This window comes from Eretmochelys imbricata, chromosome 3, assembly GCF_965152235.1.
Source record: "Eretmochelys imbricata isolate rEreImb1 chromosome 3, rEreImb1.hap1, whole genome shotgun sequence".
NCBI lineage: Eukaryota > Metazoa > Chordata > Testudines > Cheloniidae > Eretmochelys > Eretmochelys imbricata.
In genome coordinates, this window is record NC_135574.1 from 130,856,728 (window position 1) to 130,928,816 (window position 72,089).

The window sequence follows — 72,089 nt, forward strand, 5'->3', positions numbered from 1 at the left end:
TATGGGGAGAGGAATCCGTGCTATCAGAATTACGTTCCAAAAGACGAAATGCCAAAACATTTCAAAATATCTCTGAGGCCATGAGGGACAGAAGCTACAGCAGGGATGGAACACAGTGCCGCATAAAACTTAAGGAGCTCAGACAAGCGTACCAGAAAAACCAAAGAATCAAACGGACTCTCTGGGCCAGAGCCCCAGACATGCCGCTTCTATGCTGAGCTGCATGCAATTCTGTGGGGGGGCTGCCACCGCTACCCCACCCCTGTCCGTGGACTCCGAAGATGGGGTACTCTCCGCCATGTGTGAGGATTTCGTGGATGGGGAAGATGAGGAGGACGAGCTTGAGGAGAGAGCACAGCACACCGTTCTCCCCACAAGCCAGGATCTTTTTATCACCCTGACTGAAATACTCTCCCAACCCAACAAAGTCAGAGAAGGGACCTCTGGTGAGTATACATTTTTAAATATAATACATGTTATAAAAGCAAGCGTTTTTTAATGATTAAGTAGCCCTGAGGACTTAGGATGCATTCGTGGCCAGTACAGCTACTGGAAAAGTCTGTTAATGTGTCTGGGGATGGAGCGGAAATCCTCCAGGGACATCTCCATGAAGCTCTCCTGGAGGTACTTTAAAAGCCTTTGCAGAAGGTTTCTGGGGAGAGCAGCCTTATTCCGTCCTCCATGTTAGGACACTTTACCACGCCATGCTAGTAGCAAGTAAACTGGTATCATTGCATGACAAAGCCTGGCAGCGTATGGTCCCGGTGTTTGCTGGCATTCAAGTAACATCTGTTCTTTATCTCTCTGTGTTATCCTCAGGAGAGTGGTATCATTCATGGTAACCTGGTTGAAATAGGGGAATTTAATTAAAGGGACATTCAGAGGTGCCCGTTCCTACTCAGCTGTTTGCCTGTGGCTGAAAAGAAATTCTCCCCGCAGTTAGCGTGAATGCCCCCTCTCCCCCACCGCGTGGCTGAGCTGTTCGCGTTTGGCTAGCAGGGATCTTCCCTAATATCAGCCATGCGGTGGGGGGAGTGGTAAAGCAATCATCCTAGAGAATTGGATGGGGGGGGGGTTAGTTTGGTTTCTGCTGCTGCATGTTAACAGGAAAACCGCAGCACTAAATGACCAACTCAACGTGCTTTGCTTGGTATGGGAGAGGAGGGCGCTGCTGTTTTGAAGGTTGCAGAAGCCAAAAGACTATGGCTTACCATGGCCGCCTGCAAGCAGAATTGTGTTACCCAGCCCTGCGTGTGTGATCTCTAACTCCAAAGCTGCAGGCAATCAATATAAGATGCAAAATGCGACCTTGTACCAAAATCACATGTGCTAGGTAATATGAATAGTGTTGTTCACTGTGAAAGACTACAGCCATTGTTCTGTAAAATGTATCTTTTAAAATACTTCACTCCCTTTTTTAATTCCAGCAGCTGCAAATGTTTCAAGCCTCCCTCCTCCATCCCTATCTCAGATAAGGCAGCGAAAAACCGCACACACGATGAAATGTTCTCTGAGCTCATGCAGTCGTCCAGCACTGACAGAGCTCAGCAGAATGTGTGGAGGGACACAATAGCAAAGGAAAGTGGCTAACGAATGTGAGGAGAGGTGACGGCAGGAAGATCAGAGGAGGCATGAGGCAATGCTGGGGCTACTGCAGGATCAAAGGGACATGCTCCAGCATCTGGTGGAGGTTCATGAATGGCACCAGGATCACAGACTGCCGCTGCAGCCCCTGTTTAACTACCCTCCCTCCTCCCCAAGTTCCATAGGCTCCGCACCCAGATGCCCAAGAACATTGGGGGGGGAGGGAGGGAGGCTCCGGGCACCCAAACACTCCACCCCAATAGACAGCCCCAGCAACAGCAGGCTGCCATTCAAGAAGTTTTAACGTGGCCTTTTCCTTCCCTCCTCCCCTACCCCACCGGAGCTACCTTGTGAGTTATCTCCCTCTTTTTATAATCAATTAATAAAGAATACATGTTTTTTAAAATGATAGTGACTTTATTTCCTTTGCAAGCACGCTGTGATCGAAGGGGGGAAGGAGGGGGTGGCTTATAGGGAATTTGGAGGAAACCAAGGGGGCAGGTTTTCATCAAGGAGAAAAACAGAAATGTCACACACTACCCTGGCCAGTCATGAAACTCGTTTTCAAAGCTTCTCTGATGCACAGCCCTTCCTGCTGTGCTCTTCTAACCGTCCTGGTGTCTGGCTGTGTGTGTTCAGTGGCCAAGCGATTTGCATCATCCTCCCACCCCGCCATAAATGTCTCCCCCTTACTCTCAGAGAGATTGCGGAGCACACAGCAAGCAGCAATAACAATGGGAATACTGGTTTTGCTGAGGTCTAAGTGAGTTAGTACACTGCGCCAGCGACCCTTTAAGCATCCAAATGCACACTGTACCACCGTTCTGCACTTGCTCAGCCTATAGGTGAACAGCTCCCTACTACGGTCCAGGGTGCCTGTGTACAGCTTCATGAGCCATGGTATTAAGGGGTAGGCTGGGTCCCCCGCCATCCCACGTTGATGTTGGTGAAACGTCCCTTGTGATCCACCAGTGCTTGCAGCACCATTGAAAAGTACCCCTTGCGGTTTATGTACTGGCTGCCCTGGTGCTCTGGTCCCAAGATAGGGATATGTATTCCTTCTATAGCCCCACCACAGTTAGGGAATCTCATTGCAGCAAAGCCATCGAGTATGACCTGCACATTTCCCAGAGTCACTACCTTTGACAGCAGCAGGTCAATGATTATACTGGCTACTTGCATCACAGCAATACCCACAGTAGATTTGCCCACTTCAAATTGATTACCGACTGACCAGTAGCTGTCTGGCGTTGCAAGCTTCCACAGGGCTATTGCTACTCGCTTGTGAACTGTGAGGGCTGCTCTCATCTTGGTATTCTTGTGCTTCAGGACAGGGGAACGCGAGTCACAAAGTTCCATAAAAGTGCCCTTACGCATGCGAAAGTTTTGGAGCCACTGGGAATCATCCCAAACCTGCAACACCATGTGGTTCCACCACTCGGTGCTTGTTTCCCAGGCCCAGAATTGGCTTTCCATGGCATGAGCCTGCCCCAGTAACACCATGATCTCCAAATTGCTGGGGACCACGCTTTTAGAGAAATCTGTGTTCATATCCTCATCACTGTGCTGCCGTCCCCTCCTCTCCTGGTTTTTCAGGTGCTGGTTCTGCATAAACTGCATGATAACATGCGAGGTGTTTACAATGGTCATAACTGCTGCGGTGAGCTGAATGGGCTCCATGCTTGCTGTGCTATGGCGTCTGCTCAGGCAATCCAGGGAAAAGGGCGTGAAACGACTGTCTGCCGTTGCTCTGACGGAGGGAGGGGTGACTGACAACATGGCTTACAGGGAATTAAAATCAACAAAGGGGGTGGCTATGCATCAAGTAGAAACAGAGTGGCCCCTGCAAGGATAGAACTCAAAACGCTGGGTTTAGCAGGCCATTGATTTCACAGAGGGAGGGAGGAGAAAATGAATAGAAAACAAATCTGGTCTATTTCTTGTTTTGATCCACTTCATCTATCTTTATACATCTTGCTGGCAGCAGACGGTGCAGTACGACTGCTGGCCATCATCAGCTTCTGGGTGCTCAGCCAAAGACGGTGAAGTATTACTGCTGACAGTTGTCTGCTGGCTGCTCATTAGAAGATGGTGCAGTAGGACTGCTGGCAGGACTGAACTGTCTGAGATGAAACTTAAAAGGGAAATGACCTGGCTAAGTCACTCAGCCAGGAAGGGAAGGGGGGGACCTGAGGATATGTACCCAGAACCACCCCCGACAATGTTTTTGCCCCATCAGGCACTGGGATTTCTACCCAGAATTCAAATGGGTGGCAGAGACCGTGGGAACTGTGGGACAGCTACCCACAGTGCAAAGCTCTGGAAGTTGACAGTTGCCTCAGTACTGTGGATGCACACTGCCGCCTAAATGCACTTAGAGCATTTGTGTGTCCCCACACAATCAACTGTATAAAAACGCTTTCTAGAAAACCGACTTCTATAAATTCAACCTAATTTCATAGTGTAGACATGGCCTTAGAGTAAGAACTTCACACATGGAATGCATGCGCTATGTTTAGGGAAGGTAAGGGGACTATTTAGGTAAACACTACGTTTGTCAATCTGCTTTGTTACATGTATGATTAAAATTTTAGAGCCAAACTTGAACTACTAGTTTCGGGATGTTCCTAGCACGACATTTGAGATCTTCAAGTCTATCACTGTGAAATAATAGATAATCTAACGTACACACTGTGGAGAGCTACCCTCTGTAATGATTACATTTTTCCCAAAGCTTACTACATTAAGTTTTAAAACACCTTATTACTTTACCTCTAGTACCAATTGGTCATTAAAATGAAATATGCATTACAGTACAAATCTTAACATATAAGTCATGCACTTTAACCTTGTTAATGTGCACTGTCTGAATGCACTATTTTTAGAAACACTTTAAGATGTTAAGATCAGGTATATACACTAAGGCTTACTGTAATAAAGCTACTTATTCTACAATGAAGGGAATCTGGAAGCTTACAGAAAAAAATTGTGCTTAGCTTATTTTTAGGTCCAGAAAATTGACCAAACTATTCAAAAAGTACTCTCATATAAACAAAAGGCTTCCTTATCAGTTTTGTATGTGAACGGCAGGAGGGAGGAAGAGATACTGTTTTTAATCACTCCAAATCTAAAGCTGCACCAGTTATTTCTCAGACTGTTTGGAAAAAACAAAAAGATCACATTTGTAACACTGAAGAAAACTACATTGTAACAGAGAAAAGTAAAGAGCTGCAGAGAAGGAAAATGAATGAAGTTTAGCACTCAAGGAGGAGAAAGTCACCTGAGACCACACTGCAAGTAGCACTGGGGTTAGAGAATCTTGGAATTAAGCAAACCTTCCTCTTATCAGCACCCTTAACTTGGTGAGTAATAGTAAAACTGGATGATTAAAGGCCCTACCCACTTTGATCACAGCAATAGTGGCAGGAGAGAGACCACGGCTTGTGCTACATCTCAGAACTAGGAAGGTCAGGCGGCCTTCCCCTTTCTTCACCATCTACCAAAAAGTTGAGCAGGAGGTGTAAAGGTGAAAACCAGACACTCATTTCCCAGCATTCATTCCTGTTTTGGGAATGTGGAAAACAGGACACAAATTCTCCCAACTTAAAGAAGCTGGTATGAAGGCAACATATCCCATTGGACTACCTCCAGCGGAGTCTGGGATCAAAGGACAGGCAACTGCAGGATCTAAAACTAAAAGCTATCAGCAGCGTCTTTCAAGTCTGATGTGCAAACTCCCTCTATTTTGAATCACCAGTTATATTCTCTCTCTTGTCTGGGAGGAGAAACAGAGGGGCTGTGGTAGAAAGCACTTCCAGATGATACGTACTAGAAGACAACCCAGAAATTGGGATCAAGGCAGATATTTACATATTATGGTTCTTTGGAGTTATTTTAGGCTTTGAAATGCAGTATTAGGCAGTTTCCAAAAAATATATGCAAATATACCAGGAGAGGAACATTCCTTGGGAGCATTTCTGGTCAGCTAGGTAGACCAGAAATGGATGGTCAGACACCCATGCTATACAGTACTCCTGGGGGAATTCTGCATCACTGTGCGCGTGTATGTTTTCATGTACCATGCACATTTTAAACATTTTTTGGTAGAAAATAGCTTCTGCTGAAAAGTTGCTGCAGTTTTGCCCACCAGAGGGCGCTGTGGCACTAGAGCACAGCAGCTGCTCCTGGCAAGCTCCAGCCAGGATAGGGAAGAGAAAGAGCCTGCCTTCTTCACAGTGCCTGTCGGACCAGGTCAGGAAATATGGGGAGATAGACAGCGTGGGGCTGCTGGGGGTCAGATCGGGGCTCCTAAGGGCTAGTGGGGGAGGACAGACTGGGGCAGGGGCTGAATGGGAGTGGAGGCACAGGGATATGGGGGAGGGAGATGCAGAGGGGGAGGGGATGCAGAGCTACAGGGGGGAAGTGGATGGAGCGTGGGGGCACAGAAACATATGGGGACAGGGCAGATGTGCCTGAAAGAATGGTAGAGGCTAGGGGTCACTCAAGGTCTGCATGGGGACACTCCCTAACAATCCCTCCTCGCCCCCCCCCCCAACCTGTTCCATACTTTCCCCACCCATACCCAACAACCCTTTAAGTTCACATCCAGGTTCCTCTCCAGCAATTTACTTCCCTCTCCCTCAGCTCTTCCATTACCCCGATTCCCCCAAGCGTTTGCACTGCTTTTGAGGGGTGTGGGAAATAGTTCTGTATTGTTGTTTAATTACTGAGTTCTGTATTAATATGCCTAGTAAGGCATCTATTTGTCAAAAAACATTTCCTGAATCTTTTTTGTAGTATGCATTGTTACAGACATACTTGCTGACAGGTATTTTGAAATAAATTACCAAAATAAAATATGTAGAATTTTGCAGAATTAAAAAATATTTTTTGGGTGCAGAATTCCCCCCAGGAATAATACAATAAGCATCTTTTCTACATGTCATTTAAGTCTAATGCTGCATGCTGACCCTTTTTATTGAGAAAGGAACATCATACAAAGCTACTTGGATTAATGGCCTGCAAGACTTCAAAGTTAGATTTTCCCTGTACAAAGCATGGTAAGATGATTCAATTTAATCCTTTTGCTTTTACATTCAGTTTAGATACAGACCCACACCCTTTTGGAAAAACATTTAAACTGCCCCAAGCCCCATGATGCACTATCTTTAAATGTAGGATTAGAATTCCATTGAGGGGCTCTAGTATCTACCTCAAGCACTCTAGCTGTGCTCATGTGCTGCCAATACCCTCTGGCACTATAATTCAGTTTCATTTTAATATTGAAACATTTATATTCTACCTGTGTTCTTTAACAAGTGAGGATTCAGGTATCCCTCAGTAATGCAGTTTTTGGCCCATGGAATTGTAATAGATGTCTGACAAATAATTTTTTGTGTTGCTAGGTTTCTTGGGCCAAATCCTGTTCAGTTACACCCGTATAACCTTAAGCTCAATGGCGTTATTCTGGACTTACATTCTTGAGAAACCCTTTGACCCCCCTCCTTATTACATTCCTTTCAGAAATGCCCCCACTCCATAGGTCCTTAAGTGGCAATACATAAGCTATATAGATTTCCCACCACTCCTGGAGAGTGATGTGGATATCTAGGCTTCCTGCTGTCATTGGACTCTCTCCCACCACCTTAGTATAGCTCTAATGGAGCCACGACAACAGGATTTCCTGTGCTGGCTGTTTTGCCCCACAATAAAGAGCTCAGGAGGGAGGTTCCAACATCCTAAACAACTCTGCACTAAAGTTAATATGACAGGCTGAATACCTGATGGTTTCCAGGGGCAGAGAGAAAAATGCATGTAGCCCACCTATATTCCATTTCCTCATGTATATAAATCACCAACACTATGAAATACCCTCAGTGGGATCTGACAACAGGGAGGATGGTACCCTATTGCAGGCCAGAGGGGAGACTTGTATGAAGAGACCCTCCAATTAGAACCATCAAGCCCTATGTTTAAACTCCCATAATACCATATATAGTTTTTTAGAATATTTAAAATAAATTTTAATGAAAATTCCACATTCAGCATAGTTGGTTGCACTTCCTAGATACCGTACATTTGAAACACTTGGCCGCACTGAACAGGTATGCATTCAGCAGCACCCATTACTTTTTATAGCCGATTGCTTTATTAGTAGCTAAAGCCTTTTTGAGAAGTGCAGTCTAATGAGATTAAGCAATACCTTATAGAAACTGCTCTCATTACAGACACATGAAAGATCACCACAATGATTTCTCATGGACTCCTCACGCAGCATTAGAATCATTAAATAGAAGATGCACAGTTTTTCCAAACAAAAACAAACCCACTAACCTCATTGGCCCCCGCTTCTATACAACAGAAGTAGAAAAGGAAAAGAAAAGAACCAGAGAACACAGAAAAAATTCCAAGATCCAAGGTCAGACAGCAGTCATTTCAGAGACTTAGCAGCAGCATTTTTAACCTACAAAGTAGGAAAAAATATAGTTGAGAGAAATTTATTTAAGAATGGTCAGAAAACAGGACAGATGCACTTCATTAAAACGTCCATTCCAAATCTGACAGATTAGTAAACGTAGGTAATGTCCTCACCGTACTTCGAGAATGATCATGTAAACACCCTGTAGAGTGTGGCAAACGTAGTGAAGAAGGAAAATCAGTGACAGTGCCAGTGGCTTTGTATTTCAGGTCATAAACATAACCTAGTGTGCAATTAACACAAACACGACAAAGCCTAACTCAGTTAACAAGTTTTAGTTAATATGATTAAAAAAATAAAATATAATTGCTTTTAGTGCAACATTTATTATATCAAACATAAGTAGATCATGCTTTGGAAATTTACTGTTACATTATATACAGTATACAGCAATACTTTAAAGGTGAGCGACAAAAATATGTAACGGAAAATGGTTTACATACAGGTGAGTCTTAGTATTGTCCACTGAATTGTCAGGTTTGTTTTGCAGTCTGCTGTGTCATATGCACATTCTTGCCTACCACCATACAGAACTGTTTTTCCAGCAGTGGCTTTTCTGTTCACATACGTTAGTAAAGATGTTTTTAAAAAACTGCATAGCCTTCAAGCTTTGTCAGTTGTTGCTACAAACACCAATTGCATGGACATCTGAAAAATACAAAAGAACATATCATTGCTGTGAACATTTTATGGAAATTTAAGCTTTCTAAGTTTAGGGGGGAAAAAAAGGTTCAAATCCTGCAATTGGATCCATGCACATGCACCCTTGCGAAGCCCCATTGAAGTTCCTGGGACTTCAGATGGATGCATTCTTCAAGTCATTTGCAAACTCAGGATCCCTCAAGCTGCATCCTCCTTCTAGTTTTCCTTAATTTAAAGAGCACAAAGCCCTTTAAAGCCCTTTGATTGAGGGATTGCCAACTCACAGATTACACTAGGAATAGTAAGTTTCATTTTAGGATTTAAGGATGACAGTTGATTTAAGAAATCAATATTTGCAAATTTTTAAAACTGCTCTCTTTCTTAAGTTTCAACCTCCTCTGTTCAGATTTCTGCTAGCAACTTGAACGAAGAGGATGCGTACTACTCATACTATATCACACGCAGGCCAAAATGAATGCAGAGAAAATAATTCAGTTATTGCGTTTCAAAGACCAGTTTTATTTTTAATACATCTGCAGCTCAGAGCAACTGGGTGGCTCTCTTCAAAAACCATCTGTTTATTGCACCAAATGCAACATGTATTGATTACCTGCCCTATGAGCAGGTGACATATGTGTGCATTCGGTGCAAGGAGCTCCTGGCTCTCCGAGACTGTGTACGGGCTTTGGAGATCAGGCTGGCTGAGCTGGAGGAGCTAAGGGAGACAGAGAGGTACATAGATGAGACTTTCCAGGACACAGTAGAATGGTCCCACCCCCTGTCTGACAGCCTCTGTGTTATTGAGGAGGATGAAAGTCTCCAGGAAGGAGGACATCCAACTGAAGCAGAGGGAAATGATCCTGTAGTTGGGACCCTCCTTCCAGATGAGGATACCTCTCCAAGGGAGGGAACTCCAGTTATTAGGAAGAGACAGGTATTAGTAATGGCCGATTCTAATCATTAGAAACAGATAGCTGGGTTTGCGATGACCAAGAGAACCACTTGGTGACTTGCCTGCCTGGTGCAAAGGTTGCGGATCTCTCATGACATCTAGATAGACTTATGTGTAGTGCTGGGGAGGAGCTGGTGGTCGTGGTACATGTAGGTACCAGTGACATGCGAAGGATGGGAGGGAGGTCCTGGAGGCCAAATTTAGGCTGCTAGGTAAGAAATTGAAGTCCAGGAGCTCCATGGTAGCAGTCTCTGAAATGCTTCCAGTTCCACACGCAGGGCCAGTTAGATAGGAAGAACTGCAGGGTCTCAATGTGTGGATGAGACAATGGTGTAGGTATGAGGGGTGGGGTTAGATTTATTAGGAACTGGGTAAACTTTTGGGAAAGGGGGAGCCTATACAGGATGGATAAGTTCCACCTAAACCAAAATGGAACCAGATTGCTGGCATTTAGTTTAAAATTAAAAAGGTCATTGAGCAGTTTTTAAAGGGATGGGGGAAAGCTGACAGGTGCGGAAGAGCACATGGTTCGGACACAGACATCCCTTAGCGGGAGGATATATAAATGAAGATTCTCTATGTCCTAGTAAGGAGGAGAGGATGGAAGATGATAAAATACAGGTAGGATCTGATGAGAAACAGTCAAATGAAAAAAGTCTCATTCAATTACATCACATAAGTGGCAGACATCTAAAAAGTGACAAGTTTTTAAAGTGCTTATATGCCAATGCTAGAAGTCTAAATAATAAGATGGATGAACTAGAGCGCCTCGTATTAAATGAAAATATTGATATAATAGGCATCACAAACACTTGGCAGAATGAGAGTAATCAATGGGACACAGTAATATCAGGGTACAAAATATACTGGAAGGACAGAACAGGTTCTGCTAGTGGGGGAGTGGCACCACATGTGAAAGAAAGCGTAGAATCAAATGAAGTCAAAATCTTAAATGAACCAATGTACCACAGAATCTAAGGATAGTAATTTCATGATTGAATAAGAATAATATAGCAGTAGGGATATATTACCGACCACCTGACCAGGATGGTGATAGGGACTGTGAAATGCTCAGGGAGATTAGAGAGGCTATTAAAATAAAAAAAACTCAATAATAATAGGGGATTTCAACTAGCCACATATTGACTGGGTGCATAATCACCTCAGGATGGGATGCAGAGATAAAGTTTCTTGACACCTTAAATGCATCTTGGACCAGCTAGTCCTGGAATCCACAAGAGAAGAGGCCATTCTTGATTTAGGACCAAGTGGAGCACAGGATCTGGTCCAAGAGGTGAATATAGTTGGACTGCCTGATAATAATGACCATAATATAATTAAATTTAACATCCCTGTGGCGGGGAAAACACTACAGCAGCCCAACACTGTAGCATTTAATTTCAGAAAGGGTAACTACACAAAAATGAGGAGGTTAGCTAAACAGAAATTAAAAGGTACAGTGCCTTAAGTGAAAGCCCTGCAAGCTGCATGGAAACCTTTTAAAGGCACCATAATAGAGGCTCAACTTAAATGTATACCCAAATTAAAAAAACAAATTAAGAGAATTAAAAAAGTGCCACCATGGCTAAACAACCAGGTAAAAGAAGCAGTGAGAGGCAAAAAGGCATCCTTTAAAAAGTGGAAGTTAAATCCTAGTGAGGAAACTAGAAAGGAGCATAAACTCTGGCAAATGAAGTGTAAAACTATAATTAGGAAGGCCAAAAAAGAATTTGAAGAACAGCTAGCCAAAGACTCAAAAAAGGAATACAATTTTTTTTTTTTTTTTTTTTTTAAAGGACATCAGAAGCAGGAACCCTGCTAAACCACCAGTGGGGCCACTGGACGATCAAGATGCTAAAGGAGCACTCAAGGATGATAAGGTCATTGCGGAGAAACTAAATGAATTCTTTGCATCAGTCTTCACGGTTGAGGATGTGAGGGAGATTCCCAAACCTGAGCCATTCTTTTTAGGTGAAAAATCTGAGGAACTGTTCCAGATTGAGGTGTCATTAGCGGAGGTTTTGCAACAAACTGATAAATTTAACAGCAAGAAGTCACCAGGACCAGATGATATTCACCAAAGAGTTCTGAGGAACTCAAATGTGAAATTGCAGAACTAACTAACTATAGTTTGTAACCTATCATTTAAATCCACTTCTGTACCAAATGACTGGAGGATAGCTAACGTGACGCCAATTTTTAAAAAGGGCTCCAGAAGTGATCCCAGCAATTGCAGGCCAGTAAGCCTGATTTCAGTACCGGGCAAACTAGTTGAAACAATAGTAAAAACAAAATTGTCAGACACATAGAAGAACATAATTTGTTGGGGAAGAGTCAACATGGTTTTCGTAAAGGGAAAACGTGCCTCAATCTACTAGAATTCTTTGAGGGGGGTCAACAAGCATGTGGAAAAGGGTGATCCAGTGGATATAGTGTGCTTAGATTTTCAGAAAGCCGTTCACAAAGTCCCTCACCAAAGACTCTTAAGCAAAGTAAGCGGTCATGGGAAGGTCTTCTCATGGATTGGTAAACTGGTTAAAAGATAGGAAACAAAGGGTAGGAATTAATGGTCAGTTTTCAGAATGGAGAGGGGTAAATAGTGGTGTTCCGCTGTGGTCTGTACTGGGATCAGTCCTATTCAACATATTCACAAATCATCAGGAAAAAGGGGTAAACAGTGAGGTGACAAAATTTGCAGAGGATACAAAACTACTCAAGATAGTTAAGTCCCGGGCAGACTGAGAAGAGCTACAAAAGGATCTCTCAAAACTGGGTGAATGGGCAACAAAATGGCAGATGAAATTCAATATTGATAAAGGCAAAGTAATGCACATTGGAAAACATAATCCCAACTATACATATAAAATGATGGGGTCTAAATTAGCTGTTACTACTCAAGAAAGATCTTGGAGTCATTGTGGATAGTTCTCTGAAAACATCCACTCAATGTGCAGCAGCAATCAAAAAAGCAAACAGAATGTTGGGAATCATTAAGAAAGGGCTAGATAATAAGACAGAAAATATATTGCCTCTATAAATCCATGGTATGCCCACATATTGAATACTGTGTGCAGATGTGGTCACCACATCTCAAAAAAGATATATTGGAATTGGAAAAGGTTCAGAAAAGGGCATCTAAAATGATTAGGGGTATGGAACGGCTTCCTTATGAGGAGAGATTAGTAAGACAGGGACTTTCAGGTTGGAAAAGAGATAATTAAGGGGAGATATGATTGAGGTCTATAAAATCATGACTGGTGTGGAGAAAGTAAATAAGGAAGTGTTATTCACTCCTTCATGTAACACAAGAACTAGGGGGTCACCAAATGAAATTAATAGGGAGCAGGTTTAAAACAAAAGGAAGTATTTCTTCACACAGCGCACAACCTGTGGAACTCTTTGCCAGACGATGTTGTGAAGGCCAAGACTATAACATGGTTAAAAAAATAATTAGATAAATTCATGGAGGATAGGTCCATCACTGGCTATTAGCCAGGATGGGCAGGAATGGTGTCCCTAGCCTCTGTTTGCCAGAAGCTGGGAATGGGTGACAGGATGGAGCACTTGAAGATTATTTGTTCTGTTTATTCCCTCTGGGGCACCTGGCATTGGCCACTGTCGGAAGACGGGATACTGTGCTATATGGACCCTTGGTCTGACCCAGTATGGCCGTTCTTAGGTTGGATGGACAGCTAGATGAAAAAAGCCCTCAAGAAAACCCTAGATAGTTGAAGGAAACTGGAGAGTGGGAGAAGAGCTCCTGAGGAAGTTAAGCAAACAAACCAGCTTGCTGAGCTCCCTAAAGTAGAGCATCTGACTTCCACCCATCTGTAAGCCCCTGTGTGCTACTGGAAGGAGGAGAGGAAACAGGCTGGTCTATCAATAGCTCTCCCTCTCCAGCCTGGCACACCTCCAGAGTTGGGAAGCATCAACTCTGATTCTGAGAAGGGCTGGCCAAACACAGCTCATTGCCTCCCTTTTTGTTTCAAGAGCCATGCGAAGAGCAGGCAGGAAACAGTCAGGCATTCTTGCAAGGAGAAATCAGCTGCTGATCTTCATTGGAACATGCCCGTCATTTCCACAGTCTGCTTGAGAACTCCTGAAAAGAGAGCGAGGGATGTTACCTTCTAGCCTCCCTTTCTGTCTCCCAGAGACATCTGTCAGACTGGTGCTCCCCCATATGCTGCAAATTACTTTAGACAACAGCCTGAAGTGGTAACTCTGTCTTACACCAGCAAAAGGGAAGAAGCATTTGCTGCATTTCTGCTCAAGTCATAAGAAGGGATGCAAGACACCTAAGGCTATTCTTCCTAGAAGGAAGAGGAGAATGTTTGGAACAACATATTATATTTTAATTCATTTTAAAGACCAAGTTTGATTTTTAACATTTACTTTAAAAAAAAACTGATTATGAAAAAAGCCTTTGATAGATATGGAAGTGTACCCTATGTTTTTTTGAATTCTGATTTCTAGAAATATTTTCATATGACACCGTGGAAATGGTTTGCACTTCTGTACAGTACAGATGTCTATTAAAAAGTTAGAACATATTTCATGGCAGCAGAATAGTGCAAAGAGCAGGGCCTTTGAGAAATTCTATAGAATAAAAATAATCAATCATTTCATATTTCAACAGTTGACGCATGGAACCTACCTCTACTTGAAGAGGAAAATGGCAGCACAAATGAACCTTTGCATATTACTTTATTGTTCAATGGTTTTGTAACCCAAGAACCCCACAACACTAACTGGCAAGGAGGTTACAGGGATATCCTGATCATGATACACAGGTTCTGGTTCACCAAAGAATGTTATGTGAAGTCTTAAATGAAATCTAGGCTCATACTGGTCATTGTTATTGTTGTGAAATGTATGTACAGACACCATGAAGAGCTGTGTATGGGTACTGAAAATAAGTTCTTAGATTCTGTGTCATAGCAGAGGTGGAAAAACAGGTTTCCTGTCAGACAGAACATGTTTATTCACGTGCCTCTGTTGCCATGTAAATTAAGCATTTTAAGTTAACACAATGGATGCACATTTACATATGAAGTAAACAGAGAGATATGCAAGTCAACAGAGAAGAGAGGAAAAACAAGTGATGCGGATATATTGTTTCTAAGTACAGACAATGAACTTTGGGGACATAAGTAAAAGGAAAGGAAGACACCCCCTTATCCTGCACCTAGAAAGTAAAGTGCATTTACATTCAGGAAAACAGGATCACAACCAGCCTTGGTTAAAGAAGCTGCAAATGGCTCTGGATTAGATAAAACTTCGTTAGACAAAAGTTGAACATAATAGTTAAGTTTAGTACCTAGAAAACATGTAATTTTGTTTTTTATGTAGCCCTTCTTTATCCATTATCATTACTCCCCAACTCTTGAATCTTTAATAAACCTATTGCTGTTTTCACTATAACAGTATCTCAGTACTGAGGTATTACGCAAGGTGTTGATCCTGAGCTGCATCATATAAGCTGGTGTGTACACTGTTCCCTTGGGGACCACAGACCTGGTATTTCTGTGAGTGTTCACTAGACAAGGAGCTGGACACTACAGGAACACATCAAAAGAACTCAGGGACGGGAGTACACCTATTCTTAACTTGCAAGGTAAAGGAACATAAGAATGGCCATATGGCTCAGACCAATGGTGCACCTAGTCCAGAATGCTGTCTTTAGATAGTGGCTGGTGCCAGATGCTTCAGGGGGAATGAAACAGAACATCAAGGGATATCTGCCGTCATCCAGTCCCAGCTTCTGGCAGTCAGAGGTTTAGGGACACCCAAAGCATGGGGTTCCTTGCCCAACCATCTTGGCAAATAGCCATAGATGGACCCATCCTCCATGAACTTAGCTAATTATTTTTTGAACCCAGTTATATTTCTAGCCTTCACAACATCCCCTGGCAATGAGTTCAACAGCCTGACTGCGTAAAGAAACACTTTCTTACGTTGTTTTAACCCTGCTGCCTTTCAATTTCATTGGGTGACGTCTGGTTCTTGTGTTATGTGAAGGGGTAAATAATACTTCCTTATTCATTTTCACCACACCATTCATGATTTTATAGATCTCTATCATATTCCGCCCTTGGTCATCTCTTGTCTAAGGTGAACAGTTCCAGTCTTTTTAATTTCTTCTCATATGGAAGCTGTTGCTTACCTCTAATAAGTTTTGTTGCACTCGTCTGTACTTTTTCCAATTCTAATATATCTTTTTGAGATGGGGTAACCAGAACAGCAGACAGTATTCAAGGTGTGGGCACACCACGCATTTATATAGTGGCATTACGGTATTTATTGTCTTATCTATCCCATTCCTAACATTTATCTTTGTGACTGCCACTGCACATTGAGCAGATTTTTCAGAGAACTATGTGGAAAGGGCTGGCATTGCCCAGAGAAGTGTGCATGGGTGATGAACAGGTTGGAGGTGTCAGGGAGCTGACATCCAGCTAAGAGCAAGCAACTCTACCTCATATTGGAGGCAAGGGGGGAGGGATGACAACCCACCTTGGTACCCCCAAAACCAAACAAGTTAGCTGTGAAAAAGTCCAACACCACAAAATATGAAGGCTCTGTATGGCGGCACCAATATAATAAACTAATGAGGTAGAGCAACCTACCAAAGATGCTCATTCTCAATTTCTATGGCTTACCTTTTGTTTCTAGAACAAGTGTTCAATTTTTTTTGTTGTGTTTTCTTTAACAGCCACATTCTTGAGCACTTTGAGCCTGTGCTCTACGTGGGGATCTCAGCTGTCTCAAGGCAGCATCTCCATACTGAATTCCTGAGCCCATCCTTTCTGGATCCAGTTCACCTGATGAGAAACAAAATGGCCTTAAGTTATCCTCATTTGTAGATAACAGAAAACAAGTAAAAACAGCTAACACTAAATAAAGTTATTAGCATTTATGTTTTCCTATCCCAGTTATAAAGAACAGGATCACAGTTTTATCATTCAGATAATTCCATCTCATTTCCCACAGTAGTTTCAAATTGTCCAGTCCTTGAACAGAACTGAAGCAGTGCATCTTACAAGTGACTTAGGGCTTGTCTACATGGGGAAAAAGCCCACAGCGGTTAGTGTGTACTAGTTCCCTGTGGGAACACTTACACTGCGCACTAAAAGTGCCTTGTGCATAGTAGCTTTCTCTGCCTGCCCAAAGTGCAGTGTCTCTCTACACTGCAGGATTTTTTTTGGCAGTGGGCACACACAAACAGCCCTCCTAGTATGGGTATAAATAGCAGTGCAGATGGCAAGGCATGGATTAAGCCAGTAGAGTAGACACCTGAAGTGTGTGGATATGTACCCCAAGTACATTCCCTACATGTTCTCTTACTGGCCCAAGCTGTGCCACCCATCTACACTGCTAAATGTAGCAGTGTAGTGTCTTGCTGCGGGAACCTTTCCCTCTGCAGTAAAAGGCTGTGGCAGTGGACAGGTGGCAGGGAAAGGCTGCCAGCTCCTGCCATTGGAGCCCTTCTCTTCAGGGAAAGATTTCAGCAGCAGGAAAAGGCTCGAGCGGGAGGGTGGAGAGAGGCAGCAGGGAAAGGCTTTGGTGGGGCGGAGGCAGCAAGGAAAGGCTCTGGCAGCAGGGAGCAGCTGAAGCCTTTTCCCATGGCCTCCCCGCTCCCAGAGGCTTTCACTAACTTGGGTAGCTATGCACTGCAGTGTTGACACAGTGTGCCTTCCCTGGTGGCATTTAGCTACATGTACACTACATGCCACTGAAAAGTGGTGTGTAATGTAGATGTGGCCTTAGTGTGCAGTAGAGTGTGTCCACATGGGGAGATTTGTGCAAAATAGCTAATGCACTTTAAATTCACACTCTAGCTTACTGTGCACTAACTTCCCTGTGCAGACAAGCCCTCTGACTACAGCAAGAGGTCTTTTCCGTTATAGAGGTAGTTAAAGTCCAAAATAACTAATGTTTGCTTTATAGTTCCAATTTCATTCTGAAAAGAAGAAAAAGAAAAAAAAAAAAAAGGTTACCCAATTTTAGAGACTAGTTTTCAAACAAAGAAGGATCAAAAGTACCACAGTAAACCAGGGATAGATAGATCAGTTTGATACACTAGGTGTGAGCTTTCTGTTTTGGTCCATTTTAATTTAAAATACAAATAACAAATGGAGTTTTGGCCTTGATTGAGTTAAAAAGGAACAGAGCAATTTACACTAAAGAGTTCCTGAACATTCAAAATACGTCCTTGGAATTCAAAACATGGAAACTGGCTCCCTACTAGACTGAGCTTCCTGATTTTGCCAATTTTAAAAAGTTATTGCTGCCATGACTATTACCATAATCAAGTCTCACTTGTACTATGAGGCACCTTGTGTATTCTGGAGCCTGCAAAAATAAAAATGAATAAGCTGACCTCAGCCAGAAGCCATTCAGGTCAATCAGAGCACTTCTATAGCAAGGCAAGGTCTCATATGTAAGTATATGATCTATTTAATCACCTTGATATTATTATTCCCTACCTATATAAAAGCAGGTGCAAAAGTGATCTGAAGAGTCATATCTGCTCTGACAGTGATGCAGCATAGAAAGCTGCTAAAACTTAAGTCTTCCTAATTCAGAGGCTCTGTTCTTGTGAAGACAAACAAGGCCACAGAGCATGCAGCCTGCAACCAAAAAGCTGAATATTAAGTCTAACATTAAGAAACTCTGTGGAGGTACAGTCTCCTTTTGATGAACGCAATTAAATTTAATGTTCATTCCTGTTAACATATATGGGGAGGTAAGAGGTGGATAAACAGAAAGGGACATTTTTCTACAACAAAAGAATGTACACATTTAATCTATTCATACGTGTAATCTGTTACATAGATTTACTGATGCACTGTGACTAAACTTTTACTATAAGGAAATTCCAAAGCTGTGAGATTCTGCAGTTTTCACTGTGGGACAAGAAGTGAAAATATATTCTAACAATCAATCTTTATTTCAATTTACCTGATTCAATTTTATTAAGTATTTTTCTTGCACACTGTACAAAGGCCTCTTCAACATTCTCCCCGGTTAGTGCACTTGTTTCCAAAAACATCAGCTCTGCATTTAATGCCAGAAAAATAAAATCTCAGGTCATTAAAAACTTTGAAATACTCTTTACTGTACTTGAAACAAGAAAAAGTTTGTCAGAACAGTAAGAATGTCTTTTAAACAGAAGCTATTTTTAAGTGAAACTCTGAAGCAGTTTAGCCTCCCTCCCATACAAAAAAAAAATTAGGTTCTGAAGGTAGAAGTCCTAGAACATACTGAATATTGACATATTCATGATTATATGCAATTGAAAAATTGTTTTGGTTTGAGATTTAAACATTCTCTCTCAAGTGCTGGAAACTCAAATGGAACAGCATTCTGCTTGTGCATGGGAACCGGAAAATGAAGCCAACTGCACAGGCCAATCTAGTTTTACTGTTCAAAGCAAGTGGAGGATAAAAATCAGCCAGCATTTATGGTAACACATTAGATTTATCAAGAGGTTTTAGTAATACAGATATGGATTCTTTAATTGATTGTGTTCTATGTTCCTTTAACTCACCATGCTGTTATTCAGCACAAGTGTTTTCCAGTGAATATTTTAAAAAATGCCCTAAAAGCTGCAAGCATGGTGCCAGAGAGGAAACGGTGATGCGAGCACCAAACTATGAAGCTGCTCCAAGCCAAACCTAAAATACACTTATTTTGAGCAATTTTTAAAATCTCTAATGGAAGGGAGATTAAATCGGTGGCTAATATTTCCCAAATAGGTCACAAATAACATTACATTCACCAAATAGATATTTGATCATACACAAATTAAAAATGCTGTTCTAGACTACAAAAGGCTGCATATTGTCTCTATGGCACCATGAGCTAGTTCTTGGATGAAAATTCAGCTTACCACTTTATCTCAAATATGATAGCAATACAGTTATTTGGAAGTTTACTGCATCTTTATCCAGTCCTCTGAAGTGAACTTTACCTGGGAATACCCTCCCCTCACCTTTCAGTTATAAAATTCAAATTTTACGATTGAGAGAGAAAGCTATTCAGAAAATCCATCCCTCAATAAAAGGTCTACTTAGGAAAGATTTGTTTTAAAGGTGGAAGGGGAATAGCAGGGAAACCCCACCATTCTTCTCAGCTGTAGCCCAAGATACCTTCACCCACTATCCAAACCAAGGGCATATTTGCATTTTGGCTAGACAATACCAACTTGATTTGTTCCAGCGGCTAAAGGACTGTCACTTTATAGGATTTGCTGGGTTGCCTTGTCCGTCCTGATCTTCTTAGGAGATGTTGCCTACCTGCCTGCCTACCATTCATGTTACATTTAAAAGCTTAACTTCCCTTTACAAGGTTAATCAATGCTGCTCCACAGTGGCTTAAAGCAAGTACTGTACTATATGTTATCACCAGTTAACAGAGCAAGTTACACAACTGTTTTCCTCTTTGTGAGAAACAACGTTTGAAGTCACTCCCCACACTCAGATCCTCACATAATGTTGCATTGCCTGCAATTTTTGGATCATAGCAAAATCATGTAGGAGACTGAAAAACAATTAAGATTGGATTTTTGAGACCAGGTCTTGGTGTGTTTTAAAAAAAAAAAAAAAAAAAGAACACTGTTCCGTCTTCCTTCCCTTTCTCTCCTTAAATTGCAGAAAAGAATCAGCTGGCCTATAACTTTCATATTTTTGCCCAGGTAATGCTCTTTCAGATCCATGCAGGGAGGGGAACCTCCATGCCTGGATCTCACCCCTCCCACATGGAAGCTGCCTTTGTGCACCATCCTACCCCAAGAACCTGCAAAAGGATCTCCATAGGAGAGGGATCCTCACAGGGGGAAAAGAGTGGGAGCTAGAAGATCCCATTCATCATTCTCTCCCCAGCCCTATGGAGATATAGCCTGGAGCTGCGTTGCCTGTATTTCTGCCGTATTATTTTCTCAGTGTATCTACTCTATGGTTAGAAACCCTCCTTTAAGAGGACCAGGAGAGTAGTTATGTGTAGGTGGAATCCTTGGTAGTGTGGCTTCAATGCAGCTGTGCTACTAGGGAACAGGAAGTAGGGGATGAAGCACCTGAGGCACACAGCCCTTACATGGATGGTTCTAGCCTCCCATGGATTCCTGGGAACAAGGGGGCTTTGTGGGCCATCTTTTTGGCCTTTTCTGTTGTCAGGGAAGAGAGTTCTGTTCACTGACTCTCTCAGGAAACTACATGATGGGATCCTCAGGGAATGAAATTTCCTCCCTCCTTCCCCTTTACTTCAGCGAAGCCCTCTGTATTTAATACTAGACTAAAGGGAAGGGGCATTACACTGACAATAATATTAGGATTTTAACAAGGTTTGTAAGTGGGCAAACGTTAGTTCCTTAGACACAAAAGCTGAATAATTTCAAGTAAAAAAAATACATCTTCAATACCAGATTAGACAGACTACCTACCATTTTCTTGTGCAAACCTGGATGCTTCTAAAAAAGTAACTTCACGATCTGCATCGAGATCCTTTTTGTTCCCACACAGTATGATCACAATATTTTGACTTGCTAACATCCTTGCATCTGTCAACCAATTAGTAAGTGCGTTGTAGGTTTCTCGGCTGTATAACACAAAAACAGTTCAATAATATACAATTACAAATATTTCTATAAACTTCTGGACCAGGGTGGCCTAGAGGATAGAACTCAAGAGATCAGGGTTCTATTCCTGTCTCTGCCACTGGCATGTTGGGTGACCTTGGACAAAATCACTTCACCTCAGTTTCCCCATTTTGAAAACGGGGATAAAATTGATCTCCTTTATAAAGCATGTTGAGATCTAGATATGAAGAGCATAACAAGAGGTTATTTACTGTCACCAGAGTTTTGCGATAGACTGAATATTCACACTCATGAGATATGTCAATGGTGCAGCTCTGATAAGTGAATTCTTTTGATAGAACTTGTTGGAGCACTCACATCCTCCTACTCTTCTTTTCACTGTTCCTCAACATTGAGTCAGAGATTATAAAAGGGGGCATGATGTTCTGGCCACCTCACTTCCTTCTACTGCCCTCTGAAGAATTCAGTTAGAACTCCAAGGAAGAGGGGAAGTTTATAGCTGAAGACAAATTTTTAAAAATGTGTCCTTTGGCAGAAAGGCTGTTCCTACCAGAGTCTCCAGAATCACTCCTATGAAGAGGATCCTTTGAGTGGAAAGCAAAAGTGACAGTCTCTTTTATCATGAGTCTTAGTCTGCCAAGAAGGCAGGCCAGTTGTGTGGAAATAGCCCTGGAAAGGCTTAATTTTGAGGATGCTTTGATTAGCCAATTGTTTAAGGACAGGTATGCATGAATCTCCACTCTAAATGCACTGCCAACTGCAGACAGGCACTTGGGGACAGTAAACACACCATATGAGAGAATGCTGTACTGGAAATGGTTCTTCCTCCTCACTACAAAATGAAGATATTTTCTGTGCATTTGAAACATGCATCCTTGAGATGGAGCGCTCCAAACCAATCTTGAAGGGCAAGAGAAGGTATAACAGATGCTAGGGTTAACATCCAGAATATAAACTTTCCTGAGGTTCAATATAGATCATAGATCTCTCTCTGGGATCAGTAAATATCTTGAGTAAAAACCTCTTTCTCTGAACTCCTTTGGCACTTCTTCTATGGCCCTCATCTCCAAAAGAAAGAGAGAGAGCGCCTCTGTTCATAGCAGGCTTTCATAAATAAGAGGGACTCCTGAATAATCTATTGTATATAGATTCTTATACTACGCTCATCACCATAGTATCTGAGTGCTTTCTAGTAGTGCATTAAACAATGTGACTACATACCTGTCACATGTTTATTCTCTCATCCTGTCCCTGGGGGGAAAGCATGTGAAGTGGAATGTCTTGTTTTGGTAGGGTGGTTTTAAAAAAAATAAATCTACCTCTCGCTATGTGAATAGGGAAGGAGGGGGTGAAGGATTTGAATTGGCTCACACATCTACTTTGTATCATTTCCAAATGCCCACTTTGGACTGGGATAACCAGACACAACATTTTGAAAATTATATAGGTGGTATCCAAATGAGGCTATGGGGGGAGAGGAGGAAGATATGGTTCCATATTGGTTCATCGTTCTTGATCCTCAGATCAAGTCTGTGGCCTCAGGTCTGATCCAGAAAAAGTCATTGAGTCTTCCTGATCTTTTACTGGTAGCTTATCAAGGAGTACCCGTTGATGTTGGTATTGTAACCTTTGATTAAAACAGGAGGAACTAGATGAAAATGGATATTTTTTGTCTGTTACCTAAAGACTTACCTCAGGTTTCCATTGGGAGGTTGGTATACTCCCAAGGACATAGCAGTAGGCCTAGTATCCTTCGTTTTAGTGGAGAATAAGCTATCACACTTCAAACAGGAGGTTCTTTACTTTTACTTTTGTCTCTGAAGACAGACTGAGCAAAGTGTGATGTTTAAGAAACTGCTGAGACTACTGCTCTTCCAAATGCATCAGAGGAATCGAATGCTGCAATTAGTGTTTTGCCATTAACTGTCCCTCTGATATCAGTGCATTAACCAGCTTTCTCTGATCTTCTGGAAGAGATCTTTAAATATCACCATCTTTTCCTAAAGATGCAACTATTGCCATTGTATTCTTGGTAATTGGATACTCCGATGCCAAGTATTGCCAACAAGAAGATTTTTCTGCCAGTTAAATTTATCATCTTTCCTTCTGTCTGCTGGTGTAAAGTCAACTTGATTGGCCTTTGAGCTTTGAACTGCAGCCTCAACTAGCGTGAATGTGAAAATAAAGTTTTCTTAAGGAACCTGATAATAGTTTATCTCCCTACTTGGACACAGCCTGTATTGATGCAGGCTTGGACCGTATGTTTTTGGCTGGCTCTAAAAGCTCATTCAATAGCAGCAATGTAGTCACCTTCTTAGAACCAAGGATATCAAATTTAGGCTGTAGAATTTTTCTACTGCCACAGGAGGAATTTTAAGAGTTGTTGCAATTCTTCCTATTAATTTGTAAAACAAGAGACTGTATCCTCTGAAAGGCAATGCTAATGCCATGTCCTCCAGCTCTGGAGAGATCTGGTCCTCCAGCTCTGGAGAGATCTCTTGATAACCTTTCAGCACTACCAGAGTATATCTGGAGACTGGTCCTTCTCTCTAGAAGCTGACAGATCCCAGATCTTTGAAGCCAATAACAGATCTCCCTTAGTTTCTTCACATAGTGAGACTGCTGAGTGTCAGGGTCATGCCCAGAAGGATAACACGAGGGCCATCTAGCCCAGGGAGGTATACAATAATCTTGCCAATAGTTCATTCTAGGCTCTATTTCATATCACCTGTCAGGGTATGGTGCTTGCTTAAATGATGGGTGTTTAGCAGTATACACTTGCTTGTGGGTATTGCTGGTGAAATAAAAGTGGTGTAGCTTGTTCCATTCTAATTTGTTCATGTCTTGCACACAACAAAGTTACTGCTTTGAGTAACCTAGTGGTCTTGTACACTACAATCATATCGGTATTTATTTTTGTGGAAGTTTTCAGTGGGGTTTAGAAATTAGCAATAAGAGCTCACTTTGGAATGAAGTTTAGCACAAGAGCTTTAGACTAGTAGTTTTTTTGATGAACTCATGTGTACACCAGTAAACTGCTAGTGAAGTATAATGACATAACTATGAAACATTCTGTATATATTCTCATGTTTGTGGTAACACAAAATTCCTCTAGCTAAACATTGAGTAGCTATCTAGCTTCGGATTTATTATTGTTTTTTTGTTTTTTTTTTTTTTAACAGCACCTATTGCCATATTAAGCAAGAACACCACCTCTAAAGAATTTTTAAGGATTTATATAAGTCAGTTACACTCTGATCAGACTGGTGTTCCACAAGAATTTGGTTATAAAATGTCAGAGGGGAGAAGACAGTTGATCCTAAAAAATCAGTGCATATAAAAGTTAACATAGCTATCTGATTAACCATTGTTGAGAACTGGGTTTCACTACCAGCTAAGAAAGCTCAGTGAACCCTACAATAAAAAATTAAGACAGAACCATGAACAGAAGTAATTCTAGTACTACATCTAGAGCTGTACCTCCCAAATCTGGGGGGATCCAGCTAACCACCTCACTTTCTCCAGAGAGCAAGAGGGGAACCGCCATACCAGCACACAGATAAGTCAGGTTTCCAGAAAAGAATTGGCTTCCTCAGTAAAGAGGCTAAATTCTGCTCTTCACTTGTGACACCCTGGGCTTGGTAAACTAGTGTCAGATTGTTATTCTGTTTCTACCTTATATTAATGCTGTTTTAGATCAGAGTGGAACTTCACTGTTTAGACCCTGATCATCCTACTAGATCTTCTCTACACCAATTCCAGCTGAATGCATTTTATTCATTCCAGCTGAATTCATTCACCAGAATTGTACACAGTATTCCTATTAGCAATGCCTTGTACAATGGCATTAATACTTCTCTCTCTACTGGAAATGCCTTGCTTGATATACCTTAGGAACACATTTGCCTTTTTTCACAACCACACCACACTAAAGCATCCTGTAACTGAACAACAAACCACGTCTCTCTCCTCCTCTGTCGCGTCCAACTGATAAGCCCCTAAGTATTGATTTTAAAGAAAAACATTTTGAATTATTAAGTCTATAATTCATTTGACACTAGATACTATTAAGTAAAAAAGAAAAAGCCAGAAATGGTTAATTTTTATTACCTGGTAATGTCATAGACAAGCAAAGCACCCGCTGCACCTCTGTAGTAACTTCTTGTTACAGACCTGAAAGGGAATTTTAAGTTGCAAAATTATGCTCCCATAATGTCTTTGTCATCTCAAGTCTGGGTTACCATTATGTGTTCCATATGGGGCTACGCTTTCAAACAATTCAGAAACTGAAGCAACTAATTAAGCAGTATTTCCTGGAGGAAGCACCTTCCACCAATGTTTTGCAATCTGCACTGGTTACCAAGTGACTTCCAGGCAGAGTTTGAACTGTGCGTTTGACCTAGGAGTTCCAAACTCTCTGGGTCCTGGCTACATGAGAGATTGTATCCACTCATTCCAGGGCAATTGTGATCATCCGAGGTGCATGAACAGTCCTCTGGTTTGCCCAACAGCAGGACATTCTCAGGAGTCTTCAGCTTTGAAATTCATTTCTCCTATTATTTGGTCTGTCTTTTGTGACCTCCAGTGGAGGTTTTCCTAAGAGGCTCTTATTGGGTATATCTACCCTGTCTGCAATATTAGCCCAGGTTCTGAACTCTGGCTCAAGCCTAGCCCCCTCGACAATTTACAAACAAATAGCACTAACTCGGGGCTTGGACCCAGGACGCTACAGTCAAGCCAGAACCCAAGGTTCAAACCCTATTACTTTGTCTTCTGTCAAATTTCGTGAACAGTGAAGTTCTCCCACGCTGCACCACAACAGGCTAGAATGGCAACATTTTGGGAGGTGCTAAAAAATCTGGGATATGGGTGTTTGGACTTGGGCCCTATAATTCATAGACACTGGTACCCCAGGTTGGGACTTAGGGTTCAACAATTCCTAAAGATGCTCAAATCCTAGGTTAACTAACCCAGGGTCTGCTAACTTGAGTTCCACTAACCCTGGGTATGTCTACACTGCAATGAAAGTACATCGTGTTTCAGACATGATATTTTTTTAAAAATTTGCAACTTCACCAGATAAACCCAGATAAAGAGAGTCACCCACTGTAGGTCAGTTGTAGTTTAGCTTTAAGCAACTAAAGATAACTTCTAATTGGAGTTTTGATCAACCGTTCAGCTAAAGAATATTGAAGTAGACATAACGTATCGTTGAGTACTTTTAGATAGAGGTCAATTCAAATATTTGTATCAAAACCTTCAGTATCTACATTTTAACTGGGATCCTGGAATATACCAGATAATAAATAGCCGTCTGAATCATTTAAGGGAGTGGAGAGAGGCAACGACCTTCGCTTATCAAAACCAAAACACCAATGTACCTTTAACAATATATTGTACCTATACCAACATGTCTGGGACATAGACCAGTTTCTCTAGAAGTGTATTTGGCAGACTATGAATGTATCTGACAAATGTACTAGGACTATTTTTGTAAAAGACTACATTGATATTGGGATTTATTTTCTTGTATATTTTGATTGGCATATAGTTTCTTGGCACTTCCTTGTTCCAGCCAGAAGTTTCCCACACAAATCTGAGTACTCAAAATGTCATAACATGATATTTGAATTTGGTAAGCAAACTTAAGGCATGTATTACTCTATTTACGTACCTTAACCATTATATAAACTTACACTACACAACCAACCACATGAGTGGTGTTTCACTATATGAAAAACAGAAGGCTTGAACAGTAGAATGATGCTGACCTGCATCAACTGAGGAAGTCAATGGAGCTACACCAGTTTACACAAGCTGCGAATCTGACTCAGTGGAACAGAGCACTGACATAACATAGCCATGATATAAGCAATACAACTCCAATGACTCAGACATTAACTGCACCCATTTACACCAGGGCTGAATTTGGTCCATAATATCTACACTTCCAATTTAGTATTAAATATTCTTTAATAAAGTAAATGAAAAAGATACCTGAATCTCTCTTGTCCTGCTGTGTCCCATATCTGTAATTTTACATATTTACCCCCTACATTTATTATCTTGGAACCAAATTCCACTCCTATAGTATGATTTGAGTCATCTTTGACTAAAATAGAAAGAAAAACAGATTTAGTGCTTATTTTGAAAACATTTCAGGTTTATAATTAGATGTTTTTACATAACTTAGAAACATTTCAATATATATTCATTGTGAAGGTAAGAGTATAAACAGTGAAAGTGCCATTAAAAATAGATCTCTACCACTTACTGTAAATGCTAGATAAATCAACTTCTGTGAAGCATATGCTCCCATTTTAGGCAGGAGCAAAACTCTTCAACTGTAACCATAAAGTTACAACTTGCTTGTCAAAAGACCAGATGAATTGTACATAATCCAACGTATCTCCAGTGCCATCAATACATTTTCCCCCTCAATTTTTGAATATCCTGACCAATTCAAAGTATCACTGCAGGAAAGATTCTCTTAAAATACAGCCACTTCATAATACTGAACCCACTAGCAATTTTAGGGTAATTTTAATATAATCTCTGTATGACCATGTTTCAGGCTCTACATTTTTTAAAAACAGATCAATTCAATACAACAGCAGAACACAACGGACTCAGTCTTGTCCACAAATATAGAGGCTCTATTTCTCCTGTAAAGTAAACGAATAAGCTGGTTCATGTGCATACATACGGAGCTCATATTTCAAAATGTGCAGCAATTCACACCTGCTTAAGTACAGGAACATGCCCCAGTGCATAACTACGGGGCCATGTGAGTGTTGCATGGGTCAACCAGGAGGTTAAATAGTTTATTAACTAGCTAGCAAACCGTACATAATGCACACTGTGTATCAGAATCCCAGTTCATTTTTGTTTAAATATCATGACAATGAATGCATGACTCAAAGTGATAAATGTAAGATAAACCAATAAAAACATTAAGCACCACTACCAGAGTCAACGAAGTATCTGCTAACATGAAAGGCAGGGTTGCCTATTAGTAGGGCCCTACCAAATTCACAGTCCATTTTGGTCAATTTCACAGTCATAGGATTTTAAAAATAATAAATTTTATGATTTCAGCTATTTAATTCTGAAATTTCAGTGTTGTAATTGTAGGGGTCCTGACCCAAAAGGATTTGTGTGGGGTGATCACAAGGTTATTGTAAGAGTGGTTGCAGTACAGCTACCCTTACTTCTGTTCTGTTGCTGGCAGTGGTGCTGCCTTCAGAGCCAGGCAGCTGGAGAGCAGTGGCTGCTGGCCAGGAGCCCAGCTCTGAAGGCAGAGTCACTGCCAGCAGCAGCAGCAGCACAGAAGTAAGGATGGCATGGTATAGTATTGCCACCCTTACTTCTGCGCTGCTGCCTGCGGAGCTGGGCCATCAATCAGCAGCCCCCGCTCTCCGGCTGCCTAGCTCTGAAGGCAGCGCAGAAGTAAGGGTGGCCATAGTGCAACCCCCCTAAAATAACCTTCAAACCCCCTGTAACTCCCTTTTGTGTCAGGACCCCCAATTTGAGAAACTCTGGTCTCCTCCGTGAAATCTGCATAGTATAGGGTAAAAAAACAAACAAACGACCAGATTTCACAATCCGCCACGTTTTTTTCATGGCAATGAATTTGGTAAGGTCCTATCTATCAGTCATAGCAAGAGACTAGGCATTGGGAGACAGTTGAGTTTCCTCAGGACACTCCGGTAAACTTCTGTCTGTCTCAGCTGCCCATCTAGATAAATAGCAATAAAATCTTCCCATCTTTGTGAAATGCTTCGAGAGCATTATGCACTGCCATGCCTTATAGTGGCATAGGAGTGCCTTTATAGTTAAAGGGTGAATCATGACATCTGTTTAAAGGTGGACCTTTCTAAGTTTTCTAAAATCAGCAGTCTTAGTCTGATTTCTCTTTCATCAGCAGGTAGGATTAAAGACACAAATTTGGAGTCATTTCAGCCCAGAGTTCCAGAAATAGAAGCCTCCACCCCCAAAAGAGCCATTTCTTAAACATTGTTTTAGGTGGGTGGTGTTTGGTTTTTTTGTGCCCAGAGCTACAGATCAAACTGCTGATGTGATGCGAGTCAAAGGTAGTGCATTTAGTGACAACAGTATTTAAGAAAAAACATTTTTTATAGTGCGCATGTGCCAATACAGTAAAACAGCTAGAGTTTCCATTGCTGTCATCCATATGTTTTAAACTAGTCTCTTATAAGTACTCTAAAAATAAAACAGATTACTCTGAAATTTGGTGTGCCTAGTGGGGGCACAATAGTGTTAGTGATCCAAATTTGCGGTCATTTGACCAAGGGGTTCCCAAGTTACAGCACTCCACAAAATGGTTTATTCTGCTGCCTTGCACTGTTAAACTGAGAGGTACTACAAAGGGATGAATCACAGACATACCTCTTGGTGGCTGTGAACTCACCATTCAATTAACAATCATAACCCCCCACTTCAGACAAAAGGAGTTTTGAACTTAGTGGCAGAAGGTTGCTGCAATTTGAGGCTTGGGTCTGGGTCTACACTACAGAGTTAGGTTGACATAAGCCGCCTTGCACTGACCTAACTATGTAAGTGTCTACATTAAAATTTCGCTCCCACCAACATATCTGCCCCCCACTGTGTCGACTTAATAACTCAACCTCCATGAGAGGCGCAGAGTCAGTGTTGATGTAGTTAGGTTGACACAGTGCCAAGGTAGACACTGAATTGCTTACATGGACTGTTACTGGCTTTGAGAAGCCATCCCACAATACCCCACACCGACAGTACGAAGTATCAGAGTAGCCATGTTAGTCTGTATCCACAAAAACAACAAGGAGTCCGATGGCACCTTAAAGACTGGCAGATTTATTTGGGCATAAGCTTTCATGGGTAAAAAACCCACTTCAGATGCATGGAGTGAAAATTACAGATACAGGCATAAATATATAGTGGCATATGAAGAGAAGGGCAAATATATATTTATGCCTATATCTGTAATTTTCACTCCATGCATCTGAAGAAGTGGGTTTTTTACCCATGAGAGCTTATGCCCAAATAAATCTGCCAGTCTTTAAGGTGCCACTGGACTCCTTGTTGTTTTACTGACAGTACAAGCGCTCCTGGTGAGGACGTGCCTGCTGACACAAGGAGCAAAGTGTAGACATCCAAATGATGCAATTACTGCAGTGGCTGTATGCTGACATAAATTAAGTTGACTTAATTTTGTAGTGTAGACATGCCCTTGGTCTACAGTAGCAACTTATGTCCGTATAACTACGTTGCTCAAGGGTGTGTAAAAGGAAAAACAGGTATATAAAATCCACACCCCTGAATGATGCAAGTTTATACTGACCTACTCCAAATGTAGAAAGCACTGTCGACAGAAGCATTTCTCCTGTTGACTTAGCTACTGCCTCTCAGGGAGGTGGATTACCTACGCCATTGGTGTAGGAAGCGCCTTCACTGAAGTGCTGCAGCTGTGCTGCTGCAGCATTTTAAGCATAGACAAGACCTGTCAGTCGGGGGTGGCACTTTCATTTTGGAGGGGAACAAAAAGTTAGACATGTGAAGGCTTCCCAGGAAGGGAGGAGGGTTTGTGGCTGCAATGAAGGGAGGCGGAAAAATGGAGATGGTTGGCAGGGGAGGTGAGAGAGGTTAGAGGCTTAAGTGAAGAAGGCATAGCACCCCCCAGTTCTGCCAGTGCACCCCAAGCTCCTGCAACGTGTATGCTCTTTTTTCTGAGGAGTTGGCTAAGTGTGAGAGTATATGCCAGGAGCTGGAACTCCCTGAATCTTATAATGCCAATAGCCAACGTGAATAATGAGTCATTGCTTGAAGAGGGTATAGGGAACCTGTTCTTTTTTGTTCTCTAATACTGTTAGATGAAATCCTGTGGGTGAGAGAGAATGGGCTGTAAAAGGAAGTGAAGAGCTCTGCAACTGTGGAGTTTGCAGAATAAAGGTATGTGTGTTAAGGGGGTGTATGGGAGCACTGCTGAAAGAGAAAAGAAGAGTTAAAGTTGCATGGGCAACCATAACTCCGCATTTGCTGGTTTTCTGAAGTCTCAGTTTTGATCAACTCAATGTTCTGCAAAGGAACGACATGCCACCAAGCAATGTCAACTCTGTATTAAAGTAGTTTTTTGCCAAATATAAACAAGTACAGAATAGATAAAGGTGTACTCTCACAAGTGTTGGCCCAGCCCACTCTGGCATCAGAAACATGCTAGTTTACTTTGCTTAAACACTCACTACTAGCATGCCCTAGCATGGTTTACCTGGACAATGTGAACAAGAATTATTACTGAGCATCATAGTATTGATCATCTCCCTCTAAAACAGCACAGTTTTAGAACATGGTTTTGAACACAGTTCCCAGACGAAATTCCTGTCTACACTGGTTAAAGAAATGTTGTTAGTACAAAATACTTTTAAACAGCGTTGTGGCTAGCAAAAAATGGATGTCAGTGTGGACAGAGCTTTAAAACTACTGTACAGTGAAACATCAGACACGTCACTGTGCAGACATAAATACTTACATTTCTTCTCAATAAACTGATGAAGCAAACAGGACTTGCCAGTTCCAGCATTTCCAATAACCAAGAATTTAAACAGGAAATCTGAAGAATGAAAACAAAAGAAGTGCAAATATGAAAGTGAAGAGAGCCAACTATGAGACATTTACTGCTGTTTTAATATCTGCTTTTTGCCTTGTCAACAGACCAAGTAAATAAGGGTAAGGAGAAAACAAGTCTTCAGTCAGCCAGCTGCCACTAGCTGTTATTCTAAAGAGGAGGAATAGATAGGAAACTTAGGAAAACGGCCATAAAGATAAGGTAGCAATAAAGGGGTTAAAAGAGTTATAGCACCACGTTTATGGAGCTATAGGGATAGATAACTAAAAAGCAGAGAAGGTGGATTAAAAGGGCAATTTAAAGAAAAAAAACAAAGGCATAGTAAGATAGGTGGTCTTTAAAGATGTTTTTCGTAGTATCCCCACTTTTCACAATGAGAGCCCTAAACACTATTTGAAAGTCATTTCAAGTTGCTCAGACATTACAACACAGTTCTTGTACATGAAGATGTTTCTGTAAAGTCAAAATGAAAGTCATACTGAAAGTCCTAGGAATTGATTCCAATCATTGATTCCGATCATAAAATGTAGAAGTGATATTACTTAGAAGTAATACCATTTCCATGCCTCTTGGCCGTTAAGAGCATAAGAGGTGATTTATTTTAAACACATGAAAACTGCTCTGCTTCATGTAACAGTTCTTACATCAAGAGAACACAGAAAAAGTCAACCTTAAGACAGTCAAGAGAAAATGAAGCATTGCTATTTGTAGTATCAAGAACTAAAAAAATTCACCATGATGCTGAACAAAATCAAAACACCATTTAAGATATACTGATACACAAAGTAGTTGTTAGAGTTCAGGGAAAAAAACTGTGGCATAACCATATTACAAATCAATAAACTGTTGGATTCAAGATACATAAGCCATTTGTAAGGAATAAATAAGTTTAGTATTATAACAACACCTACTACAAAGAAATTAAGAAACTCAGTTTTTAAACTGACATACTTCACTTTAAAAAAAAAAAAAACCCAAAACAAAAAAACCCAACACACAATACTGAGCACTACCATCTCCAGAAATTCGTCACCCTTTAGCTTGATGTTCTGTAGATAGTTAGTGTGGTCATGCATTTGTATCATCAATCCATGTGCAAAACCCTTGAGTTGTGCTGTTATGCTTGGATTAATGAAAACAAATTAAAAGGGTATGTGTATTAATTACACAACTCCATATTCTACTGTAATATATAGAAAAACTTGTTTCAGATACAGAAAATATGTACAGGCTTAAAAAAAAGTTATATATTCCAGGATCACTGCCTTCACATCTCCCTTAAAAATTAAGCCACTTCTGTGCCATGAAAAGTGATTCAGAAATAGAAGTTAACTGAATAATTCTTTATATTTGGCTCATTTATATGTTCAGTATTTGTGCTCTGCCCACACCTGCTTCACCCTTCCCTTATGGAACTACTTTCACTGTTTGCTTAGGACAAGGAAAGGAAAGATTTTTTCCCCCAACATTTATGTCTGATATTAATAAATTTTCTCATATCAATTTCCCAATACATGGCAATAAAGATTAAATTTGGCATGTTAATTCAGGGTGGATTGAATTAATATTTTTTAAAAAAATTGAACTTAAGTTTATTTTTAAAAGTAAGCCTAATTATGACCTGTGTTGAGACCTAAATTTACTATAACCTATTAAAATCATTTATGTTAATAAAAGATATTAATCAGTACATGTTTGTTACCAAGTTTTTTTAAAAAAGTCAAACCACTGGTCTGGTGGAAGGCACCAGCTAAATACCAGGACAGAGTCTGCTAAAGTGCCGTCAGCTTTTGACAACTAGCCTTTTCTGCAAGTACCAAGACAGTATTTTTGTCATTTCCGTTTATTCAACTGTTCAGTTCCATGACTAGTTATTTCAAAGGTAAAAAACAGATTTGAAGTTGAAAAAGCAGAAAGCTTGGTTCTCTCTTCCAATCTATGATTAAAAACTAGGTGCGAAAAGATATCTACTAGTTTGAAAATCTTGAAGGACAAAGTAACAAGAAACAACTAGTCCAACTCACTAAACTACAGGTAATAGTCACTTTGGTTAATCAATCAGTTAGCTTTAGGGAATGATTCTTTGTTACGGCGCATCATTAAGCATTTTATAGGAATAGCAAAACCACCACAAATAAATTTCTCAGTGTTTATAAAATCCTGCTGTTGAAGAGTAAATGGGAAGACAGAACAGAAGACTGATGCTTGGATGTTCCCATCCCTCTTATGTCTGTAAAACTTTCCTCCAGAATGTATTCATCTCTACAATGACAGCGTACACTGTCACTGTTTTATGGTTGTGTTTTGCCTTTTTGGTGCCACACATGACGTTAGAATTATATCAAAGCATTATATTTTCTGCTAATTTGAGATGTTTGACTTACTCACAGGTATAGGATCACTCTTCCTCACTACATTCTGTTCCCAAATTCTTCTCCCAGTTAAACTTCACTCCTCCATCCAGCTATTCTTGCTTCCTTTACAGTTACACAGGAGGGTTTTTTGTTCTAGTTGATGGGCATTCTGGATAGCGTCTTCCCCAGTGGACTGAAAGGTAGGGCTTCACACAGTGTATATCACTGGTTCCTAGGCGCCTTTATTTGGCCTACAGTTCTTCTCCCAACTTCTGTATTACCAAAATGCATGCTTTTCAGAAGATTTCATTCTCTGGGCCATCTGGAAAGCCTCCAAGACTACTGCCTGCGTCAAACTGTGACATTTATCATAAAATCCCGCAGTGTCCCAAGATGGCATCAGCTGACAGCTTTGTAGATATCTGACAAAGTTTTTAAATTCAGATTTTTCCCCCACTTAAGAATTAACACAAGCTTTTCAAAAGAACGTTGTATCTTCATTGTGATCAGTTTGGTTCAATACAGTCTCCCAGATTTAAAGTATATCAGTGACTTTAAACCCATATTTAAAATCAAGTAGTCTTAGGTAATACACTTAGCTAAGGCTCCTTCTCAGATTTTGTAGTTAAAAGGGGGGGGGGGGGGGGGGAGTGTTAAATCCCCACCACCACATTGTGTGAAAGAGCCACATCAGACACAGTGAACCTGACTATACAAAAACAAATACAAATAAATCTGTTAGTCTCTAAGGGGCCACAAGGACTCCTCGTTGTTTTTACTGATACAGACTAACATGGCTACCCCTCTGAAACCTGACTATACCCTGTGCATTTGATAGCACTTAGTGTATAAACTAAAAAAAAAAAAAAAATGAAAGATATTTTCCTCTTTAACCTTTTTCAGTTACAAATAACCTCTACAATTACTCTAACAGTTGTACTTAAAAAATGTGTCTGAAAGTTTGAAGATGATGGTATCCCTTCAAATTCTACTCTGAAAAGTGAAAATGGCATTTTGGTATTCCAGGGTTGTCTCTTATTATTTGTATCATACTAGCACAGAGGGCCAAATCAGGATTAGGGTCCCATTGTGCAGTATAATCACAATAGGAGACAGTCCATGCCTCAAACTTTTTGTCATCTAAACAGTCGACTCCAGATCAAATTTAGTTTACAATTTAATATTTTACATTTTTTTTGAACTGCCATTTAGCAAACACTGGTTCAAATGAGCTGCAACAGTGAGGTTAAGGTGTAAATTGAAGTATATATGCACACACATCTCTTTATTGAAGATTTTGCTACTAGAACGTATGTTGAGAACACCAGCATAGAATCCATCTTATTTCCACATAGCTCTTTTCATCTTACAGTAAGTATGAACAAAAACAAACTTTTTGTCAGTGACAAACATAGATATGTTTCAGAGTATACACTAGGAGCATATCTGTGGAGTAAAAATGCTACAATAACGTCTTTTGGATGAGTTGCACAAGTTGAACACACATTATTAAATGGAAATTTTTTTACACAAAGTGCACAGACTTAATTTCACCACATGCCCTTTGTCCATACATTATGCAACAGGTAAAAAGAGAAGAGAGTACTTTTCACTCTGCTGTTTTGGCAAACTCCTCTCACAAACATCCATGCTACACTCCAGGTACAATCGTGTCAGAAGACCGTTACGACTCCATTCCATTCTGTAATTTAGACAGGATTTAACTGTTTTGAACAGTCCTTGACCTGCGCTGACACAGCCAAAGCTTTAACATGATTCAGAAACATGGTTTTAGTCCTGTCTACCCTACAAAAATGGGTTTTAACGCATCCCCTTGGTCCAGCTATAATTTCAGCATACACCAGTCTTTATTCAAACTCAGTGAGGAACAAAATTGATTTCTTATGCTCACTCCATGTAGTATTAGAGCACTGAAAGCAATTTACATCTAGTGCTTCTACTGCTGCTGAATTGCCTGAATGTCTTTTCAGTCATCTCTTCCCAGAGCAGAATTGGAAGCAAAAACACTTTGCAAGTCACTTCATTTTGTGGTTTGTTTTCTCTTTCTTCACAACTGACAAAGAAACCTTAGTTCCAACATTCCATTCAGCTGTCATCCTAGAGGAGCTTCTGTCTTAAATTCTGTCATTCTTTCTGGACAGTGCAACTGAAAGAAGAAGGTCACTCAGACATTACACAAAAATTTGCTGCTATGGCTAAAAGAAAAGTTTAGAAATGTTAATCTTTGGTTGTAGTTAAGATCCTTATAACACAGAGAAGGTGGTTTAAAAACAAATCTTCAGAAAAAAAGTAACTATATGGCATGCACCACAGAGAGTTTCAGACGACAAGAAATACCATCATTAGTCACAAAACTGGTCAGCATGGTAGTGGCGGCTGGGAGCCCGCAGCCCTTTAAATCACCCCCGAGCTACCAGCTGCAGAGGCAGCTGGGAGCCCTGGGGCTTGGAGGTGATCTAAAGGGCCCAGGGCTCCAACTGCCACTACTGCAGCGGAGCCTCAGGCCCTTTAAATCACTGAGGAGCCCTGGAAGCTCCCAGCTGCCACCACTACCCCGGGGCTCTGGCAGAACTTTAAAGGGCCTGGGGCTCCGCTGTGGTAACAGCTACCAGAGCCCCAAGCCCTTTAAATCCCTGCCTAAGCCCTGCTGCCCGAGCCTTGGGGTAGCGGTGGCTGGGCTCCATTGGGGATTTAAAGGGCCCTGGGGCTCCAGCCGCTGCTACCGTCCCGGCCCTTTAAATGCCCGCTGGAGCCCCGCCACTGCCGCTACCCCAGGGCTTGGGCAGCAGGGCTCAGGCAGGGATTTAAAGGGCCCCAGGGCAGTAGCAGCTGCTGGAGCTCTGGGGCCCTTTAAATCCTTGCCAGAGCCCCGCTGCTGCTACCCCAGGGCTCAGGCAGCAGGGCCCCGGCGGAGATTTAAAGGGCCCCGGCGGAGATTTAAAGGGCCCCGGCGGAGATTTAAAGGGCCCCGGCGGGGTAGCAGCAGCAGAGCTCTGGGGCCCTTTAAATCCCTGCCGCAGCCCCACCGCCGCTACCCCAGGGCTTTAAATTGCCCTCTGGGAAAGCCGGTCCTGGTACGGCGCACCGGCTCTTATCTGTATGCCATACCGGGGCGTACCGGCTTACTTTCACCTCTGATCAAGCTATGCCATGAGCCAGGACCTGTTTGAGACTCCACTGCAGTCAAACACAGGCAAGTCCAATGCAGGAGAAGGAACCTCAAGTAAATGTGTTATTGTACTTACCCTTACAATGATGTCCTGTTAAGTTGAGGATGCGCTCAATACGACTACGAACTGCCTTTTCCCCTCTCTAGGGCAGGAGGAGAGCACTACAACCCTCAGCTACAGTGGTAAGCCAGACCAAGCGGCAAGAAGATGGCCATGCTGGGCACAGGCCCTTTGATTGCCTTAACTTTGTCCTGTAGCGTGCTTACATAGACAAGATATCACTGTTCTCTTGTCCTCTTTCCCCATTCCCTCCTATGGTTTTCTATACTTACATATTTTATCTTTGATTTTAAGCATTTTGGACATAGGCTCCGTACAAACTTATAGAAAGACATGATCTAGCACAAGACTCTAATCCTAATTAAAATCTCTGAGCACTGCCACAAAAGTAACAATCACCTCCTGCTAAAACAATGGATCTCTGATGTTCCTTCTGAATCCCTTTAAAATACAACAGTACTAAGTGTCTACTTAAGATTCAAGGCCTGAATTTCACCAACAAGCCAAATAAATCACCAGTTCTCAACACTGAAAAAACGTATTAAACTAGGCATTCTAATTGTAGGCTGCTTGTACTGAGCACCAAAGAGAAGGACCACGGTGAAATCCAGGAAGCTGACAACACAGGTAATGTATTTTAGTGTTTGCTTGTTTCACAAACGTAAAGAAAAAGTCTGGCTGAAGGATAGGAGCTAAAAGCCCGCTGCCAAACTGGGTCAGGCCATGAGTCCATCAAATTTCCTGTTGTCTCCAGCTGTGGCCAACTCTTCCTAATTCAGAAGGATGCAAATCTCCCCCCCCCGGGATGATAAAGCACCGAGGCACCCGCGCAGCGCTGCGCCCAGAGAGGAAACTGCTCCTGCTGCATCCCACACGCTGGGGCCGGGGAGTCGATGGCCCCGGAGCCACCCGAGCTCCCGCATAACCACCGGTGCTCCCAGACCCGTCCCGCAGTACCGGCAGCCGCTGACATCCCCTGCCCCTGCCCCCCGGGAGCTCAGCGTGCCGTGCCCCCTACCGGGCCGAACCGCCGCACAGGGCGCGGGCATCGCCTGCGGGCCGGCCGCAAGGGGGCCCGGCACCTCGCACGGGAGAGCAGGGAGCGAACCCTCCGGGGCCCCGCAAGCGCAGAGCCGCCCGGGCAGCGCCGCGCCGCGCCCCGCCAGCCCCGGCCCGGCTCCTACCATAGGTCTCGGACATTGCTGTCTGCGACATTTTGGAAGCGTCGCGCCTTCGGCTGATGCTGAGCGAGGGCCTGGGGGGCGCCTCAGGACGCCAGGTACAAATGGCCGGGGGGGGGGGCGAGTCCCAACAGCGGCCGCCGCTACAAACCCCCCAACCCGAGAAGCTTCCTCAGCAGCAGCAACTGGTTCGGAACGGGCACGCACTGCCACATCTGCGCATGCGTGCGCACGCAGCTCTTCACCCCCCCACCTCTCGGGGCGTGGTCTCTCCTTCACACATGCGCATTGTCTGCCCTTCTCCGCCCTCCTCCCCACCCTCAACGGCTCTCACCAAAACAGAGCGCACGTGCGTGGCTTAAGAACGAGCCGCGGAGGCCGTTGGGAGTTGAGCAGGGGACGTGGGCGTGGCTGCCTGCGCAAGGGACAGGTGACGGAAGGCGAGAGGGAGGGGCTGGGCGCGGCTGGGGGGGGGGCCAGTAACTGTGTGGGAGGCACGTGAGTGGTGTCGCTTCGTCTGCCCGGGTGCGCGATAGAGGGGACCCTTCCGCCCGCAGCGCCGCTTCTCCTGTGCTGGCCTGGGCAGCCACCTGGGTATGCCGGAGTGGGGTGGCTGGGGCGGGTGGCTCCTGGGCCCTGAGGTGCCTCTTTACACGGCCTGAGGCCAGGCTGGCTACCAGGAACCTGAGGGCTGCCAGCAATTTGATTCTAGTGGACAGCATCCCCCCACCCCCCTTGGGTGCTTGTGGCTGCCGGTGACACACGCACTTAAAATGGTTTCAGAGTAGCCACCGTGTTAGTCTATGTCTGCAAAAAGAAAAGGAGGACTTGTGGTAAAAGAATAAATGGACTCAAATCAGACCTCAAGAATTATAACATTCAAAAACCAGTCGGAGAACACTTCAGTCTCTCTGGTCACTCGATTACAGAAACCTAAATGTCACAATATTACAACAAAAAAATTCAAAAACATACTCCCAGGAGAGACTGCTGATTTGGAATTAATTTGCAAACTGGACACCATTAAATTAGGTTTGAATAAAGACTGGGCATGGATGGGTCATGACACAAAGTAAAACTGTTTCCCCATCTTTATTCCCCCCCTACTGTTCCTCACACATTTTTGTCAACTGCTGGAAACGGCCCACCTTGATTATCACTACAAAAGGTTTTTTTTTTCTCCTGCTTGTAATAGCTCGCCTTACCTGATCACTCTCATTACAGTGTGTATGGTAACACCCATTGTTTCATGTTCTCTGTGTATATTAAATCTCCCCACAGTATTTTCCACTGCATGCATCCGATGAAGTGGGTTTTAGCTCACGAAAACTTATGCTCAAATAAATTTGTTAGTCTCTAAGGTGCCACAAGTCCTCCTTTTCTCTTTTTCACTTAAAATGAGTTTCTCAAGATTGTCTGATTAATAGAGCTGCTGACCTCAAAGGACATTCATGTCTCCACATCAAAGGCCTTATATTAAACATGGCCCCCACGCCTAGGGGATTGTGATGATTTTTGTAAATGGTTAGATTTGTGAGTTCTTGATGATCCTTGATAATCAGTCTCCACCCAACCTCCCCAGAAATCGGACACAAGTGTGCAGGAGCAAATTTCAAGTTTGGACCTCAAACCACTATTTGGATGAATGGCTAAAATCCCATAAGAAAGGTTGGTGACCTCTGATGGAAAGGTCAAATTATGGAATAATCTAATTCAGGACATTTAAATGGTAAAAATCTTACTACATGTTTACAAACTGATTTAATGTACAACAAAAATGTTGGAAGGGATATTAAATCTTGTGCTTCAGGGATTAAGCCATTCCCAAACTATTAAAGATCAGGGGAGACCTCTGTGGGAGGCAGATTATTCCATACTGCCTATTATGGGGTTCTTACACTTTGCTCTGAAGCATCTGGTACTGGCCGTTGTCAGAGACAAGATGAACCTGTAGTCTTATCCAGTATGGCAATTCCTGTGTTCCTAAACTACAGCATTTTATTTTTTAATGTATTTATAGGTCACTTTTATATTATATTGCAGCTTCCAAAGTCTACAAAAATTTATATCATAGTTAACATAAATGCAGGAGACAGGATGGCTCAGAGGTTGGTTACAGGTGTTCTTGCCTTTCACTTCTAGGTGGCTGGCTCAAATTCAGCACTACTCAGAAATGAATAAAAGTTATTACTATCTGTTGGCTGTCCAGTAGCTTCTTGGAAATGAGGGAAGAGGTATCAACGTAAAGCCAAGTAATCGTAGTAATAGACATGGTCTCGTAGGCACCTATTCCATGGGTGCTCCAGCCCTGGAGCACCCATGGAAAAAAAATTAGCAGGTGCTTAGCACCCACCTGCAGCCAAGCTTCCCCCACCCTGCCAGTGCCTTGTGTCTGCCGATGGCCCCACTGATCAGCTGCTCCCCCTCCCTCCCAGAGCCTCCCGCCCACCATGGATCAGCTATTCCATGAGATGCAGGAGGCGCTGGGGGAGGAGCAGGGATAGGACATGCTTGGGGGAGGGGGCAGAGGAGGGGTGTGAATGGGAGGGAGATTGGGGGAAGGGGTGGGGTGAGGGCAGGGCCTGGGGTAGAGCAGGGGCAGGAAGAGGCAGGGCTAGGGTGACCATACATCCCGTTTTGGCCAGGACAGTCCCTTTTTTAAGTCCTGTTCCGGCTGTCCTGACTTTTTTGGCACAAGTGGGCATTTGTCCCATTTCCTCTTGCCAACTTGATCAGTTGGCAAGAGCAAATGGGACAAATGCCCACTTTTGTCAAAAAAGTGGGGTGCTGTGCAGAGGCATGTGAGGTGGGGAGGTGAGTAGAAATGCCAGTCCCACTCGGTGGGGGAGGCAGGGCTGGGGGATTGGCAGCGTTCCAGCATGCGGGGGGCTGTCAGGGTTCCAGCGACTGGCAACAACAGCCTTGTGGGGAGGGGGGCCGGCGGCTTGGGTGAGTGACTAGGGATGTCCCATTTTCCCTTTGGGAAATATGGTCACCCTTGGCAGGGCATGGGTGGGGGTTTGGGGAAAGGGGTCTGGAGCTGAGCAGGGGTTGAACACCTCCAGGGAAAGATGGAAGCTGACACCACCTGTCTATGGTCTAGGGCCCTAGTCCTGCAACCGGTGAACATCTGCATCTAACAGCCCCATTGACTTCAGTGGTATTCAGAAATGATGTTTTGTCAAAGTTGCAAACTGAAACTTTATTAATAAATTTAAATAGGTCTGGAACTTGTCTGGTTTATTTACATGGCTTTTTGCCATACTCTGATATATTATGTCATTTTTATGAATCAACTAATAAGATCTAGATTCTGTAAGTCAGTACCTTTTGTTTTTAAAACATTGTTTCAGTGGGCTGTGATGGCTTTAACATAATATTATGCTGAGTTATTATATGTTGCATTCATAAATATTGATAATAAGGGTTTTAAAGAGGCACCATCTGCTTGAAATTTGGTAAATTTCAGTACCTTAGTAGTTTCAGGTAGGAAACCTATTTTTGTCATTTTAAAACACCTCTTTAAAACACATAAGCAATAGAAGAAACTGACTGAATAGCTACCTGATTATATAGGGTAAAACAGTGAAACCTGATTACACACACTTAAAATGCACAAAGTAAACAAACGGGGGTGGGGGGGAGTCAAATAAATTTTTCCTCCATTTCCATTCAGGTATTGTAATCTTAAATGTTACTTGTAACAATAGTAAGTTAAATATCTATATCTATGTCTATATACATGTACACACGCAGGAGTTTGTTTTGCATTGCTTTTCCCTTTAATGAGTCAACATTAGTATCCTCTTTCCATTGTCAATAGTGTCCCCTGGTGGTTGATAAATTGTGTGATCCCTTTGTCTAACCATCTGAAGAATTGTTTCAGAGTAACAGCCGTGTTAGTCTGTATTCGCAAAAAGAAAAGGAGTACTTTTGGCACCTTAGAGACTAACCAATTTATTTGAGCATAAGCTTTCGTGAGCTACCGATGAGCATCCGATGAAGTGAGCTGTAGCTCACGAAAGCTTATGCTCAAATAAATTGGTTAGTCTCTAAGGTGCCAAAAGTACTCCTTTTCTTTCATCTGAAGAATGATGAAACCTGTTACTCTGAAACCTGTCATCTGAAGAATGTGCTTCAGGGCTAGATGGAGAAGGAGGTTGCCATGGATAGGCAACAGTGGAGAGGGACATGAATAATAACTCAGATGTTCAAATTAGAAAAGTGTGCTTTAGAAAGAAGTTTTCAATAATGGCTGAAAGATAGTAGTAATGTATGAGGTAATCCTTCTGAAAAAGACCCATAGAACTTAATCTTATAATAATTCTTTATAGTTTAATAGGAAGTGATAACTTTTCTAAAGATTTTTAAAAAAAAGTATATACAGTGCAATAGACAATTGTATTCTTGGTTTGTATAAGATAATTTAAAAACCACCTATGGAAAGGATCCATATTTTTAGAGCAACTTCTATAGAAATCTATTACATTTCCATAGAATCTTACTGTTTTCATATTTTTAAAATTTTGTAGGGCTTTTCCAAAGGAGAGAAAAGGTAGAATTTTAAAATTGTGCTTAGAAATAGATAATTATTCAATACTGATTCAAATAATTTTTGTGGGTGTACATGATACCAGTCAGTACATTTTTCTTTGTTGGGCAGTTAGTAATAAAGGCCTGATCCTGGAATCTGTGGAAGTTTTGAATATGTGAAGAGTGGGGTAGTTACCCCTAAGGTAATTTGGTCAAGAAAATCCTCTCTAATTCGCCATTTGTAGAGGCCAGTGGTATTTTAATCAGGGCATTTAATGAGCTTTAGAAAAATTTTAATGTTTTTGTGCTGAGATTTAAACAATTTACATATAAGGAAATGAAGCCGATTCTTAATAGGGTGCAACTCTGATTAGCCAAACATTAATTATCTGATAATCTCTGTTACCCAAAATAGGGTCATATCCCATGACAACATTTAATTAAATTGAAAACTCCCTTGATTACCTAAAAAACCTCAATTATTCAAACTTATTGAATATCCCCAATGTTACTAGAAGTTGTACTGTATTTATAAGGATACATAAGAAGCTTTGCACACCTCTCCCCACCACCTCCCCATGCAGCGGTGCTTTCCCGGGGGCTCCCCAGAGGCGGCGACATCCCCCTCACTCAGCTCCTAGGTGGAGGCACGGCCAGGCAGCTCTCTGCCCTGCCTCCGCCTGCAGGCACCACCCTCACAGCTCCCATTGGCCGCTGTTCCCGGCCAATAGGAGCTGTGAAGCCAGTGGTCTAGGTGGAGGTAGCTTGTAGAGCTGCCTGGCCATGTCTTCGCCTAGGAGCTGAGCAAAGGGATGTGTCACCGCTTCCGGGGAGCCCCCGAGGTAAGCACCACCGAGAGCCTGCTTCACCCCATCCCATGTCCCAATCCCCTGCCCCCACCCACACCCAGACTCTGCGGGGGGGGAAGGTGCAGAGCCAAATAAAGAGCCTGCCAGCCCTGCGAACCTTCTCCTCCCCCCCCAGCACCAGCAGGGGTCCCGGGCCATGTGCCACTGCCCACCTTCCCCAGCACCCAAGCTGCCCTCTCCCAGCACCCACGGAGCCCTCGGGAAGCCCCCCCTTCTCCCGCCCCCCCCCCCCCAAGTTTTAGTTGAGGGTATTTTTAGTAAAAGTCATGGGCAGGTCTCAGGCCATAAATTTTTGTTTACTGACTGCAACCTGTCTGTGACATTTACTAAAAATACCCGTGACTAAAACGTAGCCTTAGCCATGATAATACCATTTAAGAGGGTCTAAAATGCAACGTTTAAGAAGTCCCCTGGTATGGTTCTGCTGTGCAGGGGCTGGGGCAGGAGGCAAGAAACTCTCACAGAGGTCTACTTGTCTGTGTGCCATGGGCCAGATCTTCACATGAGCCAACTGTACTCCAGCATGAGGGCAGTGTTGGGTGAAGGGGCCAGAGTCAGTGAATCCCTCAGTATAGATGCTATTGATTTCTTTTTTTTTTTCCCCAAAAAGAAAAAGGTTACTATGTCCATCAAACAAGAAAAACAAATTCACTTGGTCAGAGATACGTGGTTTTACACCAGGATCAGAGCACAGAGATACAGCAGTGGCATTTTCATTAAAATAGCAATTAGTCACATTTGACCTTTCTTGTCTTTGATTCTTTAATTATGGATAGCTTGCTAGGAGAGTGTGACAACGCAGAGATTAATGATTGGTAGAGAAATAGTAGCAACTAATGGCCCCAAAAGATTACTTAACGTGTTTATGGTAATAAAGTGATTAAAAATGTAAAACTCTCTATAAAGTGCTGAATATTATTATTTTATTATTGAACAGAAAGAGGATAGGTGGAGGTGGTTTTGATGAAGGCAAAGAGATGGGAGGGCTCCGAGTTACTACAGAGAATTCTTTCCCAGGTATCTGCCTGATGGGTCCTGCCCACATGTGCAGGGTCTGATCGCCATATTTGAGATTGGGAAGGAATTTTCTCCTGGCTCAGATTGGTGGAGACCCTAGGGGTTTTTCGCCTTCCTGTGCAGCGTGGGGCATGGGTCACTTGCAGGTTTAAACTAGTGTAAATGGTGAGTTCTGTGTATCTTCAAATCTTTAAATCATGATTTGAGGACTTCAGTAACTCAGCCAGAGATTGTGTGTCTAATACAGGAGTGGGTGGATGAGGTTCTGTGGCCTGCAATGTGCAGGAAGTCAGACTAGATCATGATGGTCCCTTTTGAACTTCAAGTCTATGAGTCTAAGAATGAAGAAAAGGGTGAGTTGGGTTGGGATTGGGGTATTTGAGTAGTTTTGCTTTTAAGATGAAATAAGAACAGGAAGTAAAACTTACAAATCAAGAAAAAAGATCCACATAAACTGGGAAGTACATAGTTGACAGCTGTACTGTTTGAAAATGTAGACTACTGTATCTTAATACAAGCCACTATTTTTTAGTAACCATCAAATAAAGTTGCATAGAACTAACCTCACCAGCATCTAACTTGAGTGGGATAATAAGAAATTATAGGCCCACTAAAAATGAGCCCATTAAAAAAATGCCCTCTGATTTTGTGCTTGCAGCCAGTTGCACCTGCTAGTAAATGCAGGCTCAAATGAGATAGCAGGTAAACATGGAAATATCAGTTTGTGCCAGTACATTAGATCAACAGACATTTGAATCCTATCATTTATACCCACAGTTAACCTCACCATAATTTTATGCCTGCAGTTGATTATGGGTGCAAAATTGCAGACACAAAATGAGAGGTTAGACATGAGGTCCATTTAGAAATTTTACCCATAGTCATTTACAATTACAACAAATTTCAGCTAACCAGTATACCAGAAATGTGAGTGTATGAATGGAGATGGGCCTGAATCAAAACCTCAGAGTCAAACCCTGGATCTGGATTCAGATGTGAGATTGCAGCTGGAACCTCTCTCTATAATATTCCAAAGCTAAATATCTTGAATACTGGGAAAGTACCAATTTGGATATGGATTTAAAATCCCACAAGTTTGGGGTTGGTCAGATCTGGATGTTTTGCTTCTGCCCATTACAAGGATACAAAGTTGAAATTGAATCTGAAGTTCAGATCTGATTTTGTTTGGACCTGCATCTACTTCAGACTCCATGGCTTCCTGCTAGTCTTGGAATGCAATGGGACTAAGGGAAGGACTGGTGCTCAGAAGAAAGCACACAGAGCAAATCTCGGGTTAACCTGAAGGTGGCACTAAAAGGCCACATGTGAAAGGCACTGAAATCAGTATAAGTGTCAGGTTTCAGAGTGGTAGACGTGTTAGTCTGTATCAGCAGAAAGAACGAGGAGTACTTGTGCTTGTAGCTCTCAAGTGCTCAGGGAATGGGGAGAAAGATACAAGGAGTCTCCCTCCCCCATGATACTTTCCTGGTCCATGGGCACTTGACATGGAAGGACAGAGGGAATCTGTGGCAGATGGAGGCCATTGCCTTCAACTGGCATTGAACCAGTGATGAAAAGAGTCCAAATTAAATATACATGTATAGTTATGGCTGAAATGTTCAAAGGAACCTAAAGGAGTTAGGCACCCAACCCTACTAGCACTGAATGTCATTAGGAGTTGGGTTTCCCTCAGCCAGCCCTCACTGAAGACCACATGCTGCCACTGATCCACACACAGTTCGCACTGATGGCTAACAGCAGTTGTGTCTGAAGATTGAAGGTAGTATATGGCACTTAAATACTATGAACCAAATCCATGGCTGTTCCAAGGAGTGTTTGATGCAGCTGAGGAAGAGGAATGGCTTTAATCTACCTTTGAGCGGCTTCGGTCATGCAGTAGATCTGCACTGGGATCTTCTCCCGGAATAAGTGACAACAGCCCATGAGCCATTGTAGCTCACGAAAGCTTATGTTCAAATAAATTTGTTAGTCTCTAAGGTGCCACAAGTACTCCTTTTCTGTTCTACAGAGGTTCTTATATGGTGCTCATTACCAGCCATGGAACCATTATGGAAGATAGTGCTTGATAAGGTAAAGGGACACCCTGGTTACACTCCCTTTCCTCTAGCCATGCCTTCTGCACCAACTGCAGAGAGGAGAGAGAGCACAGGAGCCGCTGCAGTGGCTCTGTGTCATCTGAGGAAACTGCCTATGTAGGGAGAATCCCCCCCAGTGATTGGATAAGTTAGCTTCAGGGTAGTTTTGTGCCAGTAGAATGGTGCAAAGTTGCCCTAATGCAGCCCAGGATCTGGCCCCATCTTTTTATGTGCAGTAGAACATTATATAACATTTTACATTATTTGTTGTGATGAAACTATTTGTCATGGGGTTTTATAGGACACAAATGTTCAGAGAATCCCTGTGTCAAAAACAGAAATGTACAGTATAAGAGGTTCACAAGGAAAATAGAGCATAGGTCCAGCTTTCAAAAGTGACTGGTGATTTTGGGTGGCTTACATTTTTGGGCACTCACTCTGAAATATATTAAAGGGCCTGAATATTAGAAAAGTGCCAAGCACCCTCTTCCTGAAAATCCTTTAAGGTATCTCAGGCTGGGCACCCAAAAATGGAGGCACCCATGACCACTAGTCACTTTTGAAAATTTGTGTCATATTATGAAGAACACTTAAATATATGCAGTGACTATGGTAAGTACAGCTTTGTGGGAGCATCGGCATGTATTTGTCAACTTAGCCTGATGGTGTCGCTTAACTAATGCTTATGCTGGTGACATGTAGGAATATTGGGACATAACAAGCTGCATTTATTCATTTTAAACAATAGAAAATGGCTGAAATGCTTGCTATTTTTTATCATGACATCCTTGAAACACAAGGCTTCATAATAGATTACTAGGGAAAACTCAGAGTCTCTAGTTCAGCCTCTGGAACATGAAGCTCTTTCGTCTGTTCTAAGGAACTCAGAGCCAGGTCATGTGACAGAAGTCTGATCAACTGGATCATGTTTTTGGAACAAATATCCTCAAAGATGTGATGTAATGGTCTTGATTCCGTTCCACAACTGTCTGAGCATTTATTGATTTGAATGTATGAAGTGTGGTTGTAGCTTCTTTTGGTTCCAGGATATTAGAAAGACAAGGTGGGCGAGGAAGTATCTCTTATTGGACCAACTTCTGTTAATGAGACACAAGCTTTCAAACCACACTGACTACAGATGATGCTAGTTAATCTCACTGTTATTTTCTTTCTGCTTAGAAAGCAATGATTATCACTGAATGTGATTATGTTTTTCATATTCAGTTGAAGGCAAATTGTTTTGGCGTTTCAAGGCCTGCTGCTGCAGTTCATCATCCCAGATAAAATCAAAATCTTAATGTGCAATTTTTTGCACAAGTTCAGGGTTTAGGGCCATGGTTTTAAAGGTATTTAGGTGCCTAAAGAGGTGCATAGGTAGAGATAGTCAGTGCCTGTCTGAACCTCTAGATGCCCAAATACCTTTTAAAAATCTGGCCCTTAATGTCACGCTTGACTTTGGAATTTGCTTTCTCAAGTGAATCTATACAGACCCAGGAGTTTCTGATTTGTCTATTTTTCTGTACAAATAAATCTGATTAAAGAGAAACCTTGTGCAGTTTACATCTGTAGTTCTCAAGTGCCTTTAACTTCTGTGGGAATTGGGCAAGTGTATCTAAAGGCAGAATTTGGTCCTAACTACATAAATATCTATATAAAAAGTACATTGCTTATGGTTACCACAAGAGGTTTCTGTTCCTGGCCATAACCACCACTTTTCCTACCATTGCTGGATCTCTGGATGATTAATCCTGCTGTTTTCCTTTTTTGGAGTATATCTGTAGTTTCAGTACCTTGAAAATACTTGTGTTATGTGAAGATACTTCTTTTTTATTTCTAAGGAAGCTAGCTATATGTGATCAAATTGAAATGGATGAGCATTTTTTCAAATCCAGCCCAGGTTGGTAGTGACTGAACATTGTTACTGATGGCTAGGGCCCTACCAAATTCGCATCCATTGCAGTTAATTTCATGGCCATAAGATTTGAAAATTAGTCAGTCTCACGTTTTTAGATGCTTACATCTGAAGTTTCACAGTATTGTAACCGTGGGGGTCCCAACCCAAAAGAGGGTTGTGAGGGGGTTGTGGGATTGCTACCCTCACTTCTGCACTGCCTTCAGAGCTGGGCTCTGCAGGCAGCAGCCCCAGAGCTTCCTGCAGCTGCAGAAGGTTTCTGGAGCTGGAGGTGGGTCTGATCTTCCCCGTGCTGCTGGGAGTGCCCCAGCCAGGAAGTCCTAGCTGGTAGTCCGGGCTGGGGTGAGGAGGGACGGGACTTGCTCTTCCCCTGCATGGCTGTTCTCAGGAGGAGTGGGGGAGATCAGACTAGCCTCCACCGCAGAAGTTTGCCAGAGGCTGCAGGAAGCTCTCGGGTTGCTGCCGAGCCCTGGAGCTTCCTGCAGCTGGGGGAGGTACCTGGAGGTGGATCTGCTCTCCCCCCAGCAACAGCTGGGCAGCGGAAGAGAAAGTCCTGTCCTTCCTCAGTCTGAATGGGACTAGCAGCTGGAGCCCCAGGCATGGTAGGACCCCTTGGCTCAGACACTGCCACTCCTCCCCCTTCCCTTCCTCTCTTCTCCAATAGCTAGATTTCATGGGGGAGGTCTGATTTCATGGTCCACTGACACGTTTTTCACAGCTGTTAATTTGGTAGGGCCCTACTGATGGCCTACGTAAAATGTGTTTGATCTTAATCGAGCTTCTCAGCTGTTCACATCACAAAACCCACACAGCACAGTTAACACTCATTGGCTCTTTTGTTGGGGTGCTCAGCAGAAAGACCAAGATTTAATGCGACAAGGTGGGTGAGGTAATATCTTTTATTGGACTAACTTCTGTTGGTGAGAGGGACAAGCTTTCAAGCTTACACAGAGCTGTTCTTCAGGTCTGCTGAAGAGATCAGAGTAAGCTCTAAAGTTTGCCTCTCTCACCAACAGAACTTGGTCCAATAAAAGATATTACCTCACCCACCTTGTCTCGCTAATATGCTGGGATCAACACCACTGGAGCAACACTGCATACAAGATTTAATGTGGCAGATACTGAATAGCACTCTCCCTTCCTGTCATACATTGGCAAAGCAGTGTAGAGAAGCTTGCACTGCTGGTACCTGTGCAGCATTGTATCTGTTCTGTGGATACCTAGAGAATGTGGTTTCTAGAACTGCCAGTGCTGGACCTTTCACAGCAAGTAACTTTATAAAATTGTTTTTTAAGTTTAAAAAGCATCAAAACGAATGGTAATGAAGTAGACATGCTTTTCAGTGAAATTCTGTCAGAGACCATATAAGTCAAAACTGCCGTTTATGGCTCCTATCTTTAAAACTTCTCCATGGTGGTGTGGGAGTCTTCTCATGTGGATCCATTTTGAGGGACTGGGGTTCATATTAGATCAGCAACACAGTACAATACAATGAATCCTATATTGCTGCTATATTGGCAATGTATAATATCAAATTATTCTTTTGTTTCTTTCAAGAGTATTTTTCAAGAATGATTTTTTTAGTGCGTAAGTCACACCAAAAAGTGTGTAAACTAAGTTTTATACCACTTTCAATTCTTAGCAATCCTTAGTAGTTATGTAGCTAGTATAGATTTCTTCACTCTGCTACCCTTATAAAGTCAGCTGAGCCAAGGAAGTCTTTTAGATCCATTTTGCCTAAACGGATGCCTATCAAATGGGTTAAATTAGGGTGTAGACATTTAACTATGCTTTTTCCACCATGTACTGCAAAGTCCCTCAAGAAGGGGAAAATTGCTCCAACCAACCATAAGGGAAATCTCTACTTTACACTCCACAGCAACACATTTTGCTAACACAACAACTCAACCCTCCTCCTGATTCAAAGTGGTCACGGTCTCACTTTCCACAGTCAGTGGGTCTGATTCTTTTTTATGCTAAGGGCCTTTTGCAGCACTCTGGTAGTGTAAAGGGGGCTTAGTACAAATGTCAAGTCTGTTGCATATTTAAGATTGTGTTCTGAGTAGACTTATCAGTAGCACTTTCCTTTAACCATTAGTGTAGAAGTTCAAGTTGGACAGTTGTTTAGGTGTTCCCGGAAGGGCCTCTTATCCTCATCAGCTACACTTGGTGCACATAATTGGGCACTTGCATACATGCCCATCTTGTCCTTGTGCCTGCACACAAGCTAATCAGATCCTTGCCATGGACATAGGTGCCAAGCAACCATCTGTTTAGATATCTGGCCTGCATAACCCAGGAAGTACCATCTTAAGTATAGGAAGGTCTCTGCATACAGCCAGGATATAAGTATTGGCACCATACGCCTCTTGACTCTTGATTGCACCTGTGGACACTCATGTTATAAACTGAATATGTAAGCAATAGAGAAAAGAGGGCTCATGAACAATTGCAGTTGCCAAATAGGTTGATTCCCACACAGGAGATTCCAACACCTGTGAATATACATGGTGATCCAGTGGATATTGTGTACTTGGATTTTCAGAAAGTCTTTGACAAGGTCCCTGTTAAGCAAACTAAGCAGTCATGGGACACTAGGAAAGGTCCTCTCATAGATCAGTAAGTGGTTACAAGATCAGAAACAAAGGGTAGGAATAAATGGTCAGCTTTTAAAATGGAGAGAGGTAAATAGCAGTCTCCCCCAAGGATCTGTACTGGGAAAAGTGCTGTTCAACATTTTCAGAAATGATCTGGGAAAAGGGGTGAACAGTGAGGTGGCAAAATTTGCAGATGATACAAAATTACTCAACATGATACAAAATTACTGATTCTGAAGAGTTGCAAAGGAATTTCACTAAACTTGGTGACTGGATGACAATGGCAAATGAAATTCAATGTTGATAAATGCAAAGTAATGCACATTGGAAAACATAATCCCAATTATACATGCAAAATGATGGGGTCTAAATGAGCTTTTGCAACTCAAGAAAGAAATCTTGGAGTCGTGGATAGTTCTCTGAAAATATCTACTTAATGTGCAGTGGCAGTCAAAAAAGCTAACACAGTGGTTCTCAAACTTTTGTATTGATGACTCCTTTCACACAGCAAGCCTCTGAGCGTCACCCCCACCCCCATATAAAATAAAAACACTTTTTTATATTTAACACTATTATAAATGATGGAGGTGAAGCAGGGTTTGGGAGTGGAGGCTGTCATAAATATAAAGGGAAGGGTAAACCCCTTTGAAATCCCTCCTGGCCAGGGGAAAGCTCCTCTCACCTGTAAAGGGTTAAGAAGCTAAAGGTAACCTCGCTGGCACCTGACCAAAATGATCAATGAGGAGACAAGATACTTTCAAAAGCTGGGAGAGGGAGAGAAACAAAGGGTCTCTGTCTGTCTATATGCTGTTTCTGCCGGGGATAGACCAGGAATGGAGTCTTAGAACTTTTAGTAAGTAATCTAGCTAGGTATGTGTTAGATTATGATTTCTGTAAATGGCTGAGAAAAGAATTGTGCTGAATAGAATAACTATTTCTGTCTGTGTATCTTTTTTGTAACTTAAGGTTTTGCCTAGAGGGGTTCTCTATGTTTTGAATCTAATTACCCTGTAAGGTATCTACCATCCTGATTTTACAGAGGTGATTTCTTTACTTCTATTTACTTCTATTTCTATTAAAAGTCTTCTTGTAAGAAAACTGAATGTTTTTTCATTGTTCTCAGATCCAAGGGTTTGGGTCTGTGGTCACCTATGCAAATTGGTGAGGCTTTTTATCCAACATTTCCCAGGAAAGGGGGGGTGCAAGTGTTGGGAGGATTGTTCATTGTTCTTAAGATCCAAGGGTCTGGGTCTGTAGTCACCTAGGCAAATTGGTGAGGCTTTTTACCAAACCTTGTCCAGGAAGTGGGGTGCAAGGGTTTGGGAAGTATTTTTTGGGGGAAAGACGTTTCCAAACAGCTCTTCCCCAGTAACCAGTGTTTGTTTGGTGGTGGTAGCGGCCAATCCAAGGACGACGGGTGGAATATTTTGTACCTTGGGGAAGTTTTGACCTAAGCTGGTAAAGAGAAGCTTAGGAGGTTTTTCATGCAGGTCCCCACATCTGTACCCTAGCGTTCAGAGTGGGGAAGGAACCTTGACAGAGGCTGACGGCTTGCAACCCCCCGTAATAACCTCGTGACCCCCGAGGGGTCATGACCCTCAGTTTGAGAACCCCTGAGCTAACAGAATGTTAGGAACCATTAGAAATGAGAGAGATAAAAAACAGATAATATCATAATGCTTCTATATAAAGCTATGGTACGTAAGGAGGGATATGCTAGAGGTCTATAAAATCATGAATGGGGTGGAGAAAGTGAATAAGGAAGTTATCTTGACTTATTTACCTGTTCACGTAACACAATAAGTAAGGGTCACCCAATGAAATTAATAGGCAGCAGGTTTAAAACAAACAAAAGGAAGTATTTCATCACACAACACACAGTCAACCTGTGGAACTTGTTGCCAGGGGATATTGTGAAGGCCAAAATTATAACTGGGTTCTGAAAATAATTAGATAAGTTCATAGAGGATAGGTCCATCAATGGCCATAGATGCCAACTTCATGGGTGCTCAGGGGCTCAAGCACCCATGGAGAAAAAATAGTGGGTGCTCAGCACCCACAGGCCTGGCCGGGGCTGCTGCTATGGTGGCTCTGGGGTTAGCTCCCAGTTAGCTGCTCAGCGGCTGGCCCTACCTCCAAGCAGCAGTTCACTGCTCGTCCACTGATCAGCTGTTGAGCAAGGCTGCCCCACCACTCACTCCTCTCTGTTCCCTCTCCCCGTCACTGCCCTTAAGGCAGAAGGGGGCAGAAAGGAGCCAGCAGCTGGCAGGAGGCACTCAGGGAAGGGGGTCTCAGGTAGGAGGCAGAGTGGGGTGGGAAAATCTGGAGTGGGGGCAGGGCCCTGGGGCGGAGTGTGGGTGGGGCCTCAAGAAGGGGGCAGAGCTAGTGTGGGGTACCCATCAGCAAAATGAAAAGTCAGCGCCTATGTCAATGGCTATTAGCCAAGATGGTCAGGATGAAACCCAATCTCTGGGTGTCCCTAAACCTAAAACTGCCAGAAGCATCTGGCACTGGCCATTTTCAGAGAGAAGATACCAGGCTAGATGGTCTATTGGTCTGATTCAGTATGGCTGTTCTTGTTTTCTTATGTCTTGCAGTAGGCAGTTGGAAACCTTTAATCTTTCTCCTCCTTTTAATAAGGCATGTATATGCCAGCAAAGAAGCCCAGACTATTCTGTGTAAGGTCATGTCAATGTCAGTCAATGGCGCTAGGAAGAAGCTGAATAATAAAGGAGAAAATCCTGCTGATCCCAATGCATAAACTGTGTATATTCTCTGAGGAGTGGGTACCAGAATGAGGAACAGGAAAAAAAGTATATGATACCCTTTTATATGGGATAAAGGAACACAAGGGATTTTTAGCTCTGTTGATGGATCATGGGAAACAGCCTTAGTGGAGTGGGACCAGAATACAGAATGCAAGTCCCTCTCCACACGTTAACATAAATGATTCTGATCATCATGACTCAAAGCTATGCAAATATCCGATTCACAGGATTTTTGTCAATTTAGCTCTGAGAGCCCTGCTTGTATGTTGGTGTCAACCTTCTTTCTATAAACATGATCAATTAAAGCACCACAATGTAAATAGTCAGTGTATGTCACCTTCCATATTTGGGAAAGTTGACTTCTTGATATACATTAATTGATGGGTCATTGCCTAAGATTTGCAGTACACTGACTGCACAATAAATTTTGGCTCTTGGATCAGGATTAAGTTCTACAGCAGCTGAGCCATTTAATCCCTGTTTTGCTGAGCCATGCAATCACTGCAACAAAAATTATTAGGGGACTGGAACACATGAGGAGAGGCTGAGGGAACTGGGATTGTTTAGTCTGCAGAAGAGAAGAATGAGGGGGGATTTGATAGCTGCTTTCAACTACCTGGAAGGGGGTTCCAGAGAGGATGGATCTAGACTGTTCTCAGCGGTAGCAGATGACAGAACAAGGAGTAATGGTCTCAAGTTACAGTGGGGGAGATTTAGGTTGGATATTAGGAAAAACTTCTTCACTAGGAGGGTGGTGAAGCACTGGAATGCATTACCTAGGGAGGTGGTGGAATCTCCTTCCTTAGAAGTTTTTAAGATCAGGCTTGACAAAGCCCTGACTGGGATGATTTAGTTGGGGATTGGCCCTGCTTTGAGCAGGGGATTGGACTAGATGACCTCCTGAGGTCCCTTCCAACTCTGATATTCTATGATTCTATGAAACTCCAGAAATCAGATTTAGATCTGTATAAAGTCTTTACATATAAAGCTAATGTCAACTGCATAAGTCTTAATGGAAAATCCTATAATGTCATAAATCCAATGGGTTTCCTTCCCAAAGTGGTTTCAGGAGTTATTTCTGTGAAATCTGAGATTAATATAATACGCCTATCTATGCATTTATAATGCAGCTGTTATGGCAGAATCTGAATACCATGCACATAAATGAGATTCACGTTGATTCAGCTAAAAGGGAATATAATTTTCAACCCTGATTCTGTGTATTCCATGCAGGGTCATTCAGGTGGTTTTCTCTTAGGAGGACGTTGCTGGGGCTATTCTGTGGCTCTGTTACTGGAGACAGGGTTGTGCAAAGGGTGTTACAAAACACAGGCTCAGTCGTATTTCCGATGGTAGACAGCTCCACAGACTAAGGCCTTTAACAGAACATTCATGGCACTTCCAAATACAAGCATACGAGTAAGGGCTTCATTTGGATCTTACATACGCCATTCTGTCTTGATAGGCTGTTTATGAAACCAGCTGCTGAGGCACTTGTCAAGATTAGAATTCAGCTCCAAATGTAAAGACCTCCTACAGCACAAAGCTACTCAGGGGATGTGGGGAATCTCAAAAAGTTTCTACTAACCCAATCAGTGGATGTAGACAGCTTCTCCCTACTGGACTGGAAACAAGTAAAGAAAACCAGTAAAGCACTTTGTGCGGGGGCACTATGTAGGGGCTGTTGGGGTTCAGGATGTACTCCAAGCCGGCAGGCAAGCTGAGGGGCAGCAGCATATCCATCCTTGGTTTTGCAACAGGAGTGTACACTTCTAGCCTGGGGTAGTATGATATTTTTTGGCACAGCTCCAGCTCAATGTTTCAGTGACTGTTTTAGTCATTCTAAGCATCAGTTTTTGCAAAATACAAAACATTTCAATTTATCAGTCTAATGTGCTCATATGATCCCCATTACTGTAGTCGCTGAGCACTTCACAGTCTTTAATGCATATAGAACTCTCCAGTGAGGTATGGAAGTGCTATTATTCCCATTTTACAAATGGGGAACTGAGGCACAGAGCGACAAAGATATGTCATCACTGCAGAGTTAATCTGGGCTTTTACCCAACCCTCCTCCCACCATCTACACACAAAACCCCTTTCGCTGGATTTATATGTGCTTTGAACCTGGGCTTGCTTATCCAGTTGCGAGTAAAGGTTAGAGCCCAGATTTCACTTTAACTCAGGCTCTAACACACCTACTTCACAGTGTGACTGCAGGCTGAAATATGGGTTACAAGACTTAGGTTCTGATAGTCCTCCACTGCCTTCCCACAATTCCCTGGGGCTGTATTCTCCTGGCTGTCTACCTACTCTGTTCCTCTGCACTAAAAATCACCTACCAGTTCATATGCATCTGGTTAGAATTTATACCTCTCATTCTACATGGCCTGCTCCATTTCTACATAGCACTTGAAGGGCGTCTGACTGAACAGAGATGCTATTCCAGCATGCTGCTAGCTGACTGGAGGCTGACACCAAGGTTGTTGGGGACATCTGGTTCTTGGAGACATTATTCAAATAAATATGAAATATTTACCATTGTCTTGCTGGGCTGGGGCTGTTTCTGAGCAGGAAAATGTAGGGAGTTGGAATAATGGCATACCAAGGAGATCAAAGGTTCAAGTTTTGGCCTTGCTGTTATGCAAAACATTAAAGGGGAGAAACCTTTTTCCCCCCTTGGAAAAAATAATCTTTCATTGCCTTTGCAGGACCTTCTACCTCAGTTGGAGCAAGGCTCCCACCCAAGCCTGTTTGGGCAAGAAGGACCCTGAACCAGTGGGGCCAAAAAGAAAAGGCCCAGGGACAACCTCCTGCAGGACATACATAGGGATTTTCCACAAAGGTTGGAGCAGTTCCTGGACATGTGGAGGGCGGGCAAGGAGTGGGTGGTGGCGAAGTACATCAAGCATGACAGAGCGATGAGGGAGTAGGAGCTCCAGAAGCAGAGGGAACTGTTTGAGCAGCTGCTTATCATGATGGCCAAGGATGACTATGATGGCCAAACACAGGAAGCTTGTGGTGGAACAGGGAATTGAACCCATTTCTCCCTAGTCTCAGGCAGATTTAAATATCAGAAGCACTAAAGAGACACAAAATAGCCTCTTCCATTTAACATGCTCTGTTTTTCAGTTATTTTTTATGTATAAAATAAATCATGCAGTTTATTTTAGTTCAAAATATTTTAAAACTGTTTACCCATTATTATTAACATCTAGCAGCATTCAAGTCAAACTGAGGCAGTACTTACATTTTTACATGATTAGATTATTGTTTTACCAAATGCTGCAAAGAATTCCTTCCTGGGCTGAACACATCACATTTCAACCTGGAAGGGTTTTGCTTTACCAAGCTATAATACCCCGGAAATCAGGCGTTTTTCAAGGAAATCCCAGCACACTTAGCTATGTCATTGCTAACGCACAATTGAAGTAATATTAAGGTCTGGAAAATTGAGAGTTAGGGTTGAAATGTCCTTAATAGAGTTGGATAAATAACTCATACAATGAATTTCCTCTTTTTCTTGCATCAAGATTTGAACCATAGAATCTCACCCAGGCAGAAGGCAGGGGAAGTGAATACAACATACAAAAAAGTGATTAGGAGAATGACAGGGACATCGTTATAACTTCTCCCCACAATTCAATCTACTCATCTTCCCTCACAGTAGTTCCCTAACTTAGTTCCAGTGATATTGTATCCTTCCCTTCACATATATGTGCAATTCTTTCATGCATAGATACATGAAATTAACTAATAGGTGTCTTAACTAGTTTCTTATAGGCATCATGGAAGAAGTAGGCCTTCAGGAGGGATTTATGGGCTACTCCATTTAAGTCAATGACAGAATTTCCATTGACTATAGTTGGAGTAGGATGGAGTCCTTAATGAGTGGGGTAGTGGTTTTGCAGACCAGCTCAGAGAAGGTGCTCTGTGTGTAGGGGAGAATATGTGAAGATGGGTGTAGAAGAAGTTATCAAATGGGGTTCTAAACCTTGATCTACCACACTGTGCCTAGCTACTGTAGCTACAGTATATATAGGTAGATTAATCTATCACTCATCCTATCTGTATATGAGCCAATCACTGAGATATCGATAGGTCAAAGGTGGATCTTACTTTCTGAGTCTTGGTCCAAAATCTCAGAGGAGATTTCAGTCACAATACCAGTGAACCAAGAAAACAGAGCCCTTCTGTTTTGAATACTGCTCTGAACCAAGACCATACATATGGGATGTCACAACGGGATTTGAATCTCAACTGTCACAAATCCATAGAACTTTGGATTCAAGTTTCTGATTTTGTCCCATCTGTAATAAGAACCACAATTATTTTGTGTATAGTTTTTGTTTAATTGTATTAGACTTCCCTATAATCGCATATGCAACAGCAGGGTTTCCTAATGCTCCCGGTCCCTGGCTCCCAAGGATGAGTGGAGGTTAGACTCTGTCTGAAAAGCATTATTGTCTAAAATGTCATGATAACACATTGCAATAGATTCAGCCCTGGATTATCCCATCTTGTAGTGATGTAATCCTGGGCACAGAGCCATCTGAGGCAAAAAATCCACTGGGGGAAGTTACAAAGACACAGTTTTTCCACCGAGGGCTCTGGAAGTAGGAGGTGGTGATTAAAGAGGAAGTGTGGCCAGAAGATGCACTCGTAAGTGCATCCCCTGGTATCATCCTCTGCCAGTAGAGTTCCACAGATGTCCAGACCACAGGTTAAAATCTTATCTCAGGTAGAATCCCTGAGATAGAGTTCCAGTGAACATACCATTTACCCTCTCCCTTGTGAGTGAATGCCCCCGCAGGGCAAGGTGGGCCCTGCTTGTGGAAAGAGGTTCAATGTACTTTATCTAGCACAGCATGGCTCCTCTCTCAGTCAGGACCTCGCAGCACTGTCATGATATAAATAAGGGATAATAATAATGATTTGTACCCTCCATTCAGGGTTGTGATTCATCAACAAGACATTACTCTAAAATCAGGAAGAAAAATGCCCAGTGTCCAAGGAGAGTGATCGGTATCTCTCAGAAGGAGTGGATTGGTGTGGTGTCCTGGCTTTCACGCTCAGCTCAGCAATGTTCATACAGTCTCATATAGATCCAATGGACTACAATCTGCTGTCAGTCACACCAATCTATATCAGTAACCATAATTTCATTGACTCCAGTGGAGTTACTCTGAACTCAGACTCATGTAGCTGAGACCAGCATTTGACCCATTTTCCTAACTGGGGAAGTTCTCCAAAGGAATCCTAGCTCTCCTTTCTGGTGTTTGCTCATCTTGTTGTGAAGTAATATCTGCACCCTGAGACACTATTGTGTAATTTAGGGTTAGGACAAATATGCCATTGACCTTTACTCTGTCATCAGTTTATTTATCCATATTTGGTAAACAGAGTGCAAGTCATTGGCTATATCTCAACCTTGGCAGACAGCAGCCTTTGTTAGTGTTGTAAATATCGTTCATTGCTTTTTATTTTATGGGGAGGGAGGGAGATTATGTTATCTTGTTATTATGGCTTTCAGGGATGCCCAGTTGGAAGGTCTATTTTCTCCTCCCAGGGCACATGCAGCTCCTGTACTCTGGGCCAAATTTTGCCCTTGGGTCTGCACAAGTTCTGGAGCATGTTGTACATCTGACAGGACTGACAGCAGCTGGCTCTGTGCTTAAAGCACGAACCACCAGATCCTTATCTGAACTTGTATGAACTGGAAAAAAAAAAGATCTAAAATTTGGTCTCGGTGATAGATGAAGGTTCAAACAAGTTCCAACACAGGTATCTACGGGGGATTCAGAACATCATTGATGATGCTCCTAGTAGAAGTAGAGGTAGACTCTTAGAACAGGGTCTCCCCCATAATACCCTTTTTAACATCTGAAATATAAGGTAACGGGGCCTTTATTTTTTAGCTATACTGAACATAAAGTAAACTGGTACTTATAATAAAAAGAAAGCAGCAATGACTTTTAATAATACAGCTTCTTGATTTCATTAGCACCAAGCGGGTATTAGGAGGGTGTTTCCTTTTTATTTTCTTGGCTCAGCTCATCTAAATTATTTTTAACTCTGAAGGGCTAGATTCCAGTCCCAATGGGGGAGATTTGCAGTTACAAGCAGAGCCACTGAGGTTGGGATCCGGTCCAGATTTGTGATCTACTTTTTCTTATGTGCAGGATAAGGGAACAGTGTCTAGATTATGGGAAGGAACCTGTGTCTTGCCAGCCGTCGTATTTGCAGGAAAGATAGGCCTGAGTCAAAATTCCGAACTCATTCACCACTGAACTTGGAGGAAGTTTGGACCTGAATTCAAACTTTGTAGATATCTTTTCCTGGGTAATGGAGCAAATAGAATCTCTGGATCCAAACACCCCTGATTTTGGGGGAAGTTTAGGTCCAGATCAGACCCATCTCTAATTTTGACCTGTAAGCCTGTTCCCCAGACATTCTTTTTGCATTGTTGGCCTTCTGTTTAGTATAGAGGCATTTCCCCAATCAACCTTTGTTGTGCATTTTGAATTGGGCATCTTTTAATTGACTTTAATTGGAGTTGGACTGGGCCCTTAGAAAACACGTTTCCCATTTGCTTCCTTGTGCCTTCGATCTTGTTTTTGGCAAAGTTAAAAAGAGAATTGGTTCTGTCTTACTGAAAATCCTAAATCTTGGATTTGGTTGGAAAACTGGAATCTTCTCTTTGTTTTCTTTGTGCAGCACTGAAATGTTCAGTAACGTACGCAAAGCTTCCCCTAGCAATGCTAACATTTAATCTTGAAACCTTGCCAGACCTGTGGTTGATATGCAGCCACAGGCTAGAAAATCCTTTCGTGGAGCAAGTCCAAGCGCTTTGATCTTCAAGCGGAAGAATTAGCAAATATTGTGTAATAAGTAAAGGAAAAAATATTTTCCAGCCTGGTGTGGAGATATTATCAGAAATGAAATGACACATGGAGTTGCAGATGACACATGAAATAGTCAATAGACAAGGAGGCTGAATTATTCATGGAGAAGGAAATTGGCTGCTCACCTTTGGGAATGGAATCTAAATGAAACCTAAGGTATTAAAATGAAATAAGTGGGGTGGTTTCAGCCCTCTCTTAAGCGGGCAATAATGTCAACATCATGTCCTTATCTCATTTGGAAATGTCCTTTCACTCTCTCTGATAGTATACTGCTGCTGTGCCATTACTGCCATTGGCCACTGTGCAGCTGCTATTTTCTATCTGGGAGCCTAAAGGTGTGCAGAATTGCCAGGGGGCAGGTCCATGGGACATTCCTCTTTGGTATTCTGTGGTGAGGACAGATGGCTACCAGGAGCTTGCAGCCATAGATTTTCAGTGTCAGTGCACTCTGCAGAGCTTTATTTCATTGTCTTTTCCATAATCTTTGGGTCTCTTGAGATTTTAAATGCAATTCTGAACAGACGCCCTTGGCTCCTTGTGTGTGTTTTGAGCTTGTGAGGATTCCAGGACTGATCTAGAGTTGGAGACTGAATTGCAGGACTTCCTTCACCTCCAAAGGATGAGTTCCAAAATAATCTGAGATTTTCTCTCTTCTCCCTTTTCTGTGGCTCCTATCTTTCCCTCTTCCTCCCAACCCAAGCAGATTCTTCTTTATCCCCTCCACAGATCCCTTGAACTGATCTCTAACACTGCTTCCTTCCCTTCCTCTTCTTTTCCCCCTTCCTCCAGGTCAGTTTCTGACTGATCTGCTCCATCCTCTAACTTGAATGCTCCCTCAGTGCAAATGGATATTTGGGCATCTAGCTATCGGCTTACATGTGCTTTATCCCATTTGCTCATGCAACTGCTGTAGCAACATGTGGCTATGCATTTTCATAAACATTTTTGTTCACAGGCCTCCACACTCCAAACCAGATCCCGGTCTCTGTTCTGCTCCCTTTGTGGCACTCCAATGGCAAAAAGAAGCTGAAACTGGCCTCCTCACCCCAGCTGCTTATTTCTCTGGCATGGGGGAATCCCCAGTGGCTGTAGAGTTGACATAACCAGCACTGGCATGGTGGGATGGGAAGGGGTGTGTCAGGCACATATTATGCCAGCTCTGTGCCACCTGGGGATTCCCCATGTATCTGGTGTGACAAAGTTCCTGCTCTACCTTGGTGGGTCTTGCACTTATTGGCGGATTTGCTCACCTTGGAGCTTCACGGCAGCCCTCAGCTTGGTTGTTTTTTTGAACCCACAGTCCTGGTCGACTCCTCCTGTGTCTGACCAGGAGTTGGGAGGATTTGAGGGGAACCCAGGCCCACCCTCTACTCCGGGTTCCAGCCCAGGGCCCTGTGGAATGCAGCTGTCTAGAGTGTCTCCTGGAACAGCTGTGCGACAGCTACAACTCCCTGGGCTACTTCCCCATGGCCTCCTCCCAACACCTTCTTTATCCTCACCATAGGACCTTCCTCCTGGTGTCTGATAATGTTTGTACACCTCAGTCCTCCAACAGTCCACGTTCTCACTCTCAGCTCCTAGTACCTCTTGCTCCCAGCTCCTCACACGCACACCACAAACTGAAGTGAGCTTCTTTTTAAAACCCAGGTGCCCTGATTAGCCTGCCTTAATTGATTCTAGCAGCTTCTTGATTGGCTGCAGGTGTTCTAATCAGCCTGTCTGTCTTAATTGTCTCCAGAAGGTTCCTGATTGTTCTGTTACCTTACCCAGGGAAAAGGGACCTACTTAGCCTGCTCTCCTGCTGCTGCCCTCTGGCCTGGGCTTTCCTTGCTTTTTGCCCCTGCTTTCGGCTTCTCCCCCGACTGGGCCAGATGCTCTCCCCTCTTTCTTTTCTTTTTGTTGTTGTTTTTTTCTTTCTCTGCTGTTGCTAGAGTTCTGGCCGGCTGCCGGCTGGCTGTTAGCCCCCTACCCCCCCCGCCCGCCCTTGGACGCTGCTGCCGCTCCAGCTAACCCCCCCCCCCTGAGAGGGGGGGGCCTGCTGGCCCGCTCCCCAGAAGCGGGGAGTGGAAGGACCCAGCCCCCAGACCCAGCCGCTTGCCGTTTGTTTGTGGACCCATATTTGGCCGAGAGGACTTTTATCATCTGCTCCGACATCTCTGGAATGTTGCAGCTGCAAAAAAGAGAGCCTGGAACAGAGGAGGAAAAAGCCATCTACCGGAGGAACACCGCCCGGGGAATCTACAAATTGCTGTGGAGGGGACCTAAGACTGAGTAACTTTCGAACTGTGCTCTCGTGGTGGGGGAGGCCTTGACTGTGTCTTAACTGTGTTTGTAGGGACACAGGGGGTGTGGTATGGAGCTGCCCCCCGATCCATCTGTGTCCTCCCAAGCCCCACACACTGTTCTTCACCCCCCCACTCCACCATCTTTGCTGGCTGTCTAACATCTGCCTCTGGACTCAGCTGCTCGCCCTGATTCCACCACGTGGGCCAGAAGCACCAGCCAGCCAAACAGGACTCTCTGGACAAGCGTACGGTGGTTCATGTGCCCCCCCCCCCCCGAATTGTCCACCCCACAGCTTGTCCCTTTCTACCTGACCCCAACTCCTGTTAACCACCTGCCCCCGCCCCCGCTGGGGCATCGGCAATGGAGGGCACCGGGGTGACCTCTGCCGCTGCCATGCCCATCGCCTCCCCAGACTCTAGGGAAGCCCCCCACAGCCGGTGGGAAAGGCCAGGGCAATAAGAAGGGGAAGGGCCACGCTAAAATCACCGGGCCCTCCATGGCAGGGGCCACCCCCACTCTTGCGGCCCTGCCACCGACCACGGTGTCCTTCCCCACTGCCCCCTCCACCAGCTCTGCGGGTGTCCCTTCCTCAGCCCCCAGGATGTATGCCTGGGCGGCGGCAGCCCCCCCGCCTGCCGCCTCATCATCTCTCCCGCCCACCGCCTCCGCCACCATCAATAGCGGCCGGGGCCCCTTTCCCACCATGACAAGGAAGCACGATGTCCGATGCCTCCTGGTGCCCACCTCGCCCCACGTGGAGACCTATGTGCGGGCGTTGGCGAGGGTGGTGGGGCCCTCGGCCATTGTGGTGGCCTCCAAAATGTACTACGGGAAGGTTGTCTTCTCCTCAGCATTGGAGGCTGCCGCCCAGGAAGTGGTGGAGAGGGGCCTGGCGGTGGGGGGGGGGGGTGTTTCTCCCTCTAGAGCCGCTGGAGGACCTGGGCGTCCGCCTGGTCCTGACCTCTGTCCCTCCTTTTCTCCCCAATGCTGCCCTGCTACCCACCCTTTCCACCCCGGGGAAACCTGTTTCTGTTATCAACCCTCTCCCGTTGGGCTGCAAGGACCCCACCCTCCGTCACATCTTTTCCTTCCGCCGGCAAGTGCAACTTTTACTGCCGGCGGTGGCGCGTGACAGAGTGGCGCTCAAGGGTCCTTCCTAATCCCCCACCAGGGAGCCCGTTACCAGGTGTACTTCTCCATGGGGGAGGCCCGGTGCTACCTCTGCTGGGTGTCGGGGCATGTCCGGAGGGACTGCCCCCTAGCCCAGCAAGGAGGGGCACCTGGGATCCCTGAGACCTGGCAGGACATCGGCCCCGTCATTGCCGACACCCCTGGCCGCCAGGTACCCGAACCCGCCCCCCCATCCTCTTCAGACCACCGCTACTCCTGCTCAGGCCCAAAAGGCACCTCCCCTACAATGCCCAGACGAGCGGGAGAGCCCTGCCCTCGCTGCTGACAATCTGGCGGGGCCTATGGAGGAGGGTGTGGCAGAGATACCACCAGGCATGGGAGAGAGCCTGCCCCGGGGAGAATCCTCCCTCCCTTATGCTACCCCACCGTTCCCCCCCCCAAAGTCCCTGAGCCATCGCTTTTACCCCCTGACATGACCCCTGCTAACCAGCCCCCAGATGATGTCACGGAGGGCTGGGCCCTAGTCCAGGGGAAGTGAGGCAAGCGGAAGGCTCGAGCTCCGCCTCATCTACCTAAGGTGGAGGCCCCCCGAAGACCAGGAAGGGGGGCACCGATGCCGAGCCTTCCGCTTTGCCCACGAGTGCGTCCCACCCACTGGTGTCAGCCGGGAAAGACATGGCAGCACCGGAAGGTAGTGTCTCCCCTCCACGGGAGACCCTCCCCTCCGAGACCCTCGAGGAAGCCCCTTCTGTCCTGATGCTACCCGAAGCCCGCGTGAACCCGAGGCAACCTCCATGTTCGAGGAGATCGAGGCCTTAGATCTGACCCCAGTCACCCGGGGGAGGACGACCTTTTGCCAGCAAATCTCGATCTGGGCGACCTCACTCCACCCCTCTTTTCCCCATGTTCCCTCCTCTTAATTGCTGCTTCTGCTCCCACCTCCAAGGAGCCCCTGGACTCCTCCACCGACCCGGCCGCTGATGGCACCCCACTGACAACCACCGAGCCTGCTCAGGTGACAGCCGGTGCCACACGGCCGGGACACAAGTCGCCAGGGGCACCCCCCGTTGGTGCGGAGCAATTGACTTCCTTCCCGGGCGGGGGCCCTACAGAAGATAATCCAACTCCTGATGCTGTGGCCGCTAAATCCACCACAGAGCGTGCGCCCAGTGTCACTGAGAGCTCTCTCCCCACCCCCTTAACCCTCGAACCTGATCGGGAGGCGCCACCATCCATCTGCTTGCCTCCCGAAACCCAGAACCTCGCCTCTGCCCCTGCTCCTGCCTCTACCCCTATCCAATTTATCTCCTACAATGTCATTGCCCTTCCCCCCCCCCCCTCGGGGCTGTTTCCTTCCCTTTCCCAACTGATGACCCCCAGGGAGCGGCCTTTGTGTTCTCCTGCCCCAAACCATTAGGAGCTGCTATTTTCCCTCCACCGTCCCCTATCGCCCCAGAGCTTGAGGCGGGCCTAGAAGCTCCAGCCCATCAGGCACCCCATCGGGGATCTGCAGCCTGCTTGTCCGTTTCAGTGGACCACAGGGCTGCACCAAGGGCCCCACCGGGGAACAACCGGGAAACCGTAACCCCACCCCCCCATGAGCTGCAAGGAGAGCTGCGGAAGTTTTTAGAGGATGTCCATGGCTCCCGCAACAAGGTACAACTTGCTCTCCAGCGATGGGGGGATTTTTCTCAAATCCTCCAGGCCACAAGGGCCCTCATGGGGGAAGGCAAAGGGATGGGAAAGTAGGATGCCGCGGCCTACTGGTGGGTCCGTGTCTTCCGTGACCAATTACTCACCTACGGGATGTGTCACAGGCTGTTGCATGGCCCGCTGGGGGATGCAAGCGTCCCTGCCAGTGAGGATCCCCCCCAGCCCTCCCCATGACACCTCTCACCATCGCAACGTTGAACACCCGGGGTTGTAGGATGGCTCTCCACAGGTCCCAGGTGCTCTCCTTCCTTCGGGAGGGAGGGTACTCTGTGGTTTTCCTGTAGGAGACCCATACGTATCCGACCGCCAAAGACAGTTGGTGGCTGGAGGGGGGGGACAGAGTCTACTTTAGCCATGCCACGGTTCGACAGGCTAGAGTGGCGACCCTGTTCTCCCCCGACCTATGGCCCGAGGTGCTAGGGGTCGCTGAGGCCGTGCCGGGTCACCTGCTGCATCTCTGGGTCCGTATGGAGGGGCTCGTGGTTAACCTCGTTAACGTCTATGCCCCGACATCGGGCCCAGAGCGGCTGCAATTCTACCAGCGGGCGTCCGTCTTCCTCAGCACCTTAGATTCTCACGAGTGCCTGGTCCTGGGAGGGGATTTTAATACCGTCCTCGAGGAGCAAGACTGCTCGGGGACTGAGCAGAGCCCGTCTGCCGCGGACACCCTCCGGGAGATAGTCGAACATCACTCCCTAGTGGACATCTGGCGCGACCACCACCCGGATGACACTTCCACGTTCACCTTTGTCCTGGGGTGGAGGCCCATCGGTCAAGCCACTCCCGGTTGGACCGCATTTATTTATCACGCTTCCATCTCTCATGAGCCCACTCCTCCAGCATTCGGCTGGCCCCATTTTCTGACCATCATCTAGCCACTGTGACAGCCTCCCTCTGTGCGGAGAGGCCGGGGCCGGCCTATTGGCATTTTAACAACAGCCTGTTGGAGGATGAGGGCTTTGTGACGTCCTTCCGGAAATTCTGGCTGGCCTGGTGAGGGCAGCGGCGTGTCTTTCCCTCGGCACGGCGATGGTGGGACCTGGGGAAGGTGCACGCCTGGCTTTTCTGCCATGACTACGCTTGGGGCACCAGCCGCCAGAGAAATGTGGCGATAGAGCAGTTAGAATGGGAAGTCTTAGAGCTGGAGAGGCGTCTGGCCGCCAGCAGTCTGCGGAGCGTGCCGGGGGAAGCAGGAGGAGCTCCGGGCCCTCGAGGACCATCGGGCCCAGGGCACCTTTGTTCGATCCCGCACCCACCTCCTTTGGGAGATGGATCGTGGCTCCCGCTTCTCCTATGCCCTGGAGAAAACGAGGGGGGCCAAGAAACACGTCACCTGTCTCCTGGCAGAAGATGGCACCCCCCTCACGGAACCGGTGGAGATGTGCTGGAGGGCCCGAGCCTTCTACGCAAGTCTTTTCTCCCCGGATCCGACCGACCCTGGCGCTTGCAGAGTGCTCTGGGAGGAGCTCCCTACGGTCAGCGCAAGCGACTGAGACCGGCTAGAATTGCCTCTCACTCAGGTTGAGTTCTTGGAAGCCCTCCTTCGTATGCCCACTAATAAGTCTCCAGGCATGGATGGGCTGACCGTGGAGTTCTGTCACGTGTTTTGGGACATCTGCGGCCCAGACCTAGTCACCGTCTGGGCCGAGTCTTTGCAGAGCGGGGTACTCCCTCTTTCGTTCAGGCGAGCCGTGCTCACCTTATTGCCAAAGAAGGGGGACCTCTGTGATTTACGAAATTGGCGTCCCGTCTCGCTCCTCAGCACGGACTACAAAATCGTAGCGAAAGCAATCTCGCTGCAGCTAGGGTCTGTGCTGGCGGACATGATCCACCCAGACCAGACCTACACCGTCCCGGACTGCAGTATCTTTGATGACCTATTTCTGGTTTGGGACCTTTTTGGAACTCGGGCGTAGAGACGATCTGTCGTTCGCCCTCCTGTCCCTAGATCAGGAGAAGGCGTTCGATAGGGTGGACCACGGGTACCTCCTGAACACTCTGCAAGCGTTTGGCTTTGGACCCCAGTTTGTGGGTTTTCTCCGGGTGCTATACGCCTCCGCAGAGTGTCTGGTTAAGCTCAACTGGACCCTGACCGAACCGGTCAGCTTCGGGCGAGGAGTACGGCAGGGGTGCCCCCTCTCGGGCCAGCTGTACACTCTGGCGATCGAGCCCTTCCTCTGCCTCCTCCGCAGGAGGTTGACAGGGATGGTGCTGCGGGAGCCGGAGTTGCGGCTGGTCCTGTCGGCGTGTGCTGATGACGTGCTCCTCGTGGTCCAGGACTCGGGTGACTTGGCATGGGTGGAGGCTTTCCAGGCCATCTATTCGGCAGCCTCCTCTGCCCGGGTCAACTGGGTCAAGAGCTCTGGCTTGGCGGTAGGAGACTGGCGGCAGGCGAGCTCCCTCCCACCCGCGCTTCAGACCATCCGGTGGAGCGCGGGTCCGCTGCTCATTTACCTTTCTGCCACGCATCCCTCTCCGCCAGAGAACTGGGAAAATTTAGAGGGCAGGGTGCTAGAGCGGCTCCGGAAATGGACGGGACTACTCCGATGTCTCTCCCTTCGTAGGAGAGCGCTGGTGCTTAATCAACTAGTCCTGTCCAAGCTCTGGTACCGGCTCAACACCCTGATCCCTGCCCCGGGTTTCCTGACCAACCTCCGGACATCGATTCTGGGGTTCTTTTGGTCAGGAATGCACTGGGCCCCTGGAGGGGTTCTTCATCTACCCCTGAACGAAGGAGGAGAGGGCCTGAAGTGTCTGCACACTCAGGCCTGCGTCTTCCGCCTCCAGGCCCTACAGAGGCTCCTTTATGGTGCAGGCAGTTCGGCGTGGAGCGTACTGGTGCACGCCATCCTGCGCTGCATCCGAGTGCTCCGATATGACCGGCAGCTCTTTTTTCTCTGTCGGGGAGGTCTTCCGCGAGACCTCTCCGGGCTGCCGGTCTTCTACCAGGACCTCCTCCGGACTTGGAAACTGTTTTTAACGACCAGGTCCGTGGTGGCCACCAAGGGGGCAGATCTCCTCGCAGAGCCCCTGCTACACAACCCCCAGCTCAGTGTGTAGGTGGCGGAGTCCCGCTCGGTGCGCCAGAGCTTGATCCTGGCAGAAGTCACGAGAGTCGGAGACCTCCTGGACTACGACCGGGGAGACTGGCTGGATCCCCTGACGCTCACTCAGCGCATGAGGCTCTCCAGACCTCATACTCCCCGGCGCGTACTTCAGGAGGTGAAGGCCGTTTTGCCGCCCGCTGCTAGAGCTTACCTCGATTGGGTCCTGCTCGAGGGCACGCCCCGCCCACCCTCTACCCCAGGCCCGCCGGACCTTTTAATTGGACCCCTGCCACGTAGACCCAATCGACCCCCTCACCCCTTTACAATGAGCCGGCTGCATGAACTGCAGCCGGTACGCTTCCAAACCGCGCCAAGGAAACATCTATACACCCTTGTGCTCCACACCCTTCACCCCCTCACCCTAATGTCCCACCCCGACACAAAGTGGCAAGACTTCTGCCACCTTTGGAGGGTGAGCAGCCCCGGTGGGCCAGCCTATATTCCACCTTGGTTCCGAGGCCCGTCGGGGACATCAGTTGGCAGCTCCTTCACGGAGCTGTGAGCACGGGCACGTACTTGGCGCGGTTCAACCCCATCCCAGATACTTGTCCCTTTTGCGGTGTGAGGGAAACCCTGGTGCATGTATATTTGGAGTGCGCCAGCCTGCAGCCCCTGTTCCGGCTCCTCACAAATCTTTTATTATGTTTTTGGTTGCATTTTTCCCCTCACCTTTTTATTTATGCACTCCCTATCCATAGCCTCACAAAGTCGCGGGATCTCCGCGTTAACCTCCTCCTGGCCCTGGCTAAAACAGCCATCTATAAAACTAGAGAGAGGAGGTTTGACTGATGGAGTTTCCTGTGACTGTGGGGTCGTTTTCCGATCCTCGGTCCGTTCATGTATCCGGGCGGAGTTCCTCTGGGCGGCATCCACCGACTCCCTTAATGCTTTTGAGGAGCGGTGGGCGCTGTCCGAGACTCTCTGCTCGGTGTCCCCATCTGGCTCCCTTTGTTTGACCCTTTGATTGGGGGAGAGAGTAAGGGACCCCAGCCCCAGCCATTGCTAGTGTGGACACCACCACCTTAGAGGGGTCCTTTCACACGTGGGTGCACGTGCCCCCTCCGGGTTGTCAACCTCACAGCCTGCCTCTTTTGTTGGGTGCTTTCAGAGGAGGAGGGAATTGTTGGTGACACTCAGGTGTGGCGCCAGGTAACTCAAGGGGGTGGCAGACCTTGAGAGTCGATGAAGCCCCCTCGCTCTGGACCACTAGGTAACTCAGAAGCGTGGAAGACCATGAGAGTCGAGGAAGCCCCCCGCTCTGGGCCCAGGCAAGCTTGAACACTTCCCTCCCCTGAAGCTAATGAGAAAACAATTGTGATTGGTTGCTGTGTTACACATTGCATATGCTGTTGTTTTGTTTTGTAAGTGTGTTATGCAAATAAAAAAACACCTTTTTTGCTTCAAAATAAAAAATTAGTCTCCTGTAGCCATCTGGCCTGACCCTGTCACACTGGTTAATCCAACTTTCTGGAAGCATAAAGCATCCTTAGTGGCAGAAAACAGCCTCAGGGGCTCAGGATCTGTGGTGTTATTGTGCAGCAAAGCTAAGCACTGGGGTTCCATAAAAGGTGTTCCACTTAGTTTGTAGGGATGAAGCATACACAGAGGCAAAAATGTGGAGACTTAGTTTACTGCACCACACAGAGTGTGTAATTTCGAGAAAACCTCATGTTGCGAGATTTGCCAGCCCTTTAAACTTATTCATGCTCTAAAAAAAGCAAACATAAGAAAACATTAATAGATATAGTCATGCACAGTGTGCAGGGCTTATCTGGCTTAGGACATCTGATTGCAGCGCAGCCTTATTTATCTGAAGAGACAGAGACGTGTCAGCAACATCAACAGCATTCGGATAAAAAGGGCTTAGGACAGTCAGGGGAGTTAATGGGTAAGTGCTTCATTCAAGGGGACCAAACATGATTCAGATATAAAAATGTTTTGGTTAAAGAGGGGTTGGATTATGGGTAAAGAGGGTGTTATCATACCAGTTTCTTAGAGCAAAACTCCAAAATATTATTATTTAAAAAATGATATACCTGTACTCATTTTTTAAAAGTGCCTGATTATAATAAAAATAGTTAATACATATACAGGAAGTTGCTTCTCTGACAGGAATTGATTTTGGTGGAGTTTTGGACATGAGGCAGCATGTCCTAGGGGATAGGTCACAGAACAGGGAATTAGGAGACCTGTGTTCTCTTCCTGATTCTGTCACTGACCTGCTGTGTGACCGTGGAAATATATATGTGCCTCAGTTTCCCTGTCCGTAAAACGGGATCAATGATACTTCCTTTGATAAAGCACTTGGAAATCTGTGATTGAAAACAGTATACCACAGTAAATATTAACATTGGCAAAATTATTAGCTGGAAGAAGACTTCACAACTAGGTGGGACACTCACACTGCACCCTCTAAAAAGGTGTTGCATGGGCTGCACACCCTGGGAGCTGCAAGAAGCACATTATTTCCAGGAGCTCCCAGGGAGTGCAGGA

At 44.5% G+C, this 72,089-nt stretch overlaps 1 protein-coding gene across 1 annotated transcript; it reads right to left on the reverse strand.

Moving 5' to 3' along the window:
- Nucleotides 1–8,368: 8,368 nt before the first annotated feature.
- RAB4A (RAB4A, member RAS oncogene family) lies at nucleotides 8,369–38,861 on the reverse strand. Its single transcript, XM_077813399.1, has 8 exons — nucleotides 38,666–38,861; nucleotides 31,781–31,861; nucleotides 27,250–27,364; nucleotides 25,363–25,425; nucleotides 21,097–21,251; nucleotides 18,618–18,713; nucleotides 16,316–16,477; nucleotides 8,369–8,710 (listed from the first exon to the last, which is right to left on the reverse strand). The coding sequence occupies exons 1-7, from the start codon at nucleotides 38,694–38,696 to the stop codon at nucleotides 16,362–16,364; spliced, it is 657 nt and encodes a 218-aa protein (XP_077669525.1). The 5' UTR covers nucleotides 38,697–38,861; the 3' UTR covers nucleotides 8,369–8,710; nucleotides 16,316–16,361.
- Nucleotides 38,862–72,089: the final 33,228 nt, after the last annotated feature.

Coding starts and splice junctions, on each gene's coding strand:
- RAB4A (XM_077813399.1), bottom strand. CDS start 38,696: ATGTCGCAGACAGCAATGTCCGAGACCTATG. Junction 31,862..38,665: donor AGCAATGTCCGAGACCTATG/GTAGGAGCCGGG, acceptor TTCATTCTTCAG/ATTTCCTGTTTAAATTCTTG. Junction 16,478..18,617: donor ACTTAATAAAATTGAATCAG/GTAAATTGAAAT, acceptor GTTTCTCATCAG/GTGAACTGGATCCAGAAAGG.